Source organism: Micrasema longulum, unplaced genomic scaffold, assembly GCF_059751315.1.
Source record: "Micrasema longulum isolate JH-2025_06_02 unplaced genomic scaffold, ASM5975131v1 h1tg001361l, whole genome shotgun sequence".
Lineage (NCBI taxonomy): Eukaryota > Metazoa > Arthropoda > Insecta > Trichoptera > Brachycentridae > Micrasema > Micrasema longulum.
Window position 1 is genome coordinate 127,639 of NW_028278547.1, and position 71,623 is coordinate 199,261.

At 30.7% G+C, this 71,623-nt stretch overlaps 1 protein-coding gene across 1 annotated transcript; it reads right to left on the bottom strand.

Moving 5' to 3' along the window:
* Positions 1 to 31,208: 31,208 nt before the first annotated feature.
* GV1 (nuclear protein GV1) lies at positions 31,209 to 60,572 on the bottom strand. The gene is made up of 4 exons (XM_088235351.1): positions 60,413 to 60,572; positions 36,914 to 37,110; positions 33,781 to 34,348; positions 31,209 to 32,089 (listed from the first exon to the last, which is right to left on the bottom strand). The coding sequence occupies exons 1-4, from the start codon at positions 60,434 to 60,436 to the stop codon at positions 32,015 to 32,017; spliced, it is 864 nt and encodes a 287-aa protein (XP_088091477.1). The 5' UTR covers positions 60,437 to 60,572; the 3' UTR covers positions 31,209 to 32,014.
* Positions 60,573 to 71,623: the final 11,051 nt, after the last annotated feature.

Genomic DNA, 71,623 nt, shown 5'->3' on the forward strand with positions numbered 1-71,623 from the left:
ATATGACAATTTAATATATAATTTTAACTAATTACCATTATTGATATCAAACTTTTGATTGTGTTCATTTAATCTATATACAAGCGTTTACTCAAATTTAGAAATATCAAAGTATTTCCGGATTCAGCTAGTTTATAAAAAAACAATCGAAACAAGAATCTTTCCATCACTTTGGCAAACTGCTCATATCTCTTCTATTTTCAAAAAAGGAATAAAAAAGACGTAAATTAAGACCGATTGCCACGGGACCACAACCCGATCACGGGTTGTGGTCCCGTGATCGGGTTGTGGTTCCCGTGGCTAGTGTCTCGGACTCACGGGCCAAAGGTCCGTGGTTCGAATCCCACTCCACTCCAACTTGATTCCATTTTCTAATAGTGAGTTATTTACAACTCGTTGAAAATGGCCCTAAAAATTAGATATTTGAGTAAATCATAAGAACGCAAATATTTCTTTAAAAAAAAAAATATATATATTTATTATTTCCTCATGTACAAAAGTTCATCTTACTAGAACGACATAGCTTCTTTTCCAGAGGACCTTCAATTCGATTTCTCAGCAATAAACTGCAATGATTTTATGCTCTTTTAATTTTACTAAAAACTATTATGTCTATTATTTTCTATCAAACCTAGGGAAAACGTGTCCAAAATGATCCCTCTAAGGAAGAATTGATATTAAATGTATGTATAAATTTTTCAATAATTAGTCTAGTTTTGATAAGTATAATTATTTTTCTATGTTACAAAATTCATCAAATTCTGTTATTATTCAACTTTATATTTCTTAACCGATTTTAGCGAAACTCTGACAAAGGATCATTTTGTCCTACCACGTGTACAAAATGATCCCTACATACAAACATTTATACATTTATAACAGAGTTATTGTTACTAATAAAACAACGAAAATATTATTAAACTGACATATGAATAATGAAGGAGATAGATATTATTTTATAGTATTGTTTGTGCAGTATAAAGAATGTGCTGCATTACAACTTTATATGATGTTTAAAAATGACCTACCTTAAATCAGACAGAATAAAATTATATTTTTTTACGCACACTCGTTTTCACTGCACGCGTCTCTTCACTATTACTGTCAAATGTTTCAAACGTTGTTATGTGTATGTTTATAGAATTAAACGACAGATGGCATTTATAGCTTCACTAAAATCTTAATATATTGTTTTACCTCGAGGGATCATTTTGTACACGTTTCCCCTACATATAATGTGTATGATACATAAAAATGACTAGTGGATGCACATACAAATATATGAAAATACCTATATGCCTTGCCTTTGAGCATACTTCTCTAACAAGCAATATCAAGTAGGTGAATATCTATCAGCACATGATCTGATCACCGAACAAAATGTTAAAAAGGACTTATGAAGTCAAAGCAGTTTGATACTACTAAATCCATGCAGCACATAACTTTAAAAAATCAAATAATTTAAAGATTTACAGTACCCATTTCCAAACATAAAAAAAAGACATGTGAATTAAAAAAAATAATGTTAAAAAAAACACTTAGAATAAACGAATCTCACCGAAATAAATAAAGGCTCATTAATAAAAAAATAAACACCTAGAAGAATCGAAGAAATATGGATGCTAAAACATAGAGAGAATGGTAAATAATACACTATGTGTAATATGGGCACATAAACCGAGCAATGACTGGTCATTAACCCTGTAAATGCCTAGATTTTTATATTCCCTTTTTTAAAAATGTAGTATGTCAATAATATAAGTGTGTTATTTTGAATACATTTTGTAATAAATCGTTTGAACTGAGTGTTATTTATATATACTCGTATACGAGCTAAACCGGACAATGCTTTTCTGTTGCAAGATTTGAGTATATAGTCGTTTATACATTTATTAAATTTTTGGATAGTTCTAGTTCCCATAACAAATAATTAATAAATAAAAAAAAACAAAGCAATAGGGATACGTTAATGGTAAAAATCACAACTCTAGTGCCATAATCCAGTGAGAAAATACAGGAATACGGTTGTATGAAGAAAAGTCAGACCGCGTTTTCTCTTCAGATTAAACATTATTTGGTTTTCTTATAAAACTTTACTTCATTATATTTTACATAATTTGTGTGGACTTGTGTGATTTAATCAATTGTCAACATACGTATATGCTGTTTTAGATTTGGAAAATTTTCCAAATCGAAATTCTAAATGAAATTCTTTATTATTAGGGCTTTTATAAATACCATAAGAGTCATTCGAAAATTCGTTATTCCTTCCGAGTAAAAATACCCTGTTATTGTTATGAGTAAAAGCGTTAATGATTCCTTAAAACCCATTATTGAAATAATCAATTAAATAATGTGTTACGTGTTTCTTAAATTACAAAAATAAATTAAATGTCCAATATTTTGTGGACAAGTTCCTTCAAAAAACTTCCTTGTATACATTTTTTTACAAATTCAAAACATTTTTAGGTAAAGTCTTATTTTATTTCGTAACCAATCGCGTTCTCTTTCACGTAATAGAAAGAACCGTAAACCTTTTTTACACAATTAATTTCAACCTTCACCGGTGTGCAGTTTACAGGAATTATCAAATAATATGTAAATATCTCGGTTAGGTAAAGTTAAATCAGATTGTTTGTTTGCGATAAAATTGTCTTCTCAGTAAGAGGTGGTTTACTAACAAAATCAAATTGCGATCTTGTTAATTAACAGCAGAATCAAAGTCAAAGTACTCGTAAATTGCGTAATTAGTTTACGACCAACTTCTCAATTACTTGATTTAAAAGTTATGTCACAATAATTGGGTTGCGGTCCCATGGTAATGTGATAAAATGTTTGTTCGCACTCCGTTCTGCCACAATTTGGTCAACTATTTTTCTATCGTAAGTTATTGATGCCTTTTGGAAAATGGCCTATAAATTTCAACAATTGGGTTAGTGATCAGGGGCCCTACCTGGACTCATTCGTCTTTAGATCGTATGCGACTTGCGTAATTCAACGAGTGGCAGCATTCTTGAACCACCCATACGAATGCAGTCGATTGAAAACCAATCGACTTTATCTCGAGTACCCCAAAGCGACATCGAAACTTCAGCTGTCAAACTGCCTTCTTGTAAAAAGCTCGAAATGTTCGAATGACGAGTAGGTATTTTTGTTGTATTTAACTTTAAATTTACAATACTGATCAACATTATGATGATAGCATATCAACAAATATAACTGTTACAATATTTGAGTTTGTCCAAATGTTTGAAGACAAAAGACTGGATTTCACCCCCTCGGGAGTCATTAAGATTAACAAATTACAACAGGAATGGAGAATACCTCAAATAAGGGAATACGGAAGTCCAGGCAACAATAAAGGTTTCAGCTCTTTAACTTCACTAAAATCAACAAATGGAAGAATTGAAGAAATATGGATGTTCAAACATAGGCAAAATGGTGAATTTTACACAGTGTGTACAGTGGCCACTTAAACCAGCCAATGACAGGTCATAAGCCCTGTAAATGCCTAGACTTCCATATTCCCTTATTTGAGGTACTCTCCATCCCTGTTGTAATTTGTTAAATATAACTGTACTTATTTTTAATCCATTATCAAATAAAGTTTCATTAGAAACATGGTTTCAAAATTATTTTATCGCTCGTCAATGACAAAATACATATTAGAGATATATATTATACAATATGTTTTTAAAATCCATCAAATGAACATGAAATATTTCTGATAACATAAACTCGTAGATGTGTGGCAAAGGCAAATAATAATTATCGATGTTGCAGTGTCTCAGTAAATCATTTTCTATTTTTTTTTCATAATATTTCATTCACAAAATATTGAACGGAACAAGTCTGACAAAAAACAATAAAGGTTTACGTGTGACAAGAGAGACATAGATAAATACGGATTTGTTAATGTCACCACTTTCTCATTCGTCTATGTAATTAAATTGTAGGGGTGTTTTCAAAAATAGCATTATGACAAAGCAATCGAGATGCCCAATCGACTATTGTCGAGTGGGTGACAAAATATCACATATCGAGTCTCACCCACATCAATAATGAATTCAGCTATTTTACTTCTAAAAGTCAACAAATCGAAGACTTGAAGAAATATCGATATTAAATTAGGCAGAATGAAGAATATTTTAAAGGTGAGGGTGCCATATAAACTCTTGACGTTTCTGCGACATGTGTGACCTTTTGTGACGGGTCGTCATGAATAGTTCCTACCCACCAAGCCTAGGTCTTTAAAGAGGCTGGCTACTGTGGAGTAAGCGAGAGTACTCATTTCGCTAAATCCCCCCCTCCGTGTCCAGATCCGTGAAATATGGGCGAGATCATCAACATCTTTAGGTTTAAACAGTAGTCCCCCGAGGATGCGGCTTCTTTTATAATGTAAAGCATCACATTCACATATAATGTGTATAGATGTTTCTTCATCTGCACTACAAAACATCCATCTAGAAGTTTCGAAAAGGTTAATTCTAGCAAGGTGTTTGTTCGATCTGCAGTACCCTGTAAGGGCGCTAGTAATAACTCTTACTCGATTTCGGCTGAGTTTTATTAGGGTGAAAGCAAACCTTCACGAGTACTCTTTTATCAGTTTCTTCATATGGTGGTGACCATGTACTTTTTGCAAGATCATTTTGTTCTGATTCCTGGCCCATGACCTAAGCTCGTTACGAGGAGCACATTTAAGCAACCTGCAGTAAGGTTCAGGGCTTATTAAGGCTGTTTCTACTCCCAGCATTGTCAATTCAACAGCTGCTTCGTTACCGTCGATGTTTGAGTGTACAGGTATGCAAATCAATGTCACACTGTTACTCACACCGACATAATTGATTGACTGTAGGCGCGAGAGAATATTATTAAAAATTTAATACACTAAGTGGAAAATATAGGCCCAGTAAGCAAATGTTTAAAAAAACTCTTTAACAATCTGCAGTTAAATAGAATGTTGTAAAATCACATTAAAAGGGCCGCAAGATCGAAGGGTATAAAAATATTCCTTAAGCAGAGGAGTTGGTTCATTTGATTTATTTTCAGACAGTAGCGGAATATCAGTAGCCATGGCTTGGTTCATTTTCCTTTTTTTTGTAAACGTATATAGATCCGGAGGACAAGGAGAAATAACGTCCCTCTCTATATTCAAATAATTGTAAAAAACGAAACTACACAGAAGCTTTTAATAAAATAATCTGAAAAATATTAGAAGGTAGAAGGCAAAGGAAAAATATTTGTGGCAACCCTGTCAGCAAACAATAAATTCAGTAAGCCGTAATCTAAGCAGAAAAAATATTATAATTTCAATGATCTTAGCTGAATTTTTAATTGCTTAGTTATTGTTGTATGCGTCCTTAAAACTCGATACGTTCACTCTCTTGCGCTCAACACTCGGAAATCGAGAAATTTACTCACACTGATAAATGTTTCAGACTCGTAAATTAAAAAAACAAATGTAAAAATGAAGAGGAAATCAAGGAATGAAGTAAATGTTACCCAATGTGTAAAGTGGGCACTGAAACCAGCCAGGGATGGATCATGGGCAAAATTGCAAATGTTTTCGTTTCAAAAGAACTTTTCACAATTGTTTCCATTAATATTTTAATTCAAAAGTGTCTTACGTTCATTCATAATAATATTACGCAAACAAGATACCTACAATATGAGACGCCCAGATGCTATATTTTTATAGTGTCATGAAAATAATGTATTTTTTAAATATGGGTAAAATCAAGAGGAATTATTTAACTGACACCATTTTAATGAACGTTGCGACGATCAGAGATCTCGGGATAACTTTTAATAAAAAACTTAACTTCTTCTATCACATCTCCAAGAGAGCATCCAAAATCTGTGAATTTAATTTTTATAATATCTAAACCATTAAAATGTCCATAAATTGCAATTTCAGTGTATAAATAATTTGTTCGTAACTTGCTTGAATTCAATTCTATAATATAGTATCCTAATTATAATATTCATACAATGCGGATTTAATCGGTTCAACGTAAATTTTTTAAATCATTATTATTTGAAAATGAAAAATGGAACTCTTATTATCGTCTAAAATACTTTCACACTACCTCGCCGTAATTTGCGTACCAAGTCTTTTCTGTAGGAAATTTTAGAACCGACGGACGTCGCGTTCTTTTCACCTCTGCCAAGGATCTTCAGAACAGTTCAAAAAGAAAATACTTCTAAACAGTACTGTCGATATGTTCCTACAGCAAAGGCAAGCATTCAAGAAGTTAGCGGTGTTATCGCTCCTTTGTTAAAGATGACACACTTTCCATATCTGCCTAGTTCATGGCATGACTATGCCTGCTGTACTTTTATATGGTTTCATGGATAGTTCCTAAGATTCCAAGATTGTTTAGGATAAAATTGTTTAGATTGCTTACGTTAATTTTAATGATTTATAGTTTTTTTACAACAATGCCAACCTATTAAGGTTTCCATAAGCCCCTTGATTGGCTCAACAAAAAAAAATTAAGTCGCCTTTATTCTACACAAATAACATTCGTTGTCGTTTTCAAAAGGTTCGTATCAGAGAAGAAACGACGAAGCATGTTCTTATTATTTCTTAGACAATTATGATGCTTTTTATAAATCGTAATTACTTTAAGATTTAAGACGTACATAAGGAGTACTTCAAACAATAGAAGTGAAGGGTGTACGATGAAGAAAAGACTTGTAACTATTATATCCAGGTGCAGCTGCGCCATTTTTCCCAATTAGCGGTACTGAATCAACCAGCGGTTAACTTATTACTAAATTACCTATAATATAATTTATTTAATAAGATATCATGTCTATCAAACCCGCTTTCATTTTACAGTTTTATATTGTTATTGTGTTCTAAGTGGCGTAAATCAATTTCTAGCATAATGAATGTCAACTGTTTGTTCTGTTAACATTTTAAAATTGAATGAACCTTAAAGCTCAACATTTTTCAAAACGAACAATCCATGCGTACAGAAAATTATTTTTTTTTATTAAAAAAAAATTCTTTGTTTACAAATAATTCGCAATCCATGTTGACGTGACGGTACATATTGGTGATTTCACATTAAGTAAAAATTTTGCGTTAAACTCAAAATGAACGCTCCAAAAACGCATTTATATCCGTCTCACTATAAACAGTAGTGGAAAAAAACAGGTTACTCGTTTTAAATCGAATCGGGTTGTGGTCCCGTGGCTAGTGTTTCGAACTGACGGCTCAAAGGTCCACGGTTCGAATCACAATCAACCCCAACTTGATTCCCATTTTCTAATAGTGAGTTACTTTTTTTTTTTTTTTTTCATCTTCTAAATATTTTTTTTGAAAGCATAAATTACATGTACTTTTTTTCGCTCTCTATATCTAAGTTAGTAGTAATTATTATTATAAAACCATGTAGGACTATAATATGATTAATTGTAAAGGATCTTTACCGACAAGCCATATTCATTGGCTCGGTGAGTCCTGTAAAAAAAATAATAATTTTAAAAATGTTTTTAAATAACTAAAATGTAATATTGTATGTAAATAATAAAAAAATAAATAAACTTACAACTCGTTGAAAATGGCCTTCAAAATTAAATATTTTGGTAAATCACGAAAACGTTAATATTCCATTTGAAAAAGTATTTAGGATACTGGCTAAATGACAAATGAATCGAAATTTAGAAATAAACACCAGAATTGAGATTGTAAGATCCACCTTCTATAAAATGCAAAAACTCTTCTGAAACTGAGATCTGAGACTAAGCACAAGATGGAGAATAATAAAAGCTTATGTATTACCAGTGTTCCTGTATGGAGCGGATGGTTGGATTCTCAAAATTAAGAATTTCAAACTTTGGTTGTGCAAAAGAATGCTTTGAATCTCATGAACTGATGGTGTCTCTAATGAAGCGGCTTTAAGTATTATGAATAAAGAGAGGAAGTTACCAACCAATGTCAAAAGAAGAAAAGCCTCATACTTTGGTCACGTATTCCGCAATGAGAAGTATCGTCTTCAATATTTTTTTATGGAAGTAAAGATAGAGGGCAGGCAGGGTATGGGACGGACAAGAGCATCATGGCTCAGAAATCTCAGACTCTCAGACGGCAGGTTCGGTTTGCCGGACGCAGCAGCGCTGATTAGACTGGCCCAGGATCGTGATGAATTCAGAATGATGGTCGCCAACCTCCGGTAGAAGCGGCAAAAGAAGAAGAAGACTTCATAATGTTTTTATTTAATTGAATTTTATATATAAGCATAAAATAAAGACAATAAACGGTTTTTCACAAAAACGCAAATAAATAAATCCATGAAACACACTATAAATAATAACTTTTTATAATTTTTTTTTTTTTTTTTAAATATCACCTCTAAATTTCATTGTCAAATAAAATAAAATAATGTTAATAGAGGCTAGATTTCTTACTGTCCATGCACTCTGTAGCTGCAAAACGTGCTGTAATCTAGCTCTTATATGCATATCATAATTGCAATATATCATAATTGGAGACGAGAAACAATGAAAACATTAGCATTATTTCCCTATATGCACTCGGTGCATAGGGCACTTCATGAGACACCATTTTACACGTTATTTACATTAATTGAGAAATATTTTCTAGATACTTCCAAAACAAACTAAAAAAATGATGTGTTCTTTCATAACAATCCAACAAGAGGATCCAAAAATATCATTATCATCATCTTTCCTTTTCCGCAGCTAATGGTGCATAGGACACTGCGTTGGTACACCAATCGCAGCGTATTTTGATCATTTTTGTTACATGAAAGTGAGATGATAAGTCTTATGATTTAGATACCAGTACTAGGTCTATGAAATATTCTGGTGTGAAAACATCCTTTTTAATAAATATATCATATCAACCATGTCGGGAACCCGAGACCTCTCGCATGGTAGGCAAACGCGGCCACCATTACACCACGAGGCCGATGCCGAAAAATAAATTAAAAGCAATGTCCCAGAATCGCTTTATGTACAAGGGAATGAAGTTGTTTGAAGAAATGCCAGAAAACATAAAAAATAAGTTAAGTGTACATTTATTTATTTCACAGTTTTAAAATGTACAGAGGTTCATTGTTTCAGGTCCCGACTAGCTAGGAAACTCCTGTGTTTAGGAAGGACCTTTTACATGTATTTTATTCATTTTAATTAATGACGCTTAAAAAAATTACAATTACAATACAAAAATTTTAATAAGATAAAAATTAGAAAACTTACAAATAATGATAAAAATTTAATCATAAATATAAATTTAAAAATATACCATTATAAATTAGAAAATAAAATAATTGCATATGAGAAAACATACATACTGAGGAATAAATATGAATTAAAAAATATGCCATTTATAATTTAAAATGTTAATGCTTGTAAGAAAATTAAAACAAGTATAAATTACAAAACATGTAAAGTAAAAATAATATATAAATAAAAAGAATAATGAGATATTTGACAATTAAAAGCAACACAACTTTTCATAAATTTGTCATAAAAATAATTTACATGATTTATTATATAAAACATATACATTAAAAAGTCAATGTGTATATGTAAAATATACTAGGATTGACATATTGTAATAGTAAATACACTTACATTAACTAGTGCACTTAAAAAAATAAGAGTTTAAATATTATAAATAAGGACATTGTAATAAATAATGTTAGAATAAGTATACATGTAAATATTGCGTTGTTAATTTTTAATTTGACTGTATAAATCATGGAAATAAATAAAATTAAAATAACATTTTTTTAAAATAAATTTTCTTTAACTTTTACAATTTTTGCAAGTTTTAAATATAAATATTAGAATTTTGAAAGTTAGATGCACTTCACTCCTAGCGAATGCATTTTGTCATTTCACTTCTGTGTTTTATTTAACAAAAAATACAATTTTATTTTTGCTACTAGGAATTAAACCCGGAAACCTCAGTGTGTGAGACGAGAGCCATCGCATAAAACAAAAAAAAAAGCAAAATATTTACTATTTTTCAAAAACTTTGTTGAAATGTTGTATTTGAAATAAAAATCTGCGAAACCATGAGAAAATAAAACTATCGTTTCCATTTGTACCAACTGTACCTTTTACCGACGCCAACGTGAGAAGAATAATTACTTAATCGTTTATTTAGATTACCCGCTTACAATTTCGTGTTATAATTGAATAACCGCAATGTATTTACTGTACTCTATTAGACGCTATCAAGTAAAGAGGCCACTCACATTACAGGTGTAATGCCATCATTCATTTCCACGAAATATAATACGTTATGACGCAAAGAGAGCAAAAAAGCTGCACGAGATGAATGCCTCTTCTTATTTCCCAACCCAAGTTCAACAGAGCTGAAATTTCCCACATTTGTTAACAAATTTGTCGAATTAATCACATTTTGTTTTGTTTTTACTTTGTAAACGCGTGACTGTAACCGTACCGTACGACTGAATTCCTAGTAGGTACTGTCCAACTACTACTTCTTTGAATTCGGTTAGATAGCAAATACGTACTATATTCCAAGGAGTTATCTACTAGAGCTGGTATTCTGACCGCTATTGCGGGTGTCAGGAATGCTTTGCTGTCGTGAAATTTAAGTACTTATTATGTGTTAACAATAGCGTTCAGAATAACATCCCTGAACTAATTCCTGGATATCAATTATTAAGGAATATTTTTTTTTTTTTTTTTAAAACATAGTCCTAAAGGCATAAGGATCAAACAAAATCTACATGGATTTTCAGGGGCATAACGCAAAACTTCAGCGAAATTTTTCAATGATTTTTATGGAAAATGTCATTTTTTAAATACAAAAAATTTACATTTGACCAACGAAGTGATACGAACCAGTCCCAGACTATGGAAACGACTGGGTAGGGAAGGGTTAAGGGCATGTGGAAGGGATAATAGTCAGAGACATTAAGGATTGTCTCCATTATCAAATTGTAAAAATGAAATAAAATTAACAATATGTACACACTGATATTTACCTACTTTTACTCATAACGATAAAGAGGCTCAATTACATTGGTGAGTTATTTGGGTTTGAAAAATATTATATTTTGACTATCGTCTATTGTGAATTCAACTACTCGTATAAAATAAGATCCAGGTTCCCTCGCACGAGACATGTTTAGCTTCAGGTTGCAAGTAAAAAGCTGTGTTTAATTTATTTGTTTACACTCTTTATCAAGATACAATTTTACGTTCACTTTGCCCAGCTTACAAGGGTACATACCCCGTTCCAAGCTAGGCAATTACATTTTTATATATATTTTAATAGTCAACAAATTAATAGAGAGCACAGACATATAAAATATAAACTTATCTGTAAACATACACACATACACATATATACACATCAGTGGAGTGTCGTCCATACATGCAATACACGCGGCGCATTCCTTTAATACTGGAAAACTATGTAGGTAGTAGGTACATAACTTGTTAATGAAATAAATGTACATTCTTATTATTAGATCTCACATAAAAATATGTTTATGTGTGCCCTATTTCAAGATTAAAAATAATTTCATTTCATTTCATTTTTTTTGCACCACAACAGGCCAGGAGGCCCAATTACAGTGGTGAATTACATTACAGAACAACCAGGCTTGAGAAAAATCACATTTTTAAATTTTCTGTTCTCACCGGGAACCGAACCCGGAACCTTCCGTGCGTGAGTCAAGCGTCTTGACCACCACACCACGGAGGCCGCCGAAATAAAAAAAAATCAAGTATTTTAATCATAGATTATTGACGTAATTATGAAACGTAATCGCCCTAAAAGTCGACAACAGCCAACCACACATCACGAGGGGCCGCAGCCGACTGACGGACTGATACGCATATAAAACATTCGATGCGCATACCCTAGAAATGCTCCCGAGATTTTGAATAGTTAGCGCAAGCGCACCAGAACTTGGACCGCTAATTCCGCTCGTGTATTAGAGTGTTTTACACTGTTATATTAACCTACACTACCAACTGTGCATGCAGCTCGGATTTTGGATTTCTATGGAGGATAAGATTACCGACTAAGTAATAATAAATTATTTTTAAAATACTTTTCCATTTTTGGGGATAAGGACTTTTCTGTGGTATTCTGCATTTTATTATATTTATAATTAAATTTGTTAACTAAATTGAGTAAAATATTCAGGAAACAGGACTTTGTGAATATAATTTTCAAAACATCATAATCAGGTAACCAAATGAGAATTTCAATATGTAAAAAAACAATAATTACCTAATTAAAATGTTTATATTTTCTTTAGTGTAAAACAGCGTTGTTAGGACTTTTGATGTTTTTTCACTAAAAAAATGTTGACTTCTGGTTTTTATTATACCTAACCCAAACAACCTAATTTAAAATTATTTTTGAGTTCAGTGTTTTTTTTTCCACGTATAAAATAGCTTATTGGGATAACTTTTACATTTTTAACTCCAAAATTGTTGTCTGAATTATTATTTTGTTTTTTTATTTTTAGTTATTTGTTTTTTTAACGCATTATAGGGATACTATAAAACACTAAGGAATATGGCCACCCAGGGGAGCAATGATGTGGACTTAACCGCGATGCTAATCGGGAAAATAATTGAAATTGCCCAATTGAAGCTTTACTGAAGAGAAGTTTTAGTGGTCTTCCATTTAATTAAAAGGAACGTTATTGTCGGCGTGCATGGAAAGTACGCCAGCAAATAGTGGTATGGCGTTCTATCCTCTCTGTCTACCCCTTAGTATAAGACTGAACTAATCTAAAGAAATTGCAATTTTGTTTCACGGGTTTTATTTTTGTCCATAAACATTTTTACTGTTTTACTCTACCCCAACTTGATTCCCATATTCTAATAGTGAGTTATTTACAACTCGTTGAAATTGGCCCTCAAAAAAAAATATTTGGGTAAATTATAAGAACGAAAATATTTTTTTATTTACAAACAAAAAAAGTTACCAATAATAATGTAAAAAAAACAGATTTAATTTATTTTTTTTAGATTCAAATTTGTTTTTTACCTTCTCATGACCGCATGTCCTGTTTCAAAAGTCACCGCATGCCACTGATACACACACATATATATATAAATATATACACACATATATACACACATATATACACACACACATACATACACCCATGCGCATCCACATATATACATTCATAAAAACATAGACAATTTATTTATGCGAAACTTCATGGTTGCCATCTATAAATAATTTTTTTTAAATTATTCCTAATTGTTATGTTTTTTTTTTGACATCCAGTAAAAATCTCCAATCCGTGGCATGCATCAACTTTTCTGACTCCCTACGACCAATGTCATGAAAGAGCGAGGTCAACACCTTCCGCAAATAGAAGTGAATTTTGTCGAAACAGAAAACATATTGAGTAAATAATGTAAATCAACCCGTTTTGACGAAAACGTAACTTTTATTTTACTGAAACATTAGTTTTATAAATGAAAAATGTTTTTTATAGAAATCAAATGTTATAATCTCAAAGGTTAAACGTTTATTTTTATAGTTATTTCTCGGCTCTGTTTAGATGGACGACCATTCGCAGTTATACTGTATGTTTTAAGAACTACTTGTTAAGACAAAGACTTTCGGTATGTGTGAAATCGTCAATTCACCCAATCGACCTATTGTTATTCTTATTGCGCCTCTTTTATTTTAAATTGCGACCGACAAGAAACGCAATCTATTCTTAGTTGTAAAATAATACGACGGTAGAGTTCAAGTTTCTTTAATTAGATTGCTCTTACAGCACTGTACAACATTGAAGGATTTCCCAAAAGACCTGAGGGTCTTTAAACCAAGAACTCCTGCTTTTCCTCCAGTTCTTCGTAAGTTGGTGGTTGGTCGCCTTGATGCACTGGGTCCACTGTTTTCGTGACGAAAGCCATCACTTTCCAATTACTAACCAATTTTGCGAGAAATTTCCAGCACAGCACCCTCAAAATAACTGACGGAGTTTACTTAATAATCATTGGAGCACGTTTTGACACAACTCCAGCTAGCGTGTTTTTTCCCTTAATTAGGGCCTTTTACCAAAACATAATAACACCCGCCGAAAACAACTTACATGCATTTATAAATTACATTAAGCATATAAGACAGCAAAATGGAAAAACCGTTGATTTTAATTTGTAATTTTAAAAAAATCTTTGTATTATAATTCAAAAATTTTAAAATTCGCACTTAAACGCATGTACCTGAAGAGGTTCCAGTCGATTTTGAACACTAGAATAACGAAAGGATTTGCAAATGTTGGATTCAAGATTGAAGTATAGTTACCAAATTCGTATATTTTATTTATATTTTTATAGTTGTACTTATTTGTTTAATTTTCCAAATTACAATACATCACAACTTGCGCAAAAAAACAGCAATACTATTTGGTTGCGCGAGTGGTTAACGGGATTGAGTGGTTTGTAGCTGGATGGACCGTCAGTTGATAGGTTGACCTATCCAATAAACCATTCTGTGATTTCCCAACTTTTCCCCAAACGTTTATTTATTCTCCTCGTCACTATGGCCATGAATAGCTGCGATTGCTATGAGAACAATTATTCATATCCATAGCAACCAACAATAACAATCTCATTTTTTCTCTCTTCAATTCGTCTACCCGCATCCGCATGCTTCTCTTTACTTCTTTTGCCCCCATCCGCACACCTTACCATCTTCCGCCCGCATTTCGCCCGCATCGAGACATATTCATCCCCGCAATAATTTAGTAAAAGTGCTGTGTTTTGTGTTTGCCGACAATCCGAAGCATTACCTGGAAGAAAGGACTAAGGAGATTTTCGCATCCAGATTCCTGTCCCTGATCCCCTTTCCTGATTTCCCAAAGGTAGAGTTTTTGTTTGCTGTAGTTTGTTTGGCTGCATACTGTTTTTATCCGCATCTACTATCTCCGCCCACCGCATTTTTCTTAGCTCACAAAATTGAATGAACACAAAAGAATTCTACAAAACAATCCTACCAAATTATAAATTGCCATTTAACTTTTAACCAAAAAATACAGCTTCAAACTACAGCCAGCAAGCGTAATTTGGAAAAAAATGCTCTTAATGAGTCCAACGTCTGAGCGTGTACTCTATATCTATATGAAATTATAGTACCTACATGCGTTAGTATATGCGACACTTACACAAACCTACGTAAAAACGAATGAAGGGATATATAAGTTATTGTAGTTGATAAACAAAAAATAAAAATATTCAGAAAAAAAAAACAAGAAAAGAAAAACTCATACTCATGACCAAGAAATTTACACCAAGAAAATAAAAAAAGATAAGAGTATGCTTCTATACATTACTATAAAACTTGTTTTTGGTTCCTTGTCAAAAATAAATATAATATGGTATTGGATGTAACAATGATCCAAAAAACAAAACATTTTTAATACGCTTAATATGATTGGCGCAATAATTAATATTAAATACTATAATGACAGGTCGTGTTTTAACAAGTTCAAAGATTTTACTTTACCAACTAGTCTATATAAGTATCAGCATTAAACAGATATTTAAATCAATTCCCAACTTTTAACAGCGTCATTAATTAATTGACGTTAAGACGGCAACTTTGACAACGACAGGCTAAGAAATCAGATAATGAGGTAATTAAAACCTTAATTTTTTACCCAGAAGAAACTTCAACAATCGTGAATTAATTTAAGGAAGTCTTCAAGGTCTTCCTTCAAGAGAAAAGATTGAATCAGATAAAATGTAAGAAGTTTATCTGGGAAATCAGGGGAGGACTCGTGTGAAAAATTATAATTAGTCAAAATGTTTTATGAGCATTGTATTTAGATCTCCGTCTTGTGGTGTAATGGTCCGCGCATTTGTCTACCATGCTAGACATCTCGGGTTCAATTACCGACATTGTTTAAAAGTGTTTTTACACTAGAATATTTCAAAGTCTCTAGACTGGTATCTGAAGAGTAAGACTGATCATCTTACCTCCGTGTAACAAAAATGATCAAGATACGCTGCAATTGGTGTACTAATGCAGTTCCCTATACACTTTTGGGTGCGGAAAAGGAAAGATGATGATAATGATATTTTTAGATCCTCTTGTTGCATTGTTATGAAAGAACTTGGAAGTATCTAGAAAATATTTCTCAATTAATGTAAATAACGTGTAAAATGGTGTCTGATACTCCATGAAGTGCCCTACGCACCGAGTGCATATAGGGAAATAATGTTTCTCGTCTCCAATGATGTATTGCAATTATGATATGCATATAGGAGCTAGATTACAGCACGTTTTGCAGCTACAGAGTGCATAGACAGTAAGAAATCTAGCCTCTATTAACATTATTTTATTTTATTTGTGAATGAAGTTTAAAGTAAGAATAATAAAAGAAATACTTAAAGAAACAATAATAAGTTAAAATAAGGAAATGTACCCACATAGGTACAGGTAACGCAGCTTAAGTTGAGGCCATCAGAGTACTCGCACAGATGTATAGCTTTAAAACAGATTGTTACTTTTCTGTTCAAATTATATTTTATTAAATTATTATTATTTACTAATAAAAAACCAAACGTTTTTTTATTTTCAACTTGTGTTAAAGTAGTTAGCGCGTTTGACTGCCATGCATGAGGTCAACGTGAAATATTTATTAAGAGTGACTTTTCAATGTTTTTTGTTGGCAATGTATCGTGTTAATATGGAAATATTTTTCACGTATTGCTAAGAAAAATATAATTTTTGTATATTTTATGCATGTGAATAATATTTTTAAATGCAGTGATTACTATTAACAGTCGTAGTAAATTTGTATTTTTAAATTATGTTTACTTTTTATAAATTGTGCTGTGCTTATAGTTATTTACAACTCATTTTGATGAGAAAAGGCTTATTTAACTTTAACAATTTCTTAGAATTAACAAGGTTAATATTTAAAAATTAAATGTAATTTCTGAAATATTTTATAATTAAAAATAATTGTATGTTCGCAGAAATGTATTCTTAAAATCGTTGCCGTACTTACTCAAATGAATTATTTTCCATTTTTTTAAAATCTATTACAACAGAGAGGGAAAGCATTTTTTAGAAGGGAATACGGGAGTCTGGGCATTTACAGGGCTTATGACCTGTCATTGACTGGTTTAAGTGGCCACTTTACAACTCTCTAGGGAGGAAATCCAGCCATTCTGCAAGCATTTGGACATACTCAAACATTGTTGGATTAACTACCTGGTAAGGGAAGAAGTATACAAATTTGTTTTCAAGCGTTGCCTAGTGGGTGATTTGGTTCAGCCGGATGAATCTTACCCACGTGATAAAGGTTTCAGCTCTTTTACTTCACAAAAGTGAGACAAAAACATCGCCTATCGACCATATTCTGCCAACGTATATCCTGCAGTTCTTCGGTCACATATCTAGACGTAACCCAGAAAATCTGGAGAAAATAATAATCACGGGCAGTGTGCCAGGACGAAGAAGCAGAGGCAGAGCTGCAGCTCGATGGATCGACCAGGTGAAAACAACCTCACGGGCGACCCTATATGGAGCTGTGGAGAGGGCGCAGAGCCATGAAGAGTGGAGACGGTCTGTCAATGGAATGGCTGGTGATAGTACCAACGATCACGACCCTCAGAACTGAGGAACGACAGAGAAGAAGAAGAAAATATTTCTATATGAAAATAGTCAATGAGAAGTTTAGTAAAGAGAAACATTAAAATTATTATAAAACGACACTTATTGCATTTTATCATATAATTAAATTTATGACAAAATAAAAATATTTGATAGAGTTTTTCAAATATTTTTTTAAAAAGTAAATTTGAAGGAAATAAGTGACGCCCAAATAGTATTTAAAACATTCCTTTTATTTCTCATTTAAGGAAATCAAATTGTTTTCAATTTATTTAGATTAATAAATTAATATTCCGAAAGATTTGCATAGACGGAAATCTCAAGCTTTGATCTACAAATTTCGTAATGTCAGCATTTGGACGCCAGTATCCAGTATTCAGTAGTTAGTAGATCGATGATAAAAATTTAACATTTGCACATGCATTAAGCTAACAATCCAACCGTTAAACCCTTTAAATGGAAGAGCTTAACTGTGTCCTCACTCGTCAACTAATTCATCTCTTAAAGTTTTTTAAATTTAAACTACTTTGAACGCACCTCGCACATCAACATTATTGCTTGGCAGTGAATGAGTTTGATCCGTCACGCTTCACAGGAAACACTATTAGGTTAAACTCGGAGAAATCGAGGTAAAACAGTTGAGCGAAGCGAAAAAAAATATTTTAGCGCATACACGTTTTTTTTAAATGTACTAGTACCACAACAGTTACCTGCTAATATGGAAGTTCAGTGCTACAAGAAATTGGCTTAACAAAATGTTTTCTTACACATGATAAAAATAAGAGCATTTGGCACTGCTAAAATTAGAACGTTTAAGTATTGTACGGCGAAGTTTCTAGAAAATTTAGGAAAAAAATAATAATAATGAACTTCCTCATAAGGTCTTTCGAATCAACCGATGAAAAAGTATCAGCAGAACTCAAGAAGAACTTGTTACGTCATGGTTGAAGTAGTTCCAAAACTTTTAAAAATCATAGCGCCGATAATACGATACCAAAAACAATATTTTTTAAATTTAGGCTTAGTTTAAAAGTCTTTTAATAATTTAAAAAAAACCAAAAAAAAACCGAACTTCCTCATCATTAACCTCGTGTAGCGTAACGCGATGACCAAACAAGAAATTAATGTAAAGATTCACTAAATATCCAGAAATTATCTAGCGTTTGTCATCAATACTAATAATAAAATTAGAACAATATACCATATTAGTTCGAATATAGCCCGGCCTCGAATATACCGCAACCGAAATATTTGGAACAGGAATAAAATGAACAATTCACTAATCTATTCGAATGTAAGGCGAATGTTTTATTTACAAAAATATTTTTAGTAAAAAACATCGCGCAATATTCGTGCTTACGCGGTGTTATGTCACTGTTTAGTTTATTTTTCCATTGTAGTTATATGCAGGTCAATGAGTAAAATAGTATTAATATATACTTATTGTAGAATCGATTAAAATCTAAGCCTAACTAACTTTTGTATCTTACTTAATTTTTCACTTCGGTCGTGTCGTCGCACATTTTTTTTAAAAATCTATAAGATTGCGTAACCTTTTCGAGCTTGAAGGTGGAAAAAATCCGCGAGTACCTGAGGGGTACTATGGATACCCCAGCTAAAATGCTATAATTATGACTTTTTTTTTTTAAATGTCATAGTAGTGTTTGTGATACTGGTTTATAATATTTCCAGATTTCCGCTAAATTCATACATTTTTTCATATAATACTGTTGCGAGAGTATTCAATCCTCCCGCTGCCATGTATTGAGTACCTACTACTAATTTGAAGTCACGCCACCAGTTAGCAGGGTAGTAGCAAATTGACAGAATTATTGACGATCACCAAACTGTAGACTAAATGAATTGTGATGCTTGCTATTTGCGAGGGGGGAATCCAAGACAAATGTAATTTTTTTACATTTTTTAAAAATAAATATTTGCGTTTTTATGATTTACCCAAATATTTCATTTTGAGGGCCATTTTCAAAAAGTTGTAAATAACTCACTATTAGAAAATGGAATCAAGTTGGGCTAGAGTGGGATTCGAACCACGGACCTTTGGTCCGTAAGTCCGAGACACTAGCCACGGGACCATAACCCGATCTTTTTTCTTTTTAAAAGATTTAGGCAAAAAATATTTTAATATTTTCGATACATTTCTAACATTATGGGGTAAAATTATGCAAAAAATTAAATCAATATTATTTTTAACAAGAAAGCTATTTAACAAATTTGGTATCTGGGGGACTCTAGATACTCCCCTTAGGCACGGAGGGTCGAACGACGCGTGGCCCGCGACGTATCTATATTTCATAGTATAATTTTAAATGTAATAATGAAATAATTTGGAGTTTTTTATTCCATGAATTAGAGTCTGATAATACCATAGATATAAGAGAACTGATAGTATTATATTAAGAAGCGTCTTTCTTGAATTCAAATAAAACATTATTTAACATATATTATACGTGCAGCATAAAGATGTTAATTAAAAAAAATAATAAAATGTTCCTCTATGCATAAGGTTTACAATAGCATGTTGCAAAATATAATTTCCTTCTAAAATATGGGTTGATTGAAACGAAAAGACGCTTCTTGAATACAAATAAAACATACTTTAACATACACTAATGTGCAGTTTTAAGGTGTTCATTTAAAAAAAAATGTTCCCCTGTACATAAGGTTTACAATAGCATGTTGCAAAATATGATTTTTTTCTTAAATATGGGTCGAATAAAAAAGCGGGAGACTCAATTAATTAATGAATCTATTGACATTCACAAAGGAAATCGTCATTTTACTCGTAAATTTTTGTCAGTATTTTTTTTATGTGATACGTTTTTTAAGTATAAAAAAAATATTGATGTATGTATATTTTTATCCTGTTAAAATCTGCTTTTATGTATTTAGTTAAGTTAAATCTGTAACTTTGCAAAAAAGTTATATTTTCTGAATATTCTCTACATTAAACTGTAAACGGCACATAACGTGTTAAATATCATCTGAGGAACAAACAAAATCAAAATGTCTCACATTAGAATTCATTTAAGAATTGAGGTGCCATTTCTCATAAGTGGATTACACAAACCTTGACATTTAGGGGACCACTGTTCGTGAAACCTCCGCCATTTAAATTGGAGCAAAATAAGATGAAGCTGAGATGATTAATAAACCCACCTACGTGTTTCCAAACATACATTATGCATGAATTTAGAAATACATTAGACCATTTGTATTGTACCTGGGTTTTGTGTACTGAAGCATTGTATTGGGAATTGAAAATGATCAATCTTTTCTAGAGTGTACTAGTTTTAAACATTCCGTGCAGCAATCACGTACTATAATGAGAATAAAAATTACATTGTTGTAATAATCCCGCACAAATAATACAGTTTATCATCATCGTCATTTCCTTTCCGCACCTAATGGTGCATTGGGCACTGCATTGGTACGCCAATCGCGGTGTATGATGATAACTTTTGTTACATTAAGGTAAGATGAAAATCTAGCCTAACATAACCTGTCCAGGGACTATGAAATATTCTAGTGTAAAAACATATTTTTAAATAAATATATTATGTCAACCAACGCTTGCATGGTAGGTAAAAATGATTTTACATTGTTAATTCTTTAAAGGTTGAAATTATCTCATTTGGTTCAAAAGTCATGATGTTTTGGAAAGCGGACAATCATAAAATCTTGTTCCATGAACATTTCGTTCGATGTGACTTCTGTGGTTCATTTTTTAAGGTACCATACGATACGTTTGAAACGAGATCGTACAAGACGGACACAATTAATCATTTTTAGAGTAATAATATATAGGATGATAATATGTAAATGTATAACGGAGGAAAACCGAAAATCTGAGCCCGGTATTTATTATATATAGAGACATTCAAGAAATTAGATGCAATGTATACTGGCTACAGTGGCTACCCATCACCGGGAAGGGAGAGTTAATAAAATTAATCATTTGTCATAAAAATTCGAAGGCAGGGTTGTTTTTTAAAATGTTTTCAAAGTTTTCTCTTAGTTTATGCGGGAATATCTCTGGCAGTTTGGAGTTCAATTCAGGCACATACGAGCCGTGCGTTTCATTGTTAAGGTCGTAAAACTATTACGATCTGTAAAAATATCGCAAATATGCCCCACCAGCAAGTTTTCAGTAAAATATGCTTAAACTTGTAAAAATAGCCAAAACATGCATATGCAAATATCCTATTGCATATAATCCGGTCTCAACATAGTTATAAGTATGTGCGAACAAATTTTCGCGGCGACAAGGTAAACTTGTTATTTTATATTTACATAAAGTACATATAGTTATTATTATTCTATGCGCATTATGGACATTGGTATAGGTATTTTTTCTTGATTTTTTGGGTGATACCGTGTGTTAACACACCTAACCCCCGTGTGTGACCCCTAACGATTAAAATGCATTGTTTCACCGTAGGCATAAGTTAAGAATATTGGTACTTGTGGTGTTTTTTCTAGGTCGTATGCCGTGCGTCAATAGCACTTCTTGTCACTTCCATACTATTTAGAAGCCGAGCGCTGCTACGTTTTCCGAATCGTCGTCGACGTTAGCACAATCCAGTTATGTCTATTTAATTTGCTCGTGAAAATAAATTAAGTCTTGTGGTAGTAAGTAAATGAAGTAAAAAGTAGGTTTCCGATGGATTTGAATTTTTTTTTGTTTGTTTTTATATCTAGTTTATTTATACAATGTCATTTTTGAGCTTTCTAGAGAGAATTGAAAGATTTAAAATTGAAGAAACATCAAGGTTCTAAAATTATTAGCAAAATGGTGAATATTATGCATTGTGAAAAAATATCAACGCATTTGTATTCTACCTAAATAAAAAAAATAAATATTGGTAGTAAACATAAGAGCTCATCATATCAAAAATGTTCAATATGATCCGACTCCGCAATTCGTTAAAAGAAAGATATTTTTTGTACTGATTTACAAAAATGTTTCTTGCATTATTATTTTTTTGTCAATTGTACCGATGTTGTAATTATAGAAGGCATGTCAATGAATCTGTTATTCATTTAAACTTTACATTTTTTTTTTTTTTTTTTAATTTTGAGAAAATACTTAAATTCATATAATTCGGGGGCTTAGGGTCATAAGGGCGAAATTACAAAAAATGCTGTTTTGTGTTAAGTACTAATCTGATATCCAAACAAAATATCCTGTTAGTGACAAAAAGATGAAACTCATCCGATAAGTAGTTACCTAGATAAATTTGTGTGAAACTACAAATGAAGCGTTTTGTTTAAAGTCAGAAGAATAAAACACCTTTTACATCATTTTGTTAATTTACTAATGTAAGCGCAAGTTAGGGTCATATAGACGAAAGCGTAGTTTCATATTTTTGTCTCTAAAACATTTTATGTTCTATTAACTGTATTTTTTATTTTCTTTATTTGTTACCCTTAAAAAACAGTATTATTTTTTGAAAACTGTTTTATCATTTATCTCAAAACTGTGATTTTGTAGTTTCACCCTTATGAACCTTAACCCCCGAATTTATCTAAATATTTCAATTTAAAAACCCTTAAAACTTTCAGAAACCACCTTTTTCAACAAAACGTAAGTTTTTTTATCTTAAATAATTGTTAACTGTTTTTAAAACAGTACCAATTCATAATTATTTTCATTTTTCATGCTACGCACTTTGTGCATCGGGCTTAGTAAATTTATCAAGCTTAGAATAAATTTTATTTATTACAATGTAAAACTATTATTGCAAAAAAAACATTTTTGTATGAAAACATACCAATTCCGTTAACTTTCGTATTACTTAAACAATATTTTAAAAGTCTTTACAATTATACATACATCGTTATATTTATATATATATATATACATATATATATATATATTTTTTTTTTTTCATTGAATATTTTTTTACTTAAGCATTCTTCTAAACAATTTTTTTTGCAGTTAAGATGGTTTTAAAAAAAAGTTATGTGAAGTAATAATGTGTAAAAAACCTAAAGGTGTAAATAGGTATTTAGACACAAATGAAATATTTTTTAAGGAAAATACCAGTCGTATCAATAAACGTAAATTATTATAACGATATATTTATTTGCTGGACGAGTTTGTTCGATTCTGGAATCAAAGCGTTTCTTAGTTTAGTGGCTAGCCATTTATTTCATCAGATCTGTTGCCAACGATCCAAATGGAGAAAACGTATCCACTATGGAATGAAGTATTTGTTAGGAAATAAAGGAGGATGATGTATTTTAACGGCCTACAGAAATGTCACTAATCGAGCAAAGTGCCACGTATGGAATGAAAATGCTATTGAACAGTTATCAAGTTAATGGGAAAGTAATCATATTAATTAGCAGTATAAATTCCAGATTTATAGTGTTCATTGTATATTATTCTTATCAAAGAATTGTGGCGTATGACAACACGGAAACTTTTTTTGCTGTCGTCAACACATCAGACACGACGCAGACGATCGTTTGCTTCGTCTTCAGTGCCCTGTTGCTGTCGTTCGCCGTTTCTCTGCGAGCAGCGCCTGCGTCTGCGTTGCGGTCCGATCGCTCGTGAATTTAACTCTTAAAAGACTGCAAAAAAAAAATCGGTGAAAAAAATGACGGTTTAGTAAGCAAAAGACGAATTATTGTGAGTATACTGTTTAATCATCTCTTTTCTTACGGGCTGTTTTTTTCGAAATGATGGTCTTTACGCTGGGTATTTTTATAGTTCTTAAAATCTTCAATTTAATCTGTAAAAAAAAGTTAGGAGCGTAAATGTTTCATTCATTGACCTACTAGGTTCACAATTGAAGAGAATGCATTTACTTAAAAATTGTGAGGATGTTATTTTTCATTTATAAAAAAGTTAGTATTTGAATGTTTACAAACAACATTCGTTTTTTATGAATCCTAATCAGTTTCTTGCCTTAAATTCTTTATAATTTATACCCGTTGGTTTATTTTCATTTAATTTTCGATAATGCTGTGACCTTTAATACATTTTTGAAAATCATATTCCTATTTAAAGTGCACCCCTGTTGGTAAGAAAAGAGGAGTTCGACATTTGCAAAAAGAATTCAGTGTTTCAAAACGAATTATTTCAAGTTTTAGAATTTATACAAATACTTAAGTACCTACATACCAATGAAAAGTTACATCATATTTTTTTATTTTATCCGAACCGTTTGTACAAGCTTTCACGGCACAATCAGGCATTTTGGTTCCGAAATAAATGTCAAACTCACCTGGCTGTCGGATAAAGAACAACTAAATACGCGATGGGCATGACTAAACGTTTGGGCATGAGTTAAATGTCATAATTTTAGAGGGCTCAAGCAGCGTCTATGTGTATTAATAGGTGGATGGTTTTATTTCAAACACCAAATCTGATTACATGGTTCCGTAAAAGCATTATGAAGTAAAGTTTTGCAAGCATAATACGTATTCAATTTGAACTTAATACAATAATTGATATCAGAATTTTGTATATAGTTAAATCTAGCAAAAGCGAAGCATTGCCAGATTCAGCTCGTAATTTATAAAAAAATAAGAGATATTTTTTAAATTTAATTTTTTAGTGTATTTTTTTTGTTTTTTTTTTCATAATACATAAGAGGTAAAACAGAGTATTAAAAAAATAAAGGATAATTACACAGCTAAGTAAGTCTTGTATTATATACAGACCAGTGTGACATCATATCCACACTTGGGTTAATATAAGGTGAAATAGGTACCTACGGTATTTTCGAGTTTGTATTATTTATCAAAACTTTCATTAACATTAATAAACCTGCATAATCCAGTGAGTACTTTTCATTCTGTATTCTGAAAGGTAATTGATAGATGATGAAAATAATTTCTACAGAGTGTTTCAAATTAGGTAACGCAATAAAAACGTGTCAACTATTTTTTAAATTTCTGTATAATTATTTATGCAATTTGTTTCTTATATATTTATTATTCTTTTTAATTTTTTTAAACAGTAACTTATATTTATACTTATAATACGTTTGATCGTTTTTTTTTTGTTTTTGATTTGTTTTAAGGTATTTAAGTCCTTCTTTATTACATTTCGATTGCGATAGTAAAAAAATGTGTTTTGAAGCAATTTCCTAGATAAAAAAATAGCTTAGGAAACAAAATAATGCAGACGTAAGCGCATCAGAATAGAGCCGATAATACTCATCAGTTCAATCTAAATTCCGAACGGAAAATATTTCACAATACACCAATAAAAACAAATGGCATTATAGAGTCCCACCACCGAGGACAATAAAATTTGAATGTTTGATTATCTGTGCACCTGTCAACGATGACACAGATACACCTTGGGAACACCGCAATAGTCTTCACGAAGAATACGCAAACATCTGACAGTTGGTCAATAAACATTTTGGCCTATAGGTTGATTATTTCACAATCGTAGTTCAGCGATACAGTAAAACTCGTATTTACCTAACCCCAGCGGAGCATTGCTTCCCACGTGATGTGCTGTCATAAGTTACCTATGGAAGTTTGATGTTAAATAAAAATGTGAATTTTAGCTCACAGTTATAAACATGCTCATATTTGTACACTATCAAGGTAGAACTTTATCATACATAACTACCGCACATTCACGGAGACTGCGTGATATCGCAAGATTCACACTACGGCAAAAATCTACTCGGCGTGATAAAATACAAAACGGCGCATCGATATTTATTGTTTTATGATTATTTATTTATTTGATGCCATTTGAATTCCTTTTGTAGGACATTTACTTGAGAGTACTCGCTAAATTCAAATAATGATTTTGAGAAAATTATCATTAAAATGTCTTTTTTTAAGTTTTACTTTATTATTTAAATTGGGCTATGGTCCCGTGGCTAGTATCGCGGACTCACGGATCATAGGTTTGAACCACACTTTACCTTAACTTGATTTCCATTTTCTAATAGTGAGTTATTTACAACTCGTTGAAAATGGTCACCAAAACTGAAATATTTGGGTAAATTATAAGAACGCTAATATTTCTTTTTATTTATAAATAATATATTAACTGAGGCGTTTATACTGATATTTTTATTAAAGTCATTAACAATGGAATTTTATTTAAAAAAAAATGAAAAATAAATATATTATCAAATTTAAATAGGTACTAAAGAATCTAATAAATGTTGATCCTCTATAATTTTACCGTGCCGTTTAGATTAAGATGATATGTAAGAAATAGGCTATTCTCCGTCGCTCATCGGGTATTAAAGGATTGCTTTTTTATTTAAATATTCTTGTAATAATGAAGATACTTTAGTGCTTTTTCTTAAATATTGGTTGGAATATTGTGTAAACACACTCGAACTCTACTTTTTCTGGTTTCAATTCCTGGGATTAGTTTACTCCAAGGACTCACATCTCCTTCTCCTTTCATACGGATCTTCAGCGCCTCTTTTCAATTACTAAGTGTATGCTGGGAAGTTCATATCTTCTTTAATTTGATCAAAGTACTCCGAGGGGTAGTCCTTGGTTCACTTAATTTCTCTACTATCACTTAATTCCTAAACAGCAAGCAGAAGACTTTCGTGGCGCAACCTGTGGCCGATATATTTGCTACAAACTTATGCATAACGATATAATATATACTGAATAATTTCTTAATTAATCTCCTTCAATTTGGGAACACGCCGAATATTATTGGAATCTGTGTTATTTCTATAATACTGTGTATTAATTCAATGCAATTAGTGCATGTTTAAAACTGTATAATATTTCCGTGAATATTGTATCCAAGTATTTGAGTTTCAATGTTGTACGTGTCCTGATGAAGAGACATGAACGTTTCGAAACCGGTAGATATTTTAAAGCCGCAAAGTAGTTTTACACTAGTATTAACAAAAAATATTTTAGTTATTTTTTTATCAATTTAATTTCACAAAAACTGAGTAGATTAGAACATGGGTATTAGGTACCTACTCGTACTTACAGAATTTCACAAAATTACAGTCGGTCACTGGTAAAAAAATCATAAAAAATTATAAATAAAAGTGGAATAAAACTATAAAAGTATTTTTATTATTATAAAATTACAGTGTTCCTTTTATTCGTTTACCGACCTGATTTTAGCAAGTTACAATTGCTACAAATGAAAAAAAAAAAAATGAAAAAAAAAACAATTTCTACTTTCAAGTGTCTATCTTATTAAACTACACACGCTAAATATATTAACTGCATATAAAAAAGTAATTTTACATTTACAGAATTTTTCATAAAACAAAGAGGTTATTTTTTGTCATAGATTATTAATTCGTATCAGATTGTTGAAATATTATCTTGTAATTAAATAAATTACAATAAATACTTACTTATTATCATTTCCCTCTACGCACCTAATAGTGCATTGAAATTTTAATGACATCATAATTTATTTGTTACATGGATGTAGAATGATCAGTCTTTCGCTTCAGGTTACATTCCAAAGACTTTAAAATATTGCAATGTAAAAACGTAATTTGATTTTTTTTTTGTGCCAACCATTTCGGCAATCGAGCTCAAGACCGCTCGCGTGGTAGGTCGGTCAATGCGTTAGCTACTTACCCATTTGACCAACTACTAACTAGCTAAAATGGAGATTTGTTTCTCGTTTCAAATAACAATATAAAGTTTTGACTTTTCAGCATGTAAAAATCTTTGTTGACAAGTTCTGGATTAACCCACTATGGAGTTTGTAAACATCAACATATATGTAAAAGATTCTAGAAATGGATTAAAATTGAAGAAATTTCCTTTCAGCAGCAAGCCCGCTAATGTACAAGAAATAAAATCAAATTTTCAAAATGTTAAAAAAGGATATTGGAGTATAGGACTGGTAAACACATTGGTAGGTAAAGTTATCACTTTGAATGCTGTGTAACAATAACCATTATGCCTACGTTTGAAAATGCATAAAATTGTTTTAATTCTTACGTTATTTATATATTTATAAACGGACATTGTCCATGTACCTATACAATTTATAGGTTTAAAATATTACAATAAAAGAATAGTTAAAAACATTTTTTTTTAAAAGACGCATTGACAAACATAAGGGCCATCAAGACAAGATCTGGACTATTTATTTAGTGCTCGTTTAAGTCGTTGTAAACTTAAACCAAAAAAGTCCAGATCTTGTCTTGAGTTAACAACACGACAAAGACGGGTCCTTGGAGAACTAAGCCCATAGTTTGTTCTATGCTGATCGATGAACAGTACTTAAATGTTTCTCAACCCACAAGTCGGAATATTGAATTGTACTTGTCCCAGTAATGATGGAACATCGATTATACCATTTATTATGCCAAACATATATATGGAATAATATTTTGAAGTATCTACATGTTTTATGTTATGAGTATTTTGTTAACTGTTGCTTACTCGGTTAACATGTGAATATACGAAACTAAAAAAAAAAATTAAAAATTTAAAGAAAAAAGTTTTTATGAACCAGTTTTGGGAAAAGAACGGGCGCTTTTATTGTTCCTCACTCTGATTGAAAAAAATGCAGTTTATTAAAAATTGAACAAACTCGTTTTAAAGATTCATTCGTTCGTGAAGTATTTAGTAAATACTTATTTACTTAAATGAATATTATCAAGCTGTAAATGGCGTAAATCGAGAAAAGGCTATGTTGTATGTACTAATCTGCTCCATTTGGAATATATATTTAATGAATGCGATGACAGAAATAGCATGCCTAGATTGTGATGGCTTGAAACTTTTATATACTTAATTATTCCTCATAATATTATATATTATTGAAAATGTGCAATATTTCAATCCCTACCCATACTGGCTAAAGTATTCACATCGCAAAAATACTTTTTTTACTCACCCTTTGCTCCCGACTGTACGAATTTGTCCAGGTGAAGATTAACTCATATATCTCTCATATGATAATGCATATTATATACAACTAATTACTGTCGGTACATAAGTGAACATTTTTTAGTAGTTTCGACCTGAAGTAATGAGTTTTAAAAAATGACTCCTGGGTATCATTTTTGCGTAGAGATGTCACCCGTTTGGTAGTAATAAAATTAAAACTCCGTCACAAACCTCAATGTTATAATTAAGATGGCAAGAAGGTTTTTTTTTTTTAATATTTTGGTGGTTTGATTGTAACGCGGATTTTCAATGATATAATAACTTGTACTTAAATATACCTAAGGGACATATTAAAACTACTTGGTACACTTCCACTTATTCATTTGACCAATTAGCGCTTTTAGACTCTAATGGGCATTTCCAGACTGGTAAATATTAAACAGTGTAATGATAATTTATATAAAACTAAATATTATCTTAAGTGTGGGTGTAAAAGTCAATATAATCTTGACCTACACAAAAGACAATATTCCGTTTTATATAAACTATCCTTACACTGCATAATATTTACCAGTCTGATGACGCCCATTAGAGTGTGAAAGAGCTTGTTGGTCAAATGAATAAGTGGAAGTGTACCAAGTATTTTTAATAGGTTACTTAAAATTCATTTAAATATAAGTTAGTATGTCATTAAAATGGAATTTGAAAAACAATTTTCATTTAATAATTGAAATCACATAAAATTTATTTTTAATGTGTTTTTGTAAATAATATCGTATTGGAAAAATATCAACTTTTTATATTAAAATTCCATGGCGATACAAATTTACACCAATGTTTTGTTTGTATAAATTAAAAAAAAACATGAATATGTTTTCAAGCTATAAATAACATATTTTAAAAAGAAAAAGTTCTAAAATTCTATCAAATGTTGTTTAGGGAACAAAGGGTTAAATTTAATTCAGTTGTGCGTGGAATGGTAGCTGAATCAACCCATTAAGCAAAAAATAAAGATTTTTAAAGCGTTAAAATAAGAGTGAAAATTTTCCAACTGTACAATAGGATATTTTCATAATATAACGTTCTTATCATTCAACAGTTTTACCCAAATAAAGTAAAGAAATCCAATATATAGATTGTAGGTGTTTTGATTTAAATACTAAAAAAAGAAAGAAATAAATAATTATTTTAAAGGATTCAATATTAATAAATTAAAATACAAAGACCGTCATAAAAATGGCGTATATATGCAAAGCTAGCCTTACTTTGAAAATGACAAATATCTATTGCTTAACATTGGATTAGATGCAGAAAGTGCATTATAGGTATCTACGCTATATTTTTCCATTACAGACATTATTTTTTTTTTTTTTTTTATACCACAACAGACCGGGAGGCCCAATTTCAGTCGTGAAATACAACTTACAACACAGAATACCCAGGCTTGAGAAAAAACACATTTAATTTTCGTATTTTCATCGGGAATCGAACCCGGAACTTATCGTGCGCGGTCAAGAGTCTTAACCATTAAACTATGGAATTAATTTTTTTGTTGTTTTTTTGATACAGTTGAATGCAATTTTTTGGTTATTTGATAATAATATGCATTTTCATGATAGAATTCATGAAACGATTTAGTATAGTCTTGCTTTGGCGTAATTGGCAAGAAAATATTATTTAATATTTTAGGGTAGATAAATAAATACGGGAACATAAATAAAGTGATCACTTTTGGATATTTTTTTTTTATTAAAATAAATACTATTTTAATCAGTATAAAAATTATAGCACTTATTTGACTCAATTAAACCAATGACAGCCACTCTTAACAGAAAAATTCACGGTTTGCTTCTACAGCAGATAAATATTATCCGTGTTTGACACACTTAAATTAATACTGAAATACCAAAAATTCATGTTATGTTTTTAGATAATTACTAAATGAGGGTATAATTGTAATGTGCATTGAAATAAATTAAGATGATGCGACATGGTACATACTTTATATGGCCATAAAGAACTCACAATTAACGTGTCAAGGATTATATCGAATTATACATGTATGATTTCTGAAAAATTTGAAAAAATATTGCATCTGTATTCCAGTTTAAATTTCATATGGTTCTTTTTTATATAATATGAAAATGGTTATAAATATAAATAATCGGAAAAGAACTTCATATTAGACAGACAATAGTTTCGATAGTTCTAATCAACTGGAATCTTGTGGTGTTATCTTTTATTGAAAATATATTGTTTCACAAAAATGATGATGTAATACCAATTGAATCGTATATTTTAACATTTCATTGTATTCCTGAAAGCCTTGAAGAACCAGGAGTTACGGCACGTGAACATTCAATTGTTATAGTTGATTGTCATTCAATAAAACAGTTTAATACATTCGTGTTGTTATGATCGAAGAAATATCTCTGTTGGCGCTTAAACTGTGACCTTTTATTGTGAATGTCTTCTTTTACTATACTATTTAACAACACTCGTATATTAACTGCGATGAAAATCCTCTTGTTCCAGTCCTGTACCCTAGTGCCTCGGGAAGTTGGCGGGGTAGAAGAGTTGCTGATTGTAGTTGTTGATTGGTTGTTGCGGAACGTAATACTGTAAACAAATAAAGTTTTAAAAAAATATCTTTAAAATAACCATAGTTTGTTTGACGTGTGAAAAATTCTTGTGAGATCAACCAGGTTTGATTTTTTGATGGCATTTTATAAAAACAATTCTACAAGTCTCTGAAAATGAAACGTGGGAGGAGACAAAGACATTGTTTCAATAACTTTTTAATGTTTTTTACCAAATGAATTAGTATCACGAACACGTGTCCAATTTTTAATAATTGCCTTTGAAGATAAGCTTTCAAATTTGTTACAAGTTTAATAACTTCTTAAAACTTTCATGAGAAAATGCTTAAAATATTTTAATTTGTCCCGTGTTACATAAAGTAAACCACCTTAATTGATTTTCAATTGTCTTTGAATGTTTGATTACGACGTCGATGAGTAGCAAGATTAACATTTTAATTAATTTGAAGTTTGTAGAATAGATTACAGCATTAAATCATTTATTTTTTTGAAATGGTCATAAACATTTGGTCTTCAAAAAGATTTGTTCGCGTTGGATACCGCTTAATTTGATAATTGTTCAAAAAAGGCTCGTGTTGATCGGTGCCAACAAATGTTTTAATGTGTCAATATTCAAACGACTGGTTACGTTGCACGTTGTAATGTGACAAATGTTTAAAACTATGTGAATTTTGAAAGTATATAAAATAAGTCAAACATACAAAGGTTTATAAAACCGGCATTTCTATAGTCAATTTAATATTCAACAAAAAACAGCGATTTGTATCAATTTAAAACTAATCAAGTTTTTTGTATTAATTCACACGCTCTAAACTCTCTAAGGAATTTTAAAATACTGAAAAATTTTTACCTTGAAGAATTTATAAAGTAAAACAAGCCAATAAATTCTTCTGTCAATATAGGCGAATAAATCAGAATTTCATACTGAATAAATGCCTATATCTGATGCATAACGTTAACATATTTGGCACATGCTTAGCATTTATTACCTTTTCCGAGTCTCCATGTTTGGTGGCGTTACTTATTACAAATTCTATAAACCTTAATCTTACTTAAAAGGAATATTTTTCTTCAGTCATGGTTAAAATTTTGAAAAGTGAATTGCACAGGGAAAGTCTGACTAAATAATATGTTTTAAATCCAACGACACAAAATAATCTCTCCCTATGAGTCATATTATGTACATTCACAATGTAAAGAATATTTTGAATGTATCTTCATAACGTGTCGTCAAATATGTAAATAAATCATTTTATACAAAACATCGTTCTAAAGCATCGTTCATCGCATGTGTTGTAAAGAAACTCTAACTAAAGAAACTGTTTTAGTTCGTAAAAAGAATAGGACGATACTGTGCTAAAATTTTATTCCAACTTTAGATATTATGATGGGTTATGAAGCTTATACTAAATCCATAAGAAAAAGTTAATCACACTTTTACTTTAGGGAACGAAATTTGCAAAAAAAGTTAAAATAAATGAAATCAGAAAATAAGCGGACAATGTATTCTTTGATTTTAATTTTGTCATCAATATTGAGCATAACAGCAGCCAAAATGACTAAATAAACTAAAACAATATTAAAGGTTTATTTATTTACATAAACAGAAATGAGTTTGCAAATGAGTATTTTGGTATCGATATTTTTTTAATGTGAAATCTGATTGTATGTTCAAAATAATTTTTAATAACAATGTCAATCAAAGTTTACCTGTGATGGTGACTTTTTAACTCTCAATGCTAATTCTTTCTCATAACTTAAATCCAAGTCATTTTGATGCCGTTTATCATCAAAAATATCATTATTTTCCAAAGCGTTATGCTTGTTCCACATGTTGTATCTGTAGGAATGGTCGTATTTTCTCGGATCGTTGTCTTGTTCGGGAGTGAAGTATTTGTATCCAAACCCTGGAATGTATCTGACTCCAAGCTGAGGCACTTGATAGTTATTACCGAAATAATTGGAATCACTTCTAGATTCCAAATTTTGGTAGTTTTCTTCTGGGGTGTAGTCTTCTTTGTTCATTTGCTGAGGCGCGTTAGTTGGTTGTTGGATATTTTGCACGGGTGTGGACTTCGACGGTTGGGCATAGGCATTCACAAATGCTTTAGCTGGAGAAAGGGTTGTCGTGACAGGTTGGAGCTTAGGTTGAGGGTTGTACACGATGTGAGTGTATCTATTGCGTGAAATTGGTTGAACAGCTGGCGCAGCAGAAGATGATGCTTGTGCCGGAACTTTCGTGGGGAAGAAATGTGAAAACTGTTGTAGAACAGGTGCCCTGAAAAAAATGTATTCACTAATATTTATTGCGGCTCAATATCCGTATTTGAACATATCAAGAGTAATATATTTACGCAGTTTAAATGCAGTCATTTATGGTTATTATCACAAAGTGAATAAACCAAAAAGTTTAAAAATCTAACATGTTTTTGATCATTTTTACCAAATACGAATTATTGTTAAATTAGACTCGGTTACATAAGTATACGAATCAAAGTGTTTTGTGACCTTTAAGGATTGGGAAGTTATAAACATATGAGTTTAGGTAAAAATGATAAAAAAACATTTTCGATATTTTACCTTTTTGGTTAAACCGATAAGGTTATTGAGTTCTATAAAAATAATATAACATTTAAAAAATTGATATTCATTTATATTAAATACATACATAGATACAGTTTTCGAATGTAAAATAACGCCGTGTTAATGTGTTAGAGACAGAACATTTCCAAATAAAACATTCTACTGTGCCTACTAAGATAAACGAAATTTATCCGTATACAAGGGTTGCTACTTAAGTTTTGAAATATGGCAACACCAGTGTGAATATGTCAAATCTGACATTGTCATCGTAAAGTTTGCTATTTTTAATGGTAAACGTACTTAGAACGTTTTGTTATAAGAGTGATATTTGTGTTGTTTACAGATACTTGAAAAATTAACTTTGGTTAAAAAAAATGGAACTTAATCATGAACGTTGTCGTGCGATGATGAACTATGACTTTGAAAGTGGATTAAACCACCAACAGAAAGCCGATCAACTCGCCGCAACTTTTGGTGATGAAGCACCATCTCGAGCCACCGGTTTTGCTGGTTTTCTGATGAATTTCGTAAAGGTTGTCCAAAATCGGCTTTTGTGCTAGAAAAAAATCGATGCTTTGCGTGAACTGATATTGCAAGATCGTCATGTGATATACCGTAAGATTGAAGCATGCTTGAGCATTAGTTCATTTTGCATACATTCAATATTGCATAAACATTTGGTCTTCAAAAAGATTTGTCCGCGTTGGATACCGCTTAATTTGATAATTGTTCAAAAAAAGCTCGTGTCGATTGGTGCCAACAAATGTTTTAAAAATTCAATCGCGGTGCTTCAAAAAACGTCGATAAAATCGTGAAAAGCGACGAATCATAGATAAATGCGTATGAACCCGAAACTTAACAAAAATTTACAGTATGGGTCTTTCAAGATGAGCCAAATCAAACAAAAGTTGTGCGCGCACGAAGCACTTCGAAGCAAATGGTCGCCTGTTTCTTTCGGAATAACTGGACATGTCGCCACCGTTCCATTATACATAAAAGGGTCAATTCTGTATGGTACACTACCATTTGTTTGCCAGAAATGTTCAGAAAAATAAGGGAAACTAATTTCAGGAGACTCATTGAATCATTCTCCACTATGACAATGCAAGCTGTCACACATCAGCTCAAACAAGTAAATTTTTGAGCATTCAAAACATCAAATTGATAGATCATACGCCGTACAGTTCTGATTTGGCACCCAATGTTTTTTTCTTATTCCCGCATATCAAAAATTAATTGCGAGGTCAACGTTTTCCGACGCCTAAAGAAGCGGTTGATACGTTCAAATTACATTTTCTAGAGATACTTCAATCGGAGTGGAAACAGTGTTTCGAAAATTGGTTCAAATGTATGCAAAAGTGTATTGTTCTTCAAGGAGAATATTTTGAAAAACAATAAAGCCATTTTCGATTATAAATATTCGTTTTTAATTGTCGATCTCAAAACTGAGGGAGCAACCCTCGTACGTGGATCACCGACAGGCACTTAAATATTAACATAAGAGTTATGAAACATGCGAAGTCACTGTACATATTATTTTTTCAGTATGAACATCTCACCGGGCATAATCTATTGATTTACATTATTTTTTTTATTTCCCTACATTAGAAGGTATCTAAGTAATATTTTTTTATAAATATTAAAGCAAATGAAAAACAATTATAATAATAAAAGTTTAGTCAAAAGGGGGTTCGAACTATCAGTAGGGTCGCAGTGAGTCAAATCTTGCTGGGTGTGATTCTATTCAATGCTGCGACCGCCCAGTTGCATTCCACCAGCAACACTACTGACTGGTCCAACTCGTTTGCGTCCACGTCACGAACCCTGGGCAATAGGATCACATTCATAACGGTGTGATCACAAGAGATAACGAGAGGATGAAAGGTAAGTTTCTGGCACCAAGGGAAGGTAGCTCCGACAGAAATATCCACCAGAGAAGGCAACGGAAAACCACTCTGGTCGAATAGAGTAAATTCAATAAGCAGGCTGCGGAATATAAGAGTAGCGCAGGACCGAGATGGTTCCGCTGTAGTGATCGCCAACGTCGGGGAGACCTGACAAGGCACCGCAAGAAGAAGAAGAATAATAAAGAAATGAAACACCCTATTAAAAAAAAAATTAACGATTTTAAAATATTAAAAAAAATCATAATGTCAATATTTTTTGTCTTGGGTAAAATTTGTCTTAGATCAAAATTTTAGTGTTTTTACCGTGTAAGAATTGACATTCTTTGACAACAACATTTAAAGATTTATGTTACCTATAGGGATTGGGGTTCGGTATGTCTCCTGACTGGTCTTCCCATGCGGGCGCCGGGGCCCTGTAGGGCGGCTGTGGGGGCGGGGTGGGCGGGGCGGGGGTCGGGGGCACTATAGGACCCCCACTCGTCCCCCATTTCACGGATATGCCCCCTGCTCTCGCTATCCATGTTATGGAGATCAAGAGGCAAACCAAGTTCTGTGAAAAAAATAAAAATATTGTAGCGGTTTTAACAATTTTTTTTTGTATCTCCACTCGTTATTCTTTATTATAAAAACCATTGAATGGTTGAAAAATAATGCATTTATACATATTTAAAAAATAAATATTTTCATGAAGCTAGGACTGTAATTTTTAAATTAAATTTGGATAATGATTGAATAATTTTATTAACATATTACAACAGAGATGAAGAAAGTTTTAGAGAACCGAATATAGAAGTCTAGGCATCTACAGGGCTTATGACCTGTCAATGGCTTATTTAGGTAGCCACTTTACACATTGTGTAACATTCACCATTTTTCCCATATTTGAACATCTATATTCCTTCAATTCTTTCATCTATTGATGTTTGTGAAGTTAATGAACTAAAGCTAAGTTAAAGACTGATGACAGGTCATAAGCCATGTTGATGCCTAGACTTATATTTTACCTTCTCTGGCTAGAATGTTCTTTATCTCTGTTGTAATATGTTAATATTAACAGCTCTCCAGGGAGTTGAATCCAGTCCTTGCCTACAAAAATTTGGACAAACTTAAAATCTTGTTGAATAATTTTAGTTAAAAAAAGTGTTTTATGTATTTCATCCCTGAATCAATAATTAATAACACACATAATCACCTTCCTAACTGGAGACAAACGTCTATAACGATACAAAATGTGCTCTTAATATATGTTCAAATGATTTAATTAGATTCTTAAGAATGATCGTTCTCAATTAGGTATTTATATTTCATTCATTTTGATTGCCCGAAGGCGTGTGTTAGTATAAAACGCTCGTGGTGTCATTCCGATGTAGAGGCGCATTTGCAAAACCATTATGTACACAGAAACGTTAAGACATCCAGCAATACGAATTCCCATCAAATTATCAGACTCACCAACAACGTACAAATGAATTCCTTGTTTATGATTAATGTTCACGTATTTTGCGCGTTGTTTGATTTGTAAGAACGTTCATTACTTATTAATATTGTGCTCATTTTGTTTTGGTGTAATCATACGTTTATTGAATTGCAAGAGAGGCTGGATATTTATTAGTTTTTGCTCAATTAAATTCATTTTAATGAGGATGTTCAGCGTTTTTTTAAAAATACTTTTTTGTTAAAGACTATCAAACTTTGCCAATATTCAAAAAAATAAATGTTTTTATGTATCGTTTTAACAGCGCTAAAAGTTGAAATATTTCGACGGTGGCATCACAAATTCTAGTCGGTAAATTATCATTATTATTAGTGGGCATATTGCCTAATGACAATTTCTTCGTAACTACCCAAACAGCTCAGTTTAAGAAAATAAATAGTGGGTACTTGAATATGACACATTCGATTTAGGTAAATTAATAAATATTCATATAATTTTATTATGAAATTGAACACTTATACATATGTACATTTTAGAATCGGGTTGAGGTCCCGTGGCTAGTGGTGCGGACTCACTGGCCGGAGGTTCGAGGTTCAAACTTGATTTCCATTTTTAATAGTGAGTTATTTACAACTCGTTGAGATTGGGCACCAAAATTGAAATATTTCGGTCAATTGTAAGAGAGGAAAAATGAAAATTTTCATGTAAGCGAATTCTATTAAAGAATTCGCTTACATTCAAAAAAATATTTATTTATTTCTCAATATCAATATTGTCCTCTTCATAGTATCACCCCCGAATATAATTTACTTATGACAGAGTTTTTTTCTAATCCTCGAGACATTTCTGGAACGCGCTATTTGGTATGGCCTTCAGTTTCGTCCGCGATTCGGTTTTTATCTCCTCAATAGTCACAAAAAGTTATTTTTTTATAGATCCATTAGGAAACTGAAAAAAGTCGCAGTAATCCGCAAAAGCTCAGCAAACTCGGTCGCTGTGGGTCGGCTTTTTTTTATCAAAAAGGGCCAGCGTCCATCATTTCCACTCTGAAATTATCTTGAAAACCAAAACGCACCCTTCTAGTTGGTCTATCAAAAACTAACTAAGCGTCCAACCCAGAAATGGCCGAAACTGAAAGATTAATTACACACATGTGTACTTGTCTGCGAAAAAAAGGCATTTACATCTTTATATATATAATTCATCTGTACGTGTGATGTCACCGAGTTCCTCCTAAACGGCTTAACCGATTTACGTGCGGTTTTCAGAGAAAAATAGATCTTTGCGCTGTGCGTGTTTGTAAATTTAAAAATCTTCAATCCAATTTATAAAAAAGGAGTAAGGGGCATAAAAGTTTTATTCATCGATATACCATGGTTGCATTCGAGGAGAATGCATTTACAAACAAATTGAAGGATGTTGTTTTCTTGTGTATGGAAAAAGTTTGTTTTTGAAGATTTACAAACAGCATTTGTTTTTTGTGGATCTCAATCAGATGCTTTTCTTAAATTCCTTATAATTTCCTTATAATTCCATAATCAAGTACCTAGGTACATACTTAAATTAAATAATTGAATGTTAAAAATTTTTGGTTTTGGAATTTAATCACGAAAAAGTACTAAGGTACTTACTTATTAATGAAAAGTATTTTTCCTAGCTGATAGCAGGCAAACTAACGTTCGGGCAGGACAACGTCTGTCAGGTCCGCTTGTTACGTATAAAAATTAGAAAATTAAATATTCTGTGCATTTTTTTTTATATTACTTCGTATACTTACAATTAAATGACAATGGTTTCGTAGTACATTAATTAATAGTATTTTTAGCAAGCTTTTCAATATATGTGGATAATATTATTTGAATTAGTTGTTGCGAAGATAGTGATTAGTAAAGTTTAAAACCCCGTTAAAAAAACAAAAACTCTTTTGCTTTAATTATCTAAAAAAACAGTTTCGTATCAATAGAGAGGGTTGTAATCTTGTGGTGAACTTTAGATCAGGAGGTTCGAAGTTCGAAGCCAGCTTTACAACTTGTTCCCCATTTTCTAACCCGGTTTTTCATTGCTAAAAATGGCTGCCAAATTTTAATATTGTGTTCTACAATTTGAACACATACAGTTTAAAAAAAAATATTCAAAGATAATTTTGTTTAGAAGCATGATATTTAATTAATAAAATACTTAAGGGGAAAATCAAATAAAATATAATTTTCAGAATTCGCCAACCATCTCATGCATTTGAAAAAAGGCAAGATTACCAATGAAGACAAAAACGGAATATCAAAACTTATTATATAAGGGATTGAAACTGTCCAATAAGCCATCTTAATAAATCATATAAACTGGATGCTTCGATATATTAATATCGATTTAAAAAAAAAATATTTTCTCTGTAAATTTTGTTATAAGTGAACTGTAAAAATATTAAAATTTTATTAATATGTGTTACGATATCTCACGATGTTATAGTCTAAATTAACAAAGCACGGATAATTACAATATTGTTCTTGTGACATAAGAAGATTGTGTTAAAAGAATATAATTAATTGTTCCAGAGTCATCTTAAATAATAACATGTTATGCGAGACTTCTAAAAATAAACATAAAATTATACAATGTTTGTAATTTTCGTTCATTAATCACATAAAACCATATTATTTTATATCACTTAAATTAAGTGGATTACAAATTACAACAGATTAAATAGGTTAGCAAATACTTCACAATGCAAATTTTATTTGCGAAACGCAGGTGAAGTCCGCGAAGTAGTGGCATAATTATTAGTAGCATTGTGAATTCACAATAACAACTGTTCTTGCTATTTAAAAAAAAATAGAACATTGTTACATTTAAATGTGAAAATAATTTAGCATGGTGCAAGTATTCATAAATAATTTTTCAAAAGAAGCAGATGATAAATTGATTATTGTGTTGAATTATTTCTCAATTGTTAAAAAAGTTTCAGAAAAAGAGTAAGAAATGTGAAGAAAGCTAATTATATATTTAAATACTGGGATTCATTTTAATGTAGTTTGATCTGAAAGATTATAAAAATAAGAAAAAAATTACTGTAAAATCTAGAAAAGTAATAATTATTCCTAAAATAAGGATACAAACTCAACACTGGAAAATAATATTATTTAGCGCCCCCGCTGGTGTAGTGAATAAAACGAACGCTTTACGCACAGGGTTTTGTGTTCGATTTTCAGTGAAATTATAAGGAGAAAGGGTTCACATTTGTTGCGAAAGAGAAGGAAAACATTTGTTTGCAGTCTTGGCATACACAGGCCTGTCATTGACTTTACGCCCTGTGTAAAATTTACCATTCTGCCTATGTTTAAACATCCAGACCAGATTTCTTCAACTTTTTCATCTGATGACTTTAGTTCTTAAATAGTTACATAAGAAAGTTGTGTTGTATGAATATAATTAATTGTTCCAGAGTTATCTTAAATAATAACGTGTTATGCGAGACATCTAAAAATAAACATCAAATTACACAACGTTTGTAATTTTTGCTCACTAATCACATAAAACAATACCAGCTAAGAAGAAAAGAGCTGAAACCTTCATTATGTGGGTAAGCTTCATACGGCTGAACCATGTCATCTACAAGACAACGCCAGAAAACCATTTTTCAATTTTTATGCTTCTTTTTATACGAGTTAGTTTAATCAGAAAATAATTTAAAAACAGTGTGTTTGTTCTTATGTTTGGGTGTTTTTGGCTGTAATTCACTTGTGAAAAATATGACATTTCACATACTAAACTTACTGTTTTCATATGCTAATTGAATTTTCAAAAATAGCAATAATTATTTTTACTTTTGTTTAGAAAAAATAATGTACTTGCTATCGATTTAAGTAGGTGAATATTCTTGGTAAATTATTCGACGGAAATTCTCACGCCGCGCACTGAACCATTAACAGAAATGTTAGATCGTGAATAAAGCAACAAATAATAATAAAAGTAATAACACAAATACTTTTAAAATACAAAACTGACTGATGTTACTTTTTTTTATCTTAGTTCAGGAAACCCCAAGATTTTGATCACCGTATCTGCTGCAATACTATTCATGACAAAAAGTGGCTTTCCTGTTTCATGGAATTTTATATTTAAATGCATCGTATATTTAAGTATCTTAAATTGTTATTTAGAGTCCGCCTTAGGCCCAGTTGCCACCAGAACAAGTTAAGTTAAAAACAATCGCAGGAGACTGCTGCGAGATATTGCATAGAATTATATACTATTAAGCGTGTTGTCCAGATGCCCTTTGAAATATATGTTGGTTTATGTAATAATATTTTATTAATTTTTTTTTGCTATTATTTAATAATGTACGTGCTTCCACTTTCCATTATGTTGTATCCCAACTCAACACAGGGCCCTTGGCCTCATATAGTTTGGGAAACGTTATTATTGTAGTTTTTGTAAAATTTATGTATTTTTATGAATAAATAAATAAATATATAAAATAATTAATCAATTTTATTTTAAATGGGCAAAAAAGTGTTTTTATGCTATCTTCAACAAAAGTTGACCAATTTAACCGAAATGAATTAATAAATTATTTTACTATAATATTGAACGTTAGCGGCTTTTTTTTAACATTCAAGAGGTCCGATTTAGATTCCCATTATTATTAAAAAGAAGATTATTTTTTACCACTATATTTTATTGCTTACCTTATTAAGAAGCAATAAACCTTTAAAGGTTAAGTCTAGTCATCTTACCCGCACAAGGTAAATAATTAAAATGTTATAATATAAATGATTTAATATAAATTTATTAATAAATAAATGAAAAAACGGTGTACTCATAAGAATATTTATTCATACAAATAAGTGTATATTTCTGTAGTATTTCATGCTTCTGAACTAGCAAATAAATCTTATAATATGTTCCAAATATAGAACATATAATATTGTGGGTTGTTTGCATCATCATAAATAAAATGGGTACGAAATACGAATGAAATATTTTGATCCAAATTAAAATGAAACTTACGGTCCCATATACGGGTAGCCAAACTCACTAACTACTATCTATATTTGAATTATTTTGATTATTACGAATGACTGATTAAGCAATATAAAACCTTAAGGGAGCTTTACAGAGTGAATCTATAAATACTTTTACTAATACTTTACTTTTTTTTTTTTTATTTATTGAATAATTTATGTAAACCTTTTGAATAAAACCATTTCCGCATCTCATGGTGTAAAATGCAACACACTTCAAACTGCAGCGTTATAGCAATAATTTGTAATACATTTATTTACATAAAGGTAAGCAATCAATAATCAAAAGCCAATCAATGGACACATATTGCAATGAAAAACCACATATTAAAATAAACATTCACCTCAATTTTGCCAGGAATCGATCCTGGGACATAAAACATGGTAGACAAACGCGGTTAATAGCAGATCACAAGACGGACTAATCTCCACTTGGTTCCTTTATTCAATATTTTTACCTGATAGTAGCCATCGAGTCGAAATCACTCGTCCACGATTCTGCCCGAGTACGGTCGTAACTAAAAAAGGTGTTGAAGATTTCACCTTCAACGGGCATCTCCAGTAATTACAAAATAATAAGTGTATTTCTTAATGACAATGTAATTTCCTAAAATAATAAAAATAAACTTTTTACCTTTTGCTCTTTTGGGAACAAATAATAACGAAATTACCTACAAATATTTTAAAATCCGTAACGCGAAAACAAGAGTATTTCTAATGATTTGTTAGATCTTAACACATAAAAACGAATTCCGAAACGTATTTTTAATTCAATTAAAAAATAATCGTTTTCAAATCTGTTGAAGTTATAAAATGTTGTTTTATTTTTTTTTTTTATATTTAAATCTTAAAATAGGGCACACATATCATACATATTGTTATGTGTGTTCTAATAATAACATTGCAAATATATTTAATTTATAAATTGTTTATCACATATGTCTTGACCATTATTTTAAATTTTGATATGTTTTTTTCTTCATAAATATTTTTTTCCATTTCGTAATACTTTTTAATTGCTTTAAATAAAATTGAATTTTGTGACTTTGCCTTTTTCCTAAATGGAAGTCTAATTTTGTTCTTTTCTCTAGTATTGTGATTGTGTTCATGCTGGTTCCGATCAATTTTTTTCCAAAATTCTGTTTTTTTATTAGAGTTTATAATTTTATGAACAAATATCATTGTATTGTAAAATATTCTTTGTTTATACGTTAATAATTTCATTTCATTTACCATCGACTTTACCCTCGTATATCTGTTTTTTTTCAAAATGATTCTAAAGGCTTTATTTTGTAATACAGTTAGTTTATCTATGTTTTCTTTGTTTGATAAAAATAAAATGCTACTACAGTAGTTAACGTGTGGTTCAATAATTGCTTTGTAAATAGTTTTGCAGGAGTCCTTATCAATAAATCTTCTGATCCTATTTACATAAGTGTTAAGACCATTTCTTAACTCTTTCAGACAGGGTGTTCATTTAACTATTCACAAAATTTTTGGTTTATTTATTCGAGCACTGGTACATATTTTTTTTTAATTTCTGGTATCCCTAAGTACGTATCTATTTTTTCTGCTTATGTTGGTAGTCTGTATTTTACAGAAAATTTCGTTTTTTAGTTGCAGCTGGGTTTGTTTTTTTTTGTATTAAATTCCTGCCATCCTTTCAAATAATATTTAATGTAAGCTCAATGTAAATGTATTTCATTTTTTTAACAAAATCGATTGAATAAATATGCATTGTTATTCAATAAATAATACATGTTTTATGAATTTTGTCGAATAATTATGTACATTCTTTTCAAATATAAGTTAGAAGTCACAATCAGCCTATATTATTATGCTTTATCCAGTAACGAAATCAGTATGATGGAAAAGTCGTAACTTATGGCTTAGTTCAATACCCTTTTTTATTATTTGAATATGGATTCAACTGATAAAAGGTAGATGTTGATTATCTCAGAATCAACACTTTGTTAGTTAATGACTTCTCGCAGTAAGCCGACGATCTATCTATATACATATTTATAATTATGATGATTAATTTGGGTCTGAAAGAGTTAATTTAACTTCTTACGCTAATTATATATAATTATATAAGATCATATGTAATAACATATAATGTTTCGTACGACACGAATAAATGCACTGATTTAAATGCCAAATGTGTATTTTTATTATACAATTATAATATATGTACTTGAATAAGAATTAAAAATATCAAGAATTAAGTTATAGGTACACTTAATTGGAATAATAAAAATACTTTATAGTTTTATTCCACTTTTATTTATAATTATTTCATATTTTTTTTACCAGTGACCGGGTTTCGTCGTGACCGACATCGTCCAGTCTGACGGTGTCGGTCACGGTAAAAAATCTATAAAATAATTATAAATAAAAGTGGAATAAAACTATTAAGTATTTTTATTATTATAATTAAAATGCAGTTCCACCAAGAAATGTCAGTAGAAAAACTCAATATATTATAGGTACACATTTAGTATTTTTTATTTAAACCTGACAAAAACTCATCGAGTGAACCACGAGTAAACGTACAAATGATACGGGATAGTTTATTTATTCGTAATATATAAGTTTAGGTATCTACAGAGCCTATGATCTGTCATTGGCTGGTTTTATGTAGACCTGTAGATGCCTCTAGATGACTTCTATATTGCCTTCTCTTAAATGTTCTTTATCTCTGTTGTAATAAGTTAATATTAACAGCTCCCCAGAAAGTTGAATCCAGTCCTTGTCTACAAAAATTTGTACAAAATTAAAATATCGTTGATAAATCCACCTGGTCTATGAAGAAGTATTGAAATTGAAAAAATACGATTTTTAGTCCTTGCCTGTAGGTAAAATAATTCAATTAGATGAATCTCACCCGCATAAATAAAGGTTTCTGCTCTTTAACTTCCCAAAAAACAACAGATGAAAGAATCGAAGGAATATAGGTGTTAAAATGTGGGCAGAATGGTGAATGCTATTCAGAGTGTAAAGTGGTCACTTAACCAGCCATTGACAGATCATAAGCCTTGTAGATGCCTATACTTCTATATTACCTTCTCTAAAATGTTCTTCATCTATGCTGTAATATGGAAATATTATTATCTTATTTTTTATTTTATTTTATTTTTTATTTTATTTTATTTTTGCACCACAACAGGCCAGGAGGCCCAATTACAGCGGTGAATTACATCACAGAACTCCCAGGCTTGAGAAAAATCACATTTAATTTTTGTTTTCTCACCGGGAATCGAACCCAGAACCTTCCGCTGTGAGTCAAGCGTCTTGACCACTACACCACGGAGGCCGCCTATGATACATTTATCCTTAAATTATTTATTTTATTGCAGTAAATTTGAACTTTTTGATTACATACTGACATATTATGTGCAATATTAGCATTTTGCTCTGTCACAATTCTTCGTAAAATGTGATCATAAACATGTATTCATACATAATACTTTTGAACTTTACAGAGTAAATTAGCTATACAATAGCAACAAATTTATTTAAATATCATAGTTGTTATATCATACACATTGTATTTGATGATGTTGTTTTTATCGCAGACAAACGATGAAGAAAAAAATAAAATAAAAGGTAGAATATTTAATAATTTTGTGGAACTGCTATTGTGAAGGTGTACAGTGGTATTGGCCTGTAAGTGTTATGTAGTTAGTGCCCTGAAAAAGAGACGCGTACGATTCGAACCTGGTAGGCATAGAAAAGTCGATAATTGGTTATACTCGAATACGATTATTTACTAACATTGAATGAAATGATATCATCTATCATCATAAAAAAATTAAACGAATTAAGCATTAAGAAGAGTCCGATGCTGCAAATTGACTGACTCCAACTGTCATTTTTCATCACTAGAATCATTCTTAAAAACTAATAACGATTCTGACTATAGAAAATTTGACCAAAATGAATCTTTTAACAATTGAGTATGATTACAATTTAAAATAAATAGTCAAATTATTAAATTCTTTACCGAATTTTTAAAAAACGTATTTAACGAAAAAACTTACATTTTTTAACGCTTTTTTAAGATGGTTTACATGGAATTAAAAAAAAAGTCCAGAAACCGCATACGAGCATCAAACAGAAGGCGACTAAACTACTCATAAATGAGCGACATCACGAATGAGCGCGGCGAAAATGGGGTATAATGGGGAAATTTTTGAACACAGTCCGATGTATTCAAATATGATTCTACCTTTTGGACTATTTTTAATTCTATGTTAGTTTTTTAACATTCTAAGAACTAATATAAACCTTAAACTTTTTAATTAAAATTTTTAGGAACATATTTAAAAAAAATAATTTTAAATATTTTAATGCTTTCTATTTCTTCAGGTAACTCATTACTAACAAAAAAAAAAAAATAATAAATTATTATAACTTTAAACAAGACATTTATTAAATGAGTCATTATTAGATTGAAAAATATATATAAATAACAAAAGCACTTTGATAAATAAGATAATGAAATAATTTTTATAAGATCAGATCAGGTCACCAAACACATGTTTTTATTTATTCACGAAATGATATAAACGTTAATACGTCATTAAGGTTTAAAGTTAATTTAAATAATAAAATGACATTAAATTAAATTAGTCACTAAGATTATCGATAAGCCGGATGGCTAATGGTCGGCAAGTAAAGCTAAATGGGTCGTTTTAATAATATAATGAAATCCGCTCAACCAGCTATCAGTCACTTTATGTTTATCTGCGTTGCGTCCTTCACACAGCAATGTAAAAACAGCACTTATTGCGTCGCTTCCGTACTGACACAGAATCAAAATTTTCTGAGTAATAAAGAGACTGATGTAACGGTTTTGTCCTATTCCCACTCGAATGTTGCGCTTTTTCAATGCAGAAAGATGGAAAATGTTCATCGAAGTCGTTTTATGATCTTTATTCATTTTAAGCTTTTTGAGTTAAGACGTTTTTGTCCTAAAAGTGCGATATATTGTCTGAACACAATCACCCGATACTATTGGATCGTATGTTGCTATTGCATAAAAGAGTGCAAGGTACGCCAAACGAAGAGCGCTTTGATCTTATACGATTCTTAGGTTGTAGGATACACGATATACATATTTTTGTTTTCTTAATCTAGCAGTCGTCGTGTCTGTGTAAGATTTCCAGCAAAGATGTTGGTCACTGACAATTTTATATAATATGCTTCATCTGTGTACAGGAACAATGTGTCAGAATATTGATTTTCATTTTGTAAGAACTTCGATTTATATCTTTGTTGCTTGGTCATTATTTTTGTTAATTTTATATCTGTATTAGCTCTTTTTAAGCAAAAACTCTTCAAGAGAAGTTGAAGATTTTAACAGAAATGGAAAGCCTCATTAAAAATGAAATAAATGGAAGTCTTGAAATTTAAAAACGAAAATACCTTTATTTAACTGGGTTACGTTATTACAAAAATAAGATAAGCCAGATAGAAGGTTATATAAGCATCATATACCATCATCATTATCTCCTTTTGCACACTCGGTGGTACATATGGTACTGTATAAGTATTTCAAATGCAACATAATTTTTCCATCTGTAACAAAAACGTGAGGTGATCAGTTTCACGGTTAACGTGCCAGTCCGGAAACAATAAAATATTGCGGTTAGTGAAAACTATAATATTGATATTTCACATCTACCCTGCAGGAATAGAATCCAAGACCTCAAGAATAGAAGGCAAACACGATCACCACTCCACAACGAGGTGGATTTATCTCCACTTAATTTCCTTATTCAGGAATTTTACCTTGTTGAAAGCACTCGTTGTCGTTGTTGAAAGCACTCGTTGTCGTTATTGAAAGCACTCGTTGTTGAAAGCACTCGTTATCGTTGTTGAAAGCACTCGTTGTCGTTATTGAAAGCACTCGTTGTCGTTTACCTTGTTAAAGGCACTAGTTAAAATCACTCGTATAAGGGTTTTGGTTCTATTTCATTTGGTTAAATATGTTCACTGAACTTTGTACAAGAAATTAAGACCAAAAAAATTTTCAATTGAAGCAATGCAAAATTCGTAAATCTAAAGTTAATTTGGTAAATGTCATCGTGCAGTTACTTAAGTTTTTCCATGCGCAGGTGCAGCATAAATTTATATTCCATAGTTTAATATTAAAAGACACTTATATAATAAAATTACGGAACCCTTGGATTAATTGTATATTAAGTGAAAGTTTGCTTTATAAAACGATGATATTATTACGAAGATGGCCTCGGAATCTGCAGTAGGGTAAAGAAGTGTTAAATAAAAAGACAGGGCAACATGAAAATAAAAAAATAAAACTTACGGTCATCGATTGTTTGTTAAAAATACATGTAATAAAGCGCTAATATTTTTAAAAAATTGGTGCAATTTACAATAAATGTTAATTCTTTTGTTTGTTATTTTCAAACTCATTGCAGGGCAAATCGATGAATTTCGCATTCATTCATCATCATTATCACATCCTTATACAAAGTTTGTGGGGCATAAAGCACTGCATTGGTTCACCAATCGTAGGATATTTTGATCATGTATTTATTTATTAAACTTTTGTTTAATTTTATTTTCAGATTGGGGGCTTATTGTCAATTTGCTATTTCTTCTTACTAACCGATAGGAAAAAATACGGTATTTTTATTAAAGTTTCAGTTTACATATAGATTTTAAAAACGAATTTATAAATGTGCCGTGAAATTAATAAATAAAAAATGTCTTCATGCGTTGGTTGCCTTGCATGCGAAATAATTTAATTAGATTAATATTTTCACAATAAAAAAGTTTTCAGCTCTTAAACATCGCTAAAATCAACAGATTACTAAAATCAACAGAAGGAAAAATTGAAGAAATACGGATGTTCGAACATAGGTAAAATGGTAAATATTACACAGTGTGTAAAGTGGCTACTAAAACCAGCCAATGACAGATCATAAGCCCTGAAAATGCCTAAACTTTCATTATTCCTTCTCTAAAATGTTATCCCTCCTTGTTGTATTTTGTTTATAAAAAATGGTGTTTACAAATGTAAGCAAAAAAACTGGGTTGTGGTCCCGTGCCTAGTGTTGCAGACTCACGAATCAGAGGTCCGAGGTTCGAATCTTACTCTATCCTAACTTGATTTCCCCTTTATAATGGATATTTTTGTATAATTCGTTTAAAATTGACCCGAAATTGAAATATTTGGGTAAATCGCAAGGATGGAAGTTTTTATTTTTTAAATTAAAAAAATATATAAATCAATCGAAAAAACAAGATATGCAAATTTGAAAAAAAAAGATATATATAGCTACTTGATTATAAAATGCAATATTTGTAATCAATGAATGAAGTAATCAATGAGTAAAATATTGATTACTAGTATTTAATAAGTTAAACAGAATAAAAAGAAGGGAATTGGAATATTTTAAGGAAATTACAGTAATTGTTTCTTCAGACATGATTTAAGTAAAGTTGCCTTAGAATTTTTTTTTTCGGGTGACCTGATCAGTATTACGCATAGTTACACCAGTCTAAGAATAATGAAATATTGCAACCTCCTTATAAACCAATATTTTATATCAACCTTTCCAGGAACCGAACATATGACCTCAGTATGGAAGACGAACATGCCAACGACTACACTACTAAGCCTACTTTTCTCCGCTTAGTATATTTTTTCAAGATTTTAATATGTAAGAGCCATCTAGTCGAAAAAACTCATCCTGGATACTCCATAGTTATATTTCAAGCACAAAACGTTATTCTTCATCCGCCTGACGGAAAAAAGTTTTCTTTTTATTAAATGAATTGAGTTTTCCATTTAACCCTGTTTTACTCTTTAGAATATCAGAACTCCAATCAGATTCTGCAATTATCGCCTCTTTATTGGTGATCTTTTATTCCGAGAGCATAATATTATAATACTTAACCTATTTACATAAAATCCTTGATTGGATCCATGGCACTTTATTTAATTGAACTGAAAAATTAGTGCTTCAATGATCAAGGCTAGGATTTATAGTGAGATTGTAATTTCTAATTACAATTTAACAAGTCAAGAGATCATTCTGGCGGATAAATAATTAAAATGAATGAAAATAGCCATGAGTAATTCGTCAATAATAATTACAAGATTGCATGTCCTTATATATAAACGTGTTTTTTAAGAAGAAAAAAATATTTAAGCTCTTATTATTACTGATTTTTTTGACAAAGTGGGTAAAAAATACAGTAATTGTATTTGAATTAGTCATGGATTTTAAATTACGATTTTTATATATTAACACTTAATTTGTTAAAGCTTAACGATAGCAGAAAAAATATAAACTTATTATACACACTCCCACACTACCAGAAGTTAAACTAGAGGATGGGTCATGGGGTATATCATAAACTCTGAATTCGGGCAAAAAAATTTCAGGCCCCAAAATATTTTATATGTTACCCGAACATTGTTGAACCATGATCCGAATTCAATTTTTAAAAATGTAAAAAATTGGTTTCTGGGTTTAGGTTGAAAAAAATTGGAAAATTTACTCAAAATACATTCTTAAATAATAAATGGTATAAATTAATATTGTACAACTGTATAGTAAATTAACTAGTATGTAGTAATGTTATTGTTTATTTTTGCATAAAAATGTCTGCCTTAAAACAAGTTGAACCTAGTTAGGCAGACTAGACATGATCCAGAGAAATCTATTACCTAAGTGTATACGTAGTAGATACAGTAATTGTTATGTTGTTAATAAACTATGATTATTATTATAACTATTATTATTATTAAAATTATTCAACAATGTAAATTTTATATAAAATTTCCAAGAACTGTTATCTCTTATTAACTTCAGGACGCCTGGAAGAATGACTAGACAGGTGTCACAGTTTTGTAGCAACAATTCAGACAGTGTATACTTGTAATGCAGTATTTAACAGACTCCAAAAACTCAGCAATAGTGGGCCACGTATCGGATATATTTAATGTATGGTAGTGTTTCTACAGAACAATCCTTTTGAACTCTTTCAAAGATAGTAACTGGCAATTTAACTTTTACTACGAATATTATAAGAAAGAGTAACTTGCAATTTTTTTGTTATATTAATCCGATAAAATATTTTGTCATTAATATTAATTTTTACATTTATTTTAAAATTGTTTTTAACTTCTGAACGCGTTATATATTTAAGGAGTGCTATTGTAGTTTCTTCCCTATGCACCACTAAGTACGATTAGGGAAATGGCAATAATTTCTCAAATATTGCAATTTTTAGGACATTTTAAAGGTTCCATCCACCAGTACAGTATCCGATCACAAAACAATATTCTTACGGGAAACGTAAAGTTAACAAACTTTAATTACTAGATTCTTGCAAGACTTATCTTTTAAGCAGCTTAATCAATTGCTACTAGGATTAAGAGAACTCGTTTTGGAATATAAAAACAGGAGGTGTGAATTGAAAAAAAATCAAGGCATACTTTTTTTCAGTTCAGTTCAGTGTCGAAATACGGCGTTGATTGGCTACACAAAAAAAAACTGTAAATAAAAAAATTGCTTTATTGATGCAGAGAAATGGCTTGTTCATAAAGGATCTACAAATAAAATTAAAAATGAAATAAGAAAGCGTTTCCATGAATTTGTCTTCCCAAACCCACGACCCCCCATTCACAAAACCAATAGCTACTGCCTAGACTACAACGCTAGAAAATGACAGGGTCGAATGGGCTTGAAGCTTAGTATATCAATCACATAACTCAAGATCAAGAAAAAAAATGTTTGAAATTAAAACATCGGCTCTTACACCATTTTGATTTGATTACATTAAACATTTTACATTCTAATTGATGTGTAATTTACTATCTGATTCGAAAATGCATTTAAAATACTAATTTAATTATTCCTAGTTGAAAATATTTATTTAATTATTGATGTGAAACATAATCTTGTATAAATCAAGAATGGCGACGCGTTGAACTCAGAGTTCTATGAAATATCATCTTGGCTGGTTGCTTCATTAATCTGGAGTGTTTCCCTTGGGTCATCTGGTTTGATTTGCCGTCGGGTCAAGTTGATCGATGCTTCCATTAAAATCATAACTTCATAGCCCAGAAAGGTCTTCGAGATAACACGAATAATAAGTATTATGTGGCGACGATGACAGTTTCTTGATTCATTCTTTACCAAATAACAAAACACATTTTTTTCTGTATATTTATTATGGTTGAATGATTAATTTATGGATTGCATCGTCATCTTAACCCTTGATTCAACATTGAATCAATTTAAATATAAAACATGGCATTGGCCGTGCTGTATTTGAGACATAATTGTGTACAAATAAAATAATATTTATTAAATTTATAGGTAAAAAAGGGACTGTGAATTTAAATTGATTATTGATGTGATATCTAGAGACATTGTATTAACATGTATGAAAATAATCTCAATAACTCATGCGATTCGCAGCCCCTAATGTTTAAGCTAAGTGATTTCCTCTATTTTGGACGCGTAGTTCACCCGGAATGAAACGTTAAGAAATTGGCCGTTACTAGAAGTGTTACGTCGTTAAAAAAAATTGAATAGTAACGTATTTTTTTTACCAAAGTAGGCATCGTTTTGTCAACTAACGTCACTCGTTAAAGTATGTCATTTTTGTTACTTTTTTATCTTTGAATTTAAAAGCAAGGTTTTAATATATTTTTAATGAAAATGATCAAGTTACACTGATGTATCAATGCATCAATTATTATGTTTATTTTTATTTTGTAACTACAGTTGTATTTTCAAGGAAAAAAATAATATTGGGGAATGAAAAAGCTCAAACAATTTAGCCATAAGAAAAAATCTTCACTTGCCTAATCAAATTGCAAAATCGTGCTCTGCGAAAGAAAGTTACGTTAACGCAACTCTAAAGACTGTTAGTGATCAGCCGATTCCTGTTGAGTGTTAAGTATTCTACGATTTACCGGGCAAAATGAAGAATACAGTGCTGTATTTAATAAGAACTTAAACCATGGACATGGTGTGTTTTAGACTTGATGGCTACTTCAGGTAAAATTCTAAAAAAGGAAATCGTATGGTGATTAGTCCACCTAGTGATCTAGTGGTTAGTGCGTTTGCCATACAAAAATCTCGGGTTTGATTCCTGGCACAGTTGACATGAAATATTTATTTTAAGTGGTGTATTTTATTCATGGTAATATTGCTTAGCCCTAGGACTGGCATGTAAGCGTAAGACGTAATTGATATAGACTGCTATTATTATATCATTTTAGTTCCCCATAATCTCTCAAAAATTGTGTTCGTTTTTTAAAAAAAGTACTGCCATTATATAAAAATATAATATTTACAAATAAACCAAAATTGTATGACCGATTATAGCTTTCTACATAATCTTGAATTTAATTTCATGAAAATTATACCGTTTATAAATGAAATATAAAATATACGGTTTATTGGTAATTTAACGATTATCTTTTAACAACGGTATTCTATACTGTTATTTGCGACTGTAATAATGAAGTGTGTTTTTTTGTAACAGTGCAAAAAAATTAAACACAGAGTAATAATGGAATTCATGTGATTTCAATTTATTTACTTCATGTTTATGTTTTCTTATGCGCTTTTAAAAAAACTATGTAAAAACACGCATTCTGTTTTATTTTATTTATATTCAAAGTGTAATACTTACGTACGATGGTTATTTAGAGCGACACGTTCTATTATAATGTACGAATCACGGAATAATAAAATAGTAATCATCATTGAGTCCAATCTTAGCTATTTCTCTATTTTCCCATATTTTTCTAATCGGGGGAGAAAAGTACAAGTAAAGACGTATTCTAAAAAATCTACACTACTCGTACTTTGCTTTAGGCAGCCACGAACTATGGATAGTTGATAAAATTTTAAAACAGCTGCATAATATAATATGTTTCAATTTACCTTTGTTATAATTAACTTCACGTGAATCATATTGAAAAGTTCTCTGTAATCAACACTTTCGTCTTGATGTTAGATATGTTCAACATAATATACTATCGTTTTCATTGCCGCGACGGTAGTGAAAATACCAATGAAAAAAAGCCTATCTGTGTAGGTAATTTAATTTTGAGTAATTTTTTCATTATCGTATGTTTTCTAATGTATAATGCGTTTTACGCTGGATCGTGATATGATTTTTGTGTTTTTCATTGAAAAGTTTGAGGTTTCTTAATTTCTAATATGGTCAGTACGTATTTTTTAAAATGGATTATTAAATATATTATATAAATAAAATACGAGTGAAACTTGGATCTACAAATTTTGAATATTCGGTGACCGGTTTTATCGCTTTCGCGACAACTTCAAGACTGATATCTTTATGAAGGAGTTTATTAACTTTGTCAACTTTTATTAACTTTTTTTGCACCATAACAGACCAGGAGGCCCAATTACAGTGGTGAATTACATCACAAAACACCCAGGCTTGAGAAAAATCACATTTTAATTTTTGTGTTCTCACCGGGAACGAACCCGGAACCTTCCGTGTGTGCGTCAAGCGTCTTAACCGCTACACCACGGAGGCCGCCGTTATTTATATACACTAAAAATATAATACCTAAACTCATTAAAAAATCATTATATTAACTCATTAGTTAACCCGAAAAAAAATTTATAATGATCCTTAAGATAAAATAACTTTATTTAATTTACTTTCACATTAATTTGAATTCTCTATCCTTACCTCTGTTTTGTATAAATACATTGAACTCCTAAATAAAGATACCAGTCTCGAAGATGTCGCCGAAACGATGAAACCGGTTACTGGATATTCCAAATTTGTGGATTAAAGTATCACTCGTCTTTTATTTATATGATAAATGACAATGAACTTCCATCAAGAATTTTCACTAACATACTTACATATTTTAGATTATTTTATACGATAGTTTCTCAAACCTATAAACACCAAGTGTTAAACTGAATCATCTAAGATAAACTGCAATTGGTGTAGGTAACGTAATAATGCACTTTCATCTTTTGCGCTTTATTATGTGCAATTTTTTAAGACAAAGAAATATTCAAGTTGTTTGCATTTATTTTTATTTTTATAATATTATAAAATAATTATACAAAATTTATTAAAAAGTTGTTCTCACCAGAGAAAATTGTTCTTAGGAAGCTGGTAGAGTGTTTATAATGTTTGTCCCAACCCACTACCTTGAGGTTCGCAATAATGGATTTTTAGGATGATCGTCTAACTGCTTTTATGACTATGAACTATTTACACCATTATTATTATTTTCATATGTTTATTTCTTAAAAGTCCTAAATATCTGGAAAAATGGAAATCGAATTGTGATTGATTTGTTGTGACCTCGGACCTTTGATCAGTGAGTATAACCTGGTTAAATAAGTCGTAAGATTTATATTCTTATTTTAATGTTGTTTTCTATTTTGTGATATACGAAGAGAATGCGTCTTGGGTATTTATTAAATCGTTCAAAATGATAAATATTGTTTTTAATTACGTCTTCCTTGAGTTGATGTCCTTGCAAGTTTTCGTTTTTTGAAAGAAAAAAATGATTTATTTGTCGAGATTAATATTGTCACCTTCATAATGGTCCCTATTAAATACAATGCACTTGTGCTAGCGCTTCTTCCAATCCTCGAAACACTTCTTTAACTCTATCTTTGGGATAGCCTGTAGATCTTTCAGCGATGCGCTTTTAATGTCATATATGCTTGTAAAACGACAACCCTATAAGGTACTTTTTACTTTTGGAAACAGAAAAAAGTCACACGGAGCCATGTCTAGCAAATATGGAGGCTGGAGCATCGTTACAAGGAGTTACAACGAGTATCTGATCAACTTCTATTCGCCGCTATTTTTATTCAGAATTCAACAATTTTGGAACAAATTTGGCTGCCCGCGTTCCATACCCAAAACATTCGAAAAAAATTCATGGCATAAGCCAATCCATATGTCAACATCATCAACGACTTTTTTAATTGTGATACGGCGATCGTTCATAACCATTTCAATAACTTTTTCCACGTTTTTATCGGTTGTTGGTGCGCGGGGGCGTCCGCACCGTTCGTCATCTTCAACGTCTTCAAATGTCAATCTTGGAAATGCTTATACCACTCGTAAACTCTTGTTTTACTTAAAGCAAACTCACCATAGGTCTTTGTTAACATTTCACACACTTTGTTACCTTTTTTTTTTCACAAAATTTGCTACAAATCCTTTGATACATTTTTTTTAACAAACTAAAATCACCGATCTCATAAAAACACGTTTAACCTTAGCGGCTGCCACGGACAAAGTAAACAATTAATACAGCTGAATATTTTAGCGTACTTCAGGGAGATGTATACCAACATAATATAAAAAAATGTCAATCGGACTCTCTAATCTTGCGAAATTAAAATATTTCCACACACCTCGTATGTAATCGATAGACTTAATAATTACTATACCGATTTACAAACGGTTTTTTTGCAAAATGATTAGCTTTGTTCTAGAAATTAAAATCTTCGATCTGACCAATAAAAAAAAATGAGGGGTCTAAATTAATATTTAAGGCCCGTTTGAGTAAGTAACAGTAAAAAATTGAACGTAATACTAACAATAATTTTGGAAAGAGAATCTTTTTTTCATGGAAAGAGTGATTATTTTTTTTTGATTTGACTATTACTAGCAAATCACATTCAATGACAACCCGGCCTTATTTTTTAAAAACCAAACCTGTTTCCATGGTTACTTTTAGAGACTTGTTTGAATAAAATCCCATAGATAGTGCTGTCGTTTTAGCAAATAGATTTATTTACATTCTGACATTTACATTAAATGTTGTCAACTTTGGCAAAGTTGAGTATTTTATATTTTGTTCATCATGTTCAATAATTATTGGGACAATTTTTATTAGCAGCTACTGGTGGATTACTGGTAATGATTAGTATCCACAACATTATCGTCGATCAATTGATCAAATGTCAAATCTTTAATTATAAAAGTTATAAATCAAAACAATGAAATTGATGATCGTCGGATAGTCCAAATTCTCTACTTTTATCTAAAACGTGAAAAACGCACATTGATGTTGAATATTGCGATACCGCAAAATCAATAATATTCATTTGCAAATACGTGAAGCAAGGTAGTGAGTGATATGGCTGTTTTTTTAGTGTCAGGTTAGAATGAATCTGCCGATGAAATCAAACAGCATCAACTTGGACGATATATTAGTAGCAATAAAGCAGTGTGCCGTATTTTATTATTTTTAATTCGTGAAATACAGCCAACAGTAGTTCATTTTGCAGTTCATCTTGAAAATGGAAAACGAGTTTTTTTCCCAATGTGCTTGAAAAAGCAGCAACACCACTACCAACAAGTCGAAATGATACATTTGCTAAAACATGTTTTTATTCAGACATACCAACATTTTTCATTTGGAATGCATTAAAAAATCATTTCAACCACGCAAACGGGGAAAGAAAGTTGAGGGTCAAAGAAAAATATTTTTAACAAATGCTTTGGAAAGATTATATAAACAATAACGATATTTTCCGAGAATTTTAGCCTTGTAAATGACACGTAAGGCTACTACTTTATACAAAGATCCGTATATATTATTTTTTGAAATACTTGAAGACGGAAAGGTTAAAGTCAAAACAATCGTCGTGCGTGCATAAGAAGATGTATGAATGTAGAAGAAGCGAGGTCTGTATGCGAAGACAGGTTGCAATGACATTGTATCTTCAGTGTCTACTCCTTTGAAGAAATGGCGTGTTAGTTTGTTTGTTCAGAAAGCGCAAATGATAAAAAAAAATCAGGGAGAAAAGATGATAATACCAAAAAAACGTTTACCTACGTTCTGTAGCATCGAGTAGCAATAGGGAAGAAAATGATTCAATCAAGATTTAACAAATTGAAAAAGTATTTTTTTACTACTTGTCAAATAAATATGAAACATTATTTTTATAGTAAATTAACTGTTTTAATTTTTTTTTTAACCTATCTCCCCTTTTTGGTCTGGCTCTAAGTCTCATATAACACAGTTTAACATAATACGGCACTTTTCACATAATAGGACACTGTCTGCCGTAAAAAGGTCTCCTGTACAATATTTTAAATAAAACACTAAATTCTGCTCATTTAATCTATATACGAGTGTATACTTAAATCTAGCTAAGCCAAAGCATTGTCGGGTTCAGCTAGTATTTTTAAACAAATAAGGTAAAATTTTGTTGTATTTAAAAAAAATAAGTGTTTAGTATAGGTTAAAATAAATCTCTTTAATCTAGTAAAGCGGACGTTTCCTATTTCTATTTGAGATAAATTCTACATTTTTTAACGTCCAAACATTTCATAAATTTACAAAAAGCAAATATAATTCAAACTTCTTATTTATTTTTAAAGAGATGAAAGAAAAAGGCATGTTTTGGTTCATTGGTCGCTTACGATCCGCCGGGTTGGATTAACAAAACTGACCAAAAGTATTCTTCTAAATCAATTTGTTTCGTTTTTGTAAAAAACGTAATACATAGATACTGTGCACAACCATGACATAATTTTGGAGATTTAGTAAACGCAATTTGGAAAAAAAACAAAAAAATGAGAGCCTAAAAAATTTAGGCGAACCGAAATTGCAATTATTATAAACAATTAAATACAATTATTACGTTGATCATTGATTTTATAAATCATAATCATTTTTATAAATGCTCATATTCAAATATAATACAATCTGCGAAAGTAATATTGGTATACAATGTTAAAAATGTAATATTATATAATGTCATAAAAGTAATTTTACTTAATTATCATCCAAAGAAGAAAAAATATAATCTGATTACTAAAACATCGACTAGCATGAATTAAAATTTATTTATTTTACGAAGTTCTTAAATATTTAAAGAACTATTTAAATCGAGAATTAACTGAAAATAAATGCACATTGAGACAGTGTTTTTTTTTCTTTTGTACCACAACAGGCCAGGAGGCCCAATTACAGTGGTAAATTACAGCACAGAACACTTAGACTTGAGAAAATTACATTATTTTTTGTGTTCTCACCGGGAATCGAACCCGTCTTGACTTCTAGACTACAGAGACCGTTAAAGATTTATCTAAGGCTCAAATGCATTTTTAAGTCAACGTTGCAATACCATTAATTTTAACCTAAAAATATTTTGCGACTATTTCATTAATCACAACAAATAGCCGTGTAAAATAAAAATCGAGTTCTGGAGATTGAGGCTCAAACCTTGGTCCCGAGATGCACAATATTTGAGTAAAATACAGGACCACAACCTACTGAGAAAACACAAGTTTTCTCTTCTTATTACTGTAAAATAATAACCATTGTTAAAAGTTATTACCCTTAAGTAAAAATAAATATTACTTACCAGTTTTAAATGCGTTATCTCCATTGCGTATTTTTCAACACTTTTCGATGTTTTTTAAACATTCACAACGTCACTTTTTTACTAAATATCTTTTCACTGCGTTCAATAATGCTGTCACTGTTGAAAATAAAACATTCACGTTTTGATCATTAAAAGGTATAAGATAGTTCTATTATTTTAATTATTTTGCAAGAGGTGTAAAATAACTATGTTGGTATGTGAGGAAGTATACAAATAAATAAGTACATAAAATAAATTTAAAAGGAAAAAAACGTGATATGATGGCTAAAACGGAATATTTATTTAGGAATTTATTTAAATTTAAAAGAAAATAAGTAAATAAATATCCAGAATCAAAACACAATCAAATTTCTAAATGTTTTAATAAAAACGCCAGTATGTAGCGGGAAAAAAATAAATCAATGTGACGTATAAATTTATTATGCAACATATTTTAGTAATAAAAAAAAACAGAAATTAAAGTTTTTTTTCTTGATTTTGTACCTTCTTTTTTTGGGTTTTTTTCCTATTTTTGTGATTTTTTTTCGAATGAGCATTTTTATTTATTTAAACTTTTGTATGTACATAGGTATTACTATAATATTAACACATACAAGAGATGGCGTATTGCCTTCATGCAATTTCTCCCTACCTACACAAAACGTTAAAATTGAGAAAACACATAGTAAATAAAAACGTATTGTGTTAAACTTTACATGTTATCATTTTAATTTACTGATATATTAATAATATATATTCAACCATACTGATTTTTCTGTACCGAAATGAGTTAATTTAATTCTAGGAATATATCGAAGCTATACAGACGGAATGTTTTAAGTCAACAGTCTTTATATACATATTTTAAATATTTTTTAATATGGGTGCAATATGTTTATTTCAAATTTTATGCCATGTCTAGAATAAATATAACTCTTCAAAGCTTTAAAAAAAAAAAACAAAAGAAAATTGTGGGAGAAAAAATGCGTTGAAAGAATAATAAATCTTGAAATGCGATTATCTCGAAACTTGTTTTAATGCATTCTGTCAGTATAGCCTCGATATAACATTTTGGTTACATTTTATTGTGTTTTGATGAATTTATTTGAATAAAATACACCAGTAAAAAAAATGTAAAAAAATGTTTTTCTATAAAGAGGTTAACTATTGTATTTGCGCAGAAAATGCTGTAATGGTTTTGAATGAACTTAGAAATGAAACTTATTGTAAACTTTTTCCTCTGTATCCTCTTCACTATCTATCTATCTTTATTTATGTGTATGAACATCACCTCTCTCTTGATTCTACTTGCATTTAAGTATAAAATTAGAATATAAATGTAAAAAAAAAACCCGGCTTTACGCAAATCGAATCTTAATATCTATTTTAGACTTTTCAACTACAATTTTCATTATACTATTCAATGTACATGTACGTATGTAATAATAGGTCCGTAGTTTATCACGTGTTGCCAACGTGTTAGTTATTAATTATTATTATAAAATATCTTTAACATTTGTACTTTGTGAATAAATTAAGATGTATTTCGATATCATTTGATTTCATTAACGTTCTAGGTTATAATTGATATATAAGTTGATGCTCATTCTATATATTTATATATGTATATTACTTCCCGCTATGGACCTTGGTATAAAATATCTTAGGCTTAGTATAACATTAGAGGTTAAACGAGATTTATAATTTATTCCACTGTGAACTCGGGATTTTTTATACTTGTTTTATTTATTTATTTACATACATAAGTTTATTGTACATTATTTGAGACGATAAGTCCCAACTCTATGGGACTAAACATCTTTGTTGAGATGGAACGAGATAATATATTCAACACTCACGCTCACAAAGTAAAATTTCTCGGATATATAAACATTTAAATTGACCACATTTTTTTTTAATAATGCGAATTCATTTAACGACTAAATAAACGCGAATATAATATTTAATGGGTAACATTTTTCACACTTACGAATTTATTCTAATTTAACAAAAATGTATTTAATTAAAAAAAAAATGTTGTATTTATTTACATACATAAGGTTATTGTACATTATTTTTAAACATAATTCCCAACTCCATAAACTAAAAGTCCTGTGTTGAGATGGCACTAGCAATTAGTTGACACAGACACATGAGTATATGGCACATCAATATATAAAACAGTAAACTCAAACATTCGGAAAATCATCAAGGAGTTCCTACTCAAATCCCTCCACTAAGGAAAATCCAGTCCTTAACTACTTTCTTGAAAATATTTTTTGTCCTTGAGAGCTTAATACGCTCTTCAAAAATATTAAACACTCTCAGTGCGATAAACGAGAGCTGTCTTTGAGCAAAAGTCGTACGGGTTTTGGGTATGACAAAATCATGCTCTGGAAAAACCTCGTATGGACATTTTGCTGAGACCTCTCCTTATTGTTTGACCAGAAGTGTGTAAGTGCATCTTTTTAGGTACAGATGATGATTCATTTTAAAACAACATAATTAATCTCGATATTAGTGGCAATGTTTGAAAAAACTTCAATATTACCGCTTATAACAAAAGTTCAAATGTAAATATAGTTCTACTTATTTGAAACCTATTTTTTAATTGATTGTTGTTCTTAAGAGAGCGTGCATTAACCTTTAGAGAACGCTTCTGTCCTCCGAGTAATACCTATATTAAATTTATGTTAGTATGATGCACCTTGGAGGTCAACAGTCCATCGTTTCTTGTATCTCTACCTTAAACAAGTTTCTTGTATCCTACCTAGGTAATATTATAAATATGAACACAGGTGTAGTTTTAACTTTATCATCGATATTAAAATACATAGTTCAAAATATCACAATGCTTAATCACGTGATCTATATCATCAGAGTTATGTATGTATAGAATTATAAATAACATTAATGTTTAAATTTGTTGCAACAGAGAGGGAAACATTTTTGAGAAGGGAATGTGAGAGTCTAGGCTTTACAGGGCTTATGACCTGTTATTGACTGGTTTAAGTAGTCACTTTACCCACTGTGTAACATTCCACCATTCTGCCTATGTTTGAACTTCCGCATTTCCTCAACTCTTCCATCTGTTGACTTTTGTGAAGAAGTTGGCAATATGTATCGGAATTATTCTTTCCACTGATCCACCTCTGAAATAACATTGGAGTAAAAGGATAGTATACATTTTAGTGTGGTATAATAACTGGCGATGATCACATTACATAAATAAAAAGAAAAAAATAATATCGATGATATAAACCCTGTGTTTTAAGTTGAATGAGTCATTCTGTTTCGAATTTCATAAGCACATAATGAGAAATCATATTTTACAACAAATACACAAGTCCTATTAACCAATGTAAAAAATCATTTTATTATGCATGTATCTTACTGCTACTAAAGAATGTTATAAGCAGTAATATCTAAAAAGTATTAAGAGTAAAATAAAAAGCTTCTAGAACTATTTTCTATCTTATTTGTGTTATTTATAGTTGAATATATTATTTACCTGAATGTTTTAAATAGTTTAAAAGATATTTTAAATTGAAATGAAAGCAAAAAATCTGATGTGAAATGTACCTTTAAATTAATTTCAATTGCAAAGTTTTATTCACATGAATTTAATTCCTCGTTTTTACTTGAACATGGGTATTTGTACTCTTTTTCTCGGTTATTTCATAATGCATTGATTGATAAATGCAATAACATGTTCTTAAAATTAAATAAATACCTGCACGGTGCATACATGTTTAAATGAAGTTCGCTATTGTTATATCTACTTTGAGGCTCTATTTTTTTATACCATTCATATAAGACCTTAAAGATAACCAAGCACATCATATACCTGTTCTGAAGCCTAAAAAATATGGACATTTTTAGTTTGTCGGCACGTATTTAGTAAACGTGACCTCTATTTGGTGCAAAAAAACGATGTTACACAGGTAAATGAGCTTTTTTTGAGATTCTAAAATTCTGTAAAAAACGCATCAAATCGTGCTAACTGTATCCTTTCTAAATCGTATCAGAAGGTTTCTCAGCCGCTTTAAAGTTAATGCAATATATATCTTCTTGATGTAACCAAGTCGTGAAGCGCATGCCAAGTATAATGTACACACGAGGTACATTTTCTCGATCATTCCCATAAATAACCCAAAGCTTAGAGCCATTCATAGTCATCACGTACATGCATGACACAACAAATCATGCTGTTTGGTTGGTAATTATGCTGATTCATAACAACAATGTTTTTGGTATATTTCCGAAATCCTTTTCGTTCGGGGATATTTGAATAAACTAAATCTGATAGATGGCTTACTGCGAAGGATGAGGATTCTATAGTTTTCTTTAGCCAGTTGCGAGTAAAATATCCGCAAAATGTATTATTCATTACTTCCTCCCATATCCTTTCTTTCTCACCTACTGACGAGTCTATGAAATATAAGTTTAGCAAATAAATTTCCTCAACTTTATGTTTAAAGCACTAACTTGTGGTTATTCATTATAATAAAATAAATAAAACAATTTTTCTTTTCAACAACTTATTTTTTTTCCTACCGACCGGTTTCAAAGCTATACATGCTTCTTTATCATGGTTTACTTAACTAATGAATCATATTTTACTCTATCAATAAATCCAGTCTCTTTGGCTTATAAGGACGGAAAGCGTAATTTAAGATGGATACGCTTAAAGCTAGACAACAGTGAACTAAAAGAAATGTCAACAATGTTTGAGTATGTCCAAATGCTTGCAGATTAGCTGGATTTCTTCCCCAGGGAGTTATTCATATTTAAATTTATAAACCAGCCAATGACAGGTAAAAGGCCTATAAATGCCCAGACTTCCATTTTCCCTTCTCAAAAATGTTTTCCCTCTCTGCTGAAATAAATTTAAATGTGAATAACTCCCCAGGGAGGAAATCCAGCCAGTCTGCAAGCATTTGGACATACTCAAACATTGTTGAATTAACTACCTGGTAAAAGAAGTATAAAAATTGGAAAATTGTTTTCAAGCGTTGCCTGGTAGGTGATTTGGTTTAGCCGGATGAATCTCACCCACGTGATAAAGGTTTCAGCTCTTTTACTTCACAAAAGTCAACAGATGGCAGAGTTAAGGAAATGTGGATGTTCAAACATGGGCAGAATGGTGAATGTTACACAGTGTTTTAAGTGGCCACTTAAACCAGCTAATGACAGGTCATCAGCCCTGTAAATGCCTAGACTTCCATATTCCCTTCTCAAAAATGTTTTATCTCTCTGTTGAAATAAATTTAAAGGAAATATTGTTTAATTGGTTTTTAATTATTTTTTTCATATCATGAATTCTTTTTTTAATTTCTAAGATTTCCAAGTTGTCTAATTTTAATATTTTATTTTCAACATGAAGGACTTTTAATCCAGTGTGTGCGAATTAAGAAAAAAATAAAATTTTTTAGGCACTCTAAGTGTTCTTTTACTCTAATGTTAAAGTTTCTTTTATTTTTTTCAATGTAGATTAAATCGCAATCATTACAGAAGCTTAGCGGATTATTCTATAAAAAAAAACAACAATATAAAATACTTTGCCCTGCAAAATCCAGTAACTACCTAGTTGTTTAATACATTTAATACAATGATTTTATATATCCGAGTAGAGGCTCACACATTGAATATTGATTGTTTGCTTGGACTGTTTAATAACATATATGCCACAGAAAATATCCCCGAAATTGTTCAAAATCCATATTAATTACATTACCCAAAAAACAACACAAAAAAAACGAGAAGATTATCACCTAATAAGCTATATTCAAACTGTTTCTTAGGACAGCACACGCCAGAACAAGACTGAATAACGAGTGTGATGACATTTAGTTTGGGTTCAGAAATGGCTTTGGTACCCTGGAAGCGCTGGCAATTCACCACTGTAATTGGGCCTCCTGGCCTGTTGTGGTGCAAAAAAAAAAAGATTTAAGCATGTTTTATTGACTAGGGAAAAGCATTTAACATATTAAAACACACAGATTTGATTGAAATGCTACTAAGATGCGGTATAGACTAAAAGGATGTGAGAATAATAATAAAAAAATAGTATTGAGACCAAAGCATTAAGCTGGAAAATGAAAATACTTCACAAGGTATTCCCATTCGGAAAGCGGTCCGATATGGTTGTGTTCTCTCATCTATGTACTTTATTTTACGAGGGTTGCCTTTTTAGTTTTGCAATGAGGGACATAGAGGGCGTTGCGAATCAAATATCACTATGAAAAAGAAACTTTCATCTTTTGTCTAAATCCAATGTTTCAGTGCGATACGTGTAGTGCTGAAGCTACAGCGATTTGTCGAAGTTCACAAGTTATTCGAACAACGGAATTGAACCAAGAAAACTTTCAAAATGCGCTAGGGCGGCGCGGCGCGTCGCGACGACACGAAATATTATTTTCACTGTTTTGTATGAAACAAATGAACGTAGTTATGCAGAAATCAGCCAGCCATAGAAATGTGAAACTGAGATAATTGCACTTTTGTGAAATGGGTTAATAATCAAATCTACACAACAGGTGGAATGTTTTTGACCTTAACAAATGATAAACAATAAATACCTTCATCTTATTTTTATTTTTTTTAAAGAGCATAAATCAAATTACGCATTTGACCAGTTTTTATGATTTTTAAAGTACTGTCAGATTTTTCTGGTGCTGTATGTGTTTTTTGCAAATTGAAAAATGCCGTTTTTGTAATCAACACCATTTTCAGAAGGCGATTTATACAGTTTTTTGTATAAAAGCGGTCTGGCTGTTTTTAACAGAACATAGAATTGACCTTCCTGCACCTGATAACATCAATATCTCATTTTTTCAAAACAGTAGACTGGCTGTTTTCTGCATAACTACGTTCAAATTATACTATAGCTGCGCTACAGTGTGCGGCACTCCATTCAAAATATTGTCGCCCCGTCGCGCCGTAGTGCGGTTTGACCTTAAAACATCATTGACACCAGGTTTTTTGTGGAAGATTCATTAAATGTTTCGTAACAATAATATCTAAAACTTTAATCCGATCGATTACAGATCATTGCTTAAACTTTTACTGCAGATAGATTTTTTCCTAATAAATTCACAAGTCACGGAAGTAAAACGTGTCTACAAATGATGTATATTTCTAGAAGACGAACACGATTGTTGGGTATAATCACTCATTTTAGTCTTCCAAGGTATGTTTAACCAAACACGATTAGAACTTGAGGTCAATAGATGTAAAAAACTCATTTTAGTAAATTGATAGAGAAAACTAGTAATTATTTTCTTCAGGGCCTCGTGGTATAGTGGTTAGCGCGTTTGCCTACCATTCGAGAGGTCTCGAGTTCGACTAAAAACTATTGAACTAATAAATCCAAAAAAAAATGTTTTTTACAAAGAATAAAAAAAATAAAATAAATTCAGAGTAAATTTAAAGAAATTTTTTGAACAAGTGTAAAATCTGCTTTCAATTTAAATTAGTATGAATGTATCTATTATTTTCTGTTTTTCCTTAAAGTTTTTTTTTTCATGTACCTACTCGGATATTCAAAATCATTTAAATTCTAATAAATAAATAATCAGTATAAGAGTTAGTCTCGTTTTTTGGAGAGTTACAGTTATAATATTTACTAGATGCATAATAGTAGATTATTTATGAAATATATTGATTGATAAAAAAAAGGGTGTTTTCACATTAGAATATTTCATGGTTCCTGGACTGGTACCTGAAGCATAAAACTAATCATCTTACCTTCGTGTAACAAAAAATATCAAGATACGCTGCGATTGGTGTATCAATGCAGTGCCCAATGCGCCATTAGGTGTGGAAATGTAATGATTATGATGATGAATTTTTCATTAATTACGGACGACAGTTGTTTGGTATTATTATTTATTAAAATAAACATTTAAACGTCACAGGTGCTGTATCTCTGGTTATTAGATTAATTAATAACACTTAGAAAGGAACAAAGTCAGAAAAGAGATGACGCGAGACTACTTCTTCGCCTGATGTTTTGACCAGGTGGATTGATCAACAATATTTTGAAGTCGGTCCATGAAAAATAAAAAATGGAAAAATAAAAATTTCAGGCGTTGCCCAGTAGGTGGGTGATATAATTCAATCAGATGAATCTCACTCGCATAAATAAAGGTTTCAGCTCTTTAGCTTCAAAAACATCAACAGACGAAAGAACTGAAGGATTATAGATTTTCAAATATGGGCAGAATGATGAATGTTACATAGTGTGTAAAGTGGCCACTCAAACCAGCCAATGACAGGTCATAAGCCCTGTAGTTGTTTAGAGTTCTATATTACCTTCTCTAAAATGTTCTTCATCTCTGTTGAAATATGCCAATTCGGTTAAATTTGTTGAACTGTTTATGTAAGTTATTGTGAAATAATTTGGTTAATCACAATTTGAAACTTAAAAATAATAATTATCTCATCTTAGCCAATTAGCCTACAAAATAAGTAAATAATGTGTACAAACGTTTAATTTGGTTATTACGCTGCCCCAATTGTTATGTAACCGTGCGAACTTTTAACTCAAGAATCAGTTCTCAACAATGTTGTTATTGTCAGTTCCTTACCAGTCAGTTCATTACAGAAGTGGTTTCCTTTATTCACACATAGTTGTATTATTTCCTTCCTTGTTTGTTGCCATGATCTATGTGGAAGTAAATAGAAACACCTACCCATTTAATATAATGATCTTTCATATATTTTAACCAGCAGAAAACCGTAAATGGATGTAATAATAAATCATATAATTATTCTGACTTGTTCTAAAGATTAATTTATTTAATATTTTATAATGTCATAAACAAGATATGTTTGTTGTAGAGATATAATTTAATCCGTTTTTTTAAACAAATAACGTTTGTTCAAAAGTTTGATAACTGAATATGTCAATAGTTTTATTTTTGTTGTTAAAAATTACGGAAATACGTAGAAGTAATGCAACATGATATAATATTTTTAAAACTTATCAAAGACAATCAGAATTATTTTTACTATTAAAATTTATGCACTACACAAATTTTCTGTTTGATTGAAATCCATGGAATCCACTAAAATTTTAATTCGGGTTATGAAAACGACGCTTTTTATCTAACATAAATGGTACATTCAAGAGACATTCGTATGCTTATCAAATGAGAAAAAAAATAATTTGCTTTTTTTATACGTTGCGTCGTGGTTTTTGTCGTTGCAGATTTGATCACAAAACGATTTGTTAAGGCGTTCACTAATAATGCGAGTACTTTGTATCCACGCTTTCTCTTATTAAGCTAAGATATATCTTTGTGTTTTTTCTTTAAACTTACGAATGTAATTGAAAAATGAATAATACTCGACTGTCACAAGTCATTGAGAGTTTTTGCTGGCGATATTAGCATTTTGTTTGAAAACGAGCGTGCGAAAATTTATTAATGACCTTAGGATCTGGCTTCATAATTACGTTCCCGGTTTTTCTAGGAAAACAGTTTATAGACAGAGATCCCTAGCTATTGTTAAAAGTATTAATTAGTCACGCTATGTATGAAATCACCGCGCGCATAACTATGAGAACCGATGAATACCTTCTATTCAATGTTTTTAGTACGTCATTATTTTACGTTGTTTTGCCATGGATTTATCAACCATTCAATGATGCGGCTCGAATCATCGACCCTTTTGCGAATCAATCGCAAGGAAAAAATAACTGCGCGTCACAAAAGCTGTAAACAATGTTTAACGCAGCTTCCGTTATTGTTTTATTAGATCATTAAATATTATGTTCATAAACAAAATAAAACATTGTAAGCTGGAGCGTAAGAAAAAATCTACGGCAATAGGCATATAGGCAGTGTAACAAGTTTCCTATATCAATGTTTCTACAAGCTTAACATTTTTTATACTAATTAATGATTATGTAAGATATGAAAAGATACCTTAGCGCATTTAGAATACTAAGAAAATATGTTTGAAAGTTAATTTCATTTTTGTGACAATTCACAGTTTTTTTTTAAAGCTACGTGACGCAACGCTAGTTCTATTTATTTATTTATTCAATGTTATTTGTACATTGGCGGGTTTATTGCCAAATGGCTATTTCTTCCAACCAACCAATGAAATAAAAGTTTTATTTTTATAATTCAAGTAAGAGAACATATTCAATAGAAAAAAGATAAAAAGGTAAAGATATATAAAAATATAAATAAACGTATTTGTTTATAAATTACCTTAAATCAAAACTATTACTCAATGGGAAAAAGGAAAAAAGAGGAAAAAAAAGGAAAGGAGGAGAGATTAAAGTTAAGTTGTACATACGCAGTTACGTATATAGGTATATATAAATAGTTGGTATTCAATATCCCTTTTAGCATCAAATACTTGATTTTTACTTGTACATGCATTTATCGTATAAAAGTTTTTTTTTATTTGGGAAAAAAACAACGGTTTTTAAATATATCGTATACAGAAAATAAGAATATATATGAACAAAAATTGTAAAAACAGTCAATCAAAATTTTCCACAGTGGTGTTAGCTATTGATTAAGTACATTATCGGTATCAAAATAAAAGCAATTAACAATTGTTAGGCACTAAGAAGTCAAAATAATAATACATATATTTATATACAGTTAAAGAAATAAAGTAAAAAGAAACAAGATAAAATTATATTTAAAGAATAAGGAAGAAAAAAAAGGTTAAATAAAAATAATGTAAAAGTATCTGTTAAAAATAATACGTGGCTAACAAACCCTATCAATAGTTTTTAATTACTATGGAACAATAATGATCGTGGAACCTTTTGGCTTTGTAAAATAATTTTATCACACAGATAATGTTTTGTATCTTGCAACCTTGGAACCGATTAAATCCTTAAAACTTTAAAATTATTTTTTCATTAAATCTGCCAAGCAATACTTATCGTGGATTTAAAAAATAATTTGTCCTGCACAAGACAGATATTCGTAGTTTTTTTATAAACTGCGGTAAGAAGATCCAATACCATGCATTGTTTGTATGATTATTCAATTATAACGTCAATGTGAAATTAATTGCCGGCAATGCAAATGGCGGCCACGCAGAGCGGGTTAAAGTAAATTATCGATAGAGCACTGAATCCCAAGGCAGATGCGCGCAAAATCACGACTTTCAACCGATATTAAGCCGCTTATTTTCCATTTTGTTGGACATTCTATTTTCTGAAGGCTGCGTTCGACA

Bases quoted from the DNA above. Each gene is read 5' to 3' on its own strand.
- GV1 (XM_088235351.1), bottom strand. From the start codon at position 60,436: ATGGAGATAACGCATTTAAAACTG. The intron at 37,111-60,412 runs GTAAGTAATATT...TTTTTTTCACAG, and splicing joins AGATAACGCATTTAAAACTG to AACTTGGTTTGCCTCTTGAT. The intron at 32,090-33,780 runs GTAAACTTTGAT...ATTTGTTTACAG, and splicing joins TTAAAAAGTCACCATCACAG to TATTACGTTCCGCAACAACC.